Consider the following 72,089-nt stretch of genomic DNA (forward strand, 5'->3'; position numbering starts at 1 on the left):
CAAATGGATAGTGTGAGATGATATAAAAAGGCATCATTATGATAAAGATATTTTAATTAACCAAAAGGGGTTACAAAATCAATCAAATATCCTCCAAAAATGTAGCTATTTATTGTTTGAAATAAGCTTTTATAAAGCTTAGTAAGTATCACCCACCCCCATCCCACTTTACAACTAGAACCAGCTGTGTCCATAAAAATTAAAATTAAAATTAAAATTATATATATATATATATATAAAAGTTTCCTTATCAAGTTTCATTTTATCTTTTGCAAATAAAAAATTTCTCCTCAACCCATTTGTAGTACCAATTTGGAAATGGTTGCAATATTGGGTACTATATATTTGTCATATTTAAAGCTAGCTTTTGAAAAATGATATTATAATCATGGTGGCATATAATTGAGAAATGCTATTAAAAACGACTTGGGTGATTTTTTTTTTTTTTTTTCCTCGTGAAATTTATTTGGTTTTTATTAGTATTTAAATATTAAGTTGTTTGTTTGTATTAGTATCTTAACACTTAAAAGTGTTGAATTTATTTATTTTTATATGTTAAGAATGATCATAAAATTAATTATTATTATTTTTTCTTATCTTAAAGTAATTTATGTTTGGTTGCTAAGACAATGTTTGAATTTTTTTGAATTAACACTTATTGTCATACGGTTTATTTTTTAGGAACTTGTGATTGAGATATGTATATCCTTACAAAGATTAATTCATACGGTTTACTTTGAAAGTTGAACTTTCGATCACTGAATAAAAAAAGTTGACAACTTAATAGAGACACGGAATTGAAATTAAAGTATAAAAAAGTTAAGAGTTGTCCACTGACAAGTGACTGAATTATAGAAAAATCATATTTCCTTCTAAATAAAAAGGAAAATGATGCAGGTAGAGACAAAAGCGTTACCCCACAAAAATAATCATATCCGGAGAGGGATTTTCTACTGCAGCATAGAAAAGTAAATGCATTTTTTCTAGGAAACCAAACAAGGACGTATGAGTGGATGGAGAGATTGAGAAGGGCAATGACGCGTCCAAAAATGAATGGGTGGGTACAGGTAATGAGGCCAATTCCAAAGAACTAAGCATTAAATGCTGGCAACGCTTTTCCCAACACCTACTGCTCCTTCATTTAATGCTCCCTCATCCCTTTCTCTTCTCCCCTCTCCCCCGATTCTCCCTTATCACCATCACCCCTATCATTACTGTTTATCAAAGAAAAATTAAAAACGGTAAAAATAATTTATTTTTTCTAAATTTGGATTAAATAAAGACACCATTTTCATTGATGTTATAAATATGAAACTGCATTTTGACATGGAGAATTGAATGATGAAATGGAAATAGAGGAGAACGTAAAGGGTAACATGGTAAATTCAAGTATCAGATCACGACAACAGATCAGTTTTTTTCAAATGAGATGAACCAAACAGAACGCTAACACATAACATCAAAAACAAATAGCTGCCGACTACCGCCGCTACATTTTCCAGTCAAATATAATTCAATACCCAAAATACCCTCTCTTTTTTTCCCTGTTTTTGACTCAGTTTTTTTTTGTTTTAATAATATATAAACCTTCTTGACTCATTTATGCTTCAAGCTACTTGAGTCAACTCACGGGTCGAACTGAGTCAATACCCGAACCACCACCCTTGCATTGTGCTAAGAACACTCCGCTCCGAGTCAACTCAGTCCCCCACTGTTCTTATCACCCTGCAAGGATTCTCCACGCGCGGTTCGTTCTTGACTCACACCCGAGTTGCCAGTTGTTTTTTTTAGCTAACCAAGCTCCTTTTTCCTCTCATTCCACACCTCCACGCTCGAGAGTCTCCATCCTATAACTAAACCACCATTACAAACACGTCCTGTCAAAAGTAAAAAATCGAAACCCATTATTTTTATTTCTGCCACTCTTGATCCCGCCGTCCATGACGATCAGCTTTCGCAGTGAAGGGCGGCCTTGATCTTCTGAACGGTGCAGGAGATGAGATTGTTGACAGTCTCCACCGACTCTACCGTGAGCTTGGCCGTAGGCAAACTGTTCACAAGGATCTGGAAAGCCACGGTGAGAAGGGACCCACTGACTCTGTTTGGGCCTCCGCTGTTGGTGTGGGCCCCAGGGTTGGGCCCGCGAGAGCCAGGCCCATCAGGGACGATGGCGAACCCAGATGGGAGGAGAGCCACGTAGGCGGAATCTCCACCGTTCATCACAACGTGCATGGCGGGGATGTCAACGGGCGCGTACACCACAAGCGACCCAGCCGCGTCGATGCAAGTCTCCTGCAGAATCAGCATACTGCTCTGGTTCGCGTTCATTGCCTGTGGGGTGGGAAAAGAGCCAAAAAAAAAATTAAATGACAGAAATGGGCCACGTTAATCGGGATAATTACAGGAAATTGCCATTCAGGACTGAACCCACGACATGTGAGGGCAAGTGGGCGCTGGGCACAGTGCAGCTGAGTCAACCAAGGAGTTGAAAACTGTTATGAAACGATGACGTTTGAACTACCCCTATTATCCCCCAGAAAGGCCACAAGTGTCCCAACAAATTTGACTTTTTAATCACCAGCAATAGGTTAAAACAAGGGCAGTCCTTAGGATCTGCTTCCCAACTGTCCTTATGGATACTTCCAGATTCCACTCTCCCCCCTCCCCAATTCACCTTTTATCCCTACACGACAAATTAAATGAACCCCATTTCCCAGGGACACATGCGTCATTCTCTATGCATTATTATTTGGACCCACCCCTATAGATACCTAATACTTCTCTTTCTATAGATATTTGATACTTACACTGGCTCTGAGGAGGGAGACGCAGTTGCCATGATCCTGGCCCTTAGCGATATGGGCCATCTCCTGCATGGGTCCGCCGTTGGATAGGATGTCCCACTCACTTCTCAGCCGTTCATCGCGGAGGAAGTCGAAGAGCCTCTGAGGAGACACCGGCAGCCAGACCGAGGTTGCTGCACTCAGCACAATGCCCGGTGGCTCCCCGGGATCGTCCACGCTCTTTCTGGTCATTACTCGCACGTCTTCGTCCACGTTGCCGGCGCACAGCTTGTTCCATTTGTGGACTGTTGAAGCGCAGACACCGGCGCAGAAGTTGTCGGTCATTCGTTGGGCCAGCTTCAGCATGCTCCGCCGCCCGCCTGCAGTTATTGCTGCTAGTATATTTAACAAAAAGGCGGCACCACGTATTAGACCTTGATCTCACTGTCTAACGAAAAATTCAAAAAAGCTTTAACAAAGAGCTAGCTGCATTTTCCTGACACTACCTGTGTGATCCCGGGTGGGCACGGTGGAGGACATGAGTATGGCGAGACACTCGCACTGCCTTTGAAGGGTGGCCACCCACCTCTGGGCACCGAACCCCATGCCAGAACCAAGTAGTGGCCGGTAGAGCTGGTGGACTGCACTCTCATCGTATTCTGCATGCTCAACCCATGTAACCTGCATTTCAATTGTCGATTATATTTTCCGGGGTATAGTTATCTTCCATGATCAGGCCAATTGCTCAGTAACACAAACTTATACGGGAAACACCCATAAGCAAGACTGGAGAGAGACGGGAAGGAAAAAGATAGATGGAGAGAAGAATCCTCAACATAAAATATGAAGTAAAAAAAATGATATCGAAGAAATATTACCACAAATTTCGGATATGGATTGAATCCAATGAGAGAAATAATAACATAAAGCCCTTCTATAAAGGGAATCTCAAGTATTATAATATGAAGTTCAGCAATATTTAGAGGAACAAGGTGGACCAAATGAGCGACATGGAGATGTGTACTTGAGTCTACTCAGCTTAAATAATTCATATGAGATACTCACATAAGAACAAAATAGACGGTCCAGGGTTTTGACTACAAGGTCCTCGATGAGTAGAAAAACATTTCATTAAAGCTGGAACCAGGAAATACACAGTTCCATGGATTAAATTTTGGGAAGGGTGATGATCAAGAAAGCATCAAAGATTGGAATAGAAACATCAAATGCATAGTTTATTCAACCAAAGTTGAAGATTTCAAGGGATTTAACAACAAAGGATATGAAATTAATGTGTTCAAGGTACAGAAATAAGAGTAATGGAGGCTTCTATCGATATTATAATGTGGGCAACCTCGATTTTCTGCTGTACGGTGGGAGTATTAAACTAATTTTAGGAAACACCAGTTGTCAAAACTTGAAGGTTAAAATATAATTTAATACCAGAAGAAGCATCTAGGTCAATAAACTAAGTGATTAAGAAGGTTCAGATTCCTCGAGGAAAGTGGTTACATTTTTCATTCGAACCTAACCCATCAGTGAGTGATGCTGATTTTACGAGCAATTGGCTAGACAAACAAAAGTCTTAGATGCATGAGCTCAACTAGCTTGGGAATGCAAATGCCCATGATTTTGACTTGGTGTTTTTCTCAATTAAATGTTCTCAACTAAGCTCCAAAGTTGCAGTTACTTCAACAAACTCATTAAAGGCTAAAGGGGAAGAATACCCACTTGGAAAAACTCAATAATTGTAAAGAAAACAAGTTAGAACTATGTAAAGAAGGCTAAGAGATGTATATACGCTACCTTGGAGTACCCATTGGGCATATCTTGCACTACACAGCCAGAAGGAAGCCTCCTGCAGTTCACAAATGTTGGTGCAACCGATGTTTCTCGAATTGTATCGATGGATACATCAACCACAGCCCACACGCCCTCGGCGTGCTGCTTGCAGAAGCGGAGGAAGTTTACCTCGCGAACAGGAACCAAAGGTGAAAGGACTTGGAGTTCAGCATGCATCTGAGAGAAAAAAAATTAATTTTAAATTTGCTTCAAAGACAGTTGTTTGAAAACCCTAAAGGAAACATTGAAAGGACTACTCGCATGGTTGTTGAAGAAACATTTACCAGCTGAAGTGCACCATTTCTGGTCCCCCCCATGCCACTTGATATCACATCAGTAGTAGAGGTTCTGGCAATCATACATGGAAACATCTCTGCCCATCGATTCTATTCAGAAGAAAGCAAATTAAAATTAATCAAAAAAAAGTACACAAACACAAGATTGCAATTCCCAATAGGCAATTTTGCAAACACAAATTAGTTCCCAAAGAAACCCAGAACCCCACAAGCACTTCTCTCAAAAACTACTTCAAGGATCCTAATTTCTAGTGAAACTTACTGTAGTGTATACTTCCGAGAGAAAGAGAGAGGGAGGGAGAGGGAGAGAGAGAGAGATCTTGAATTACTCACCGAGTCCATTAATGTCTCAACAAGAGCCAAGCTGTTGATGATTACCATACCAGTCTCCCTTGTACACTCGGTGACAAAGCCACTGGGCTTCATGCCAATGCAAGGGGTAAATGTTCTCATGTATTCCTCAAGGTTCAATATTTCCCGTCCCCCTTCCAAGCTCCTGACCCATAAAGGCTCATCAGTCTGAGCCATCTTAACCAATTCATCCATAGCAGCTAAAGCAAGCTCTAGAAACATAGATCTCTCCAAAGACCGCTCCAAGCCTGTTACACCAGTCGTTGATGTTGGAGGCGCCACAGGCAACGTGCTTGAAATCCCACCTCCAAAATCGTGTCCCAAAGGCAATGTTGTTGCTACAGTGCTCAAACCACCAAAACCATTGCTTCCAACTCCAAGTTCCAAACTAGAGCTGGGCATTGCTGGGGCCATAGAAGAAGCCAATGATGAAATGGGACGGCCCAAGAACTTGCCTGCAAGCGCACAAACCCGATCTAATTCATCCTTTAAGCGGGCATTCTCAATCCGAAGATGCTGCTCCTCTAGAGATATGTCACCAATAATTGCCGGACCACCACAGTTGGTGCAAATTGGGTTCCTCATAGCATCCCTTATCGACATGTTTTCAGCCCGAAGTTTATCATTTTCTTGTCTAAGAATTGAGTTCTCATGTCGTTCCAATTGGGTCTGGTGCAAACAACAAAATTTCATGGTTATTTCATTAGCTAAATCAAACACAAAACATATAAACGTCCTCAAAAATAGGATTAACTACCTTCATCTGGGTACGGCGATTTTGGAACCAGAACTTCACTTGCCTGGTCTCCAAGCTAAGCCTTCTGCTGAGTTCCAACCTTTGCTTTTCATCAGGATGAGGACACTCCTTGAACAGACTAAAACAAAAGCAACCAGAAAACATTCGGTCATAACACACGAACCTGGCGAAGAAATAGGCTAAAACTTTTATGGAACATCAGATCATACGCTTCAAGTTCTTGGATTTGCTGAGGCGTGTGTCGGTGGTATCTCTTCTTCCTTGGTGGGTTGTCGGCAGCATCCTGATCGTCCCCAGAAGCACCGTCCATGTTATCACTTCCAGATCTGCTCTCATGCTCATCTTCTCTGCTTCTTCTGCCACCACCGGACTCAAAATTTTCTGCCAGTCGAGTCACCTCACCTTGACCCTCCATACTAGTTTGCTGCTCAAAAACCACCAAAAAGAAAGAAGAAAAAAAATGAGAACCCAGATCAGTTGAAACAAAAATCGGCAAGAAAGTAAAGAAAAAGAGAGAAGTAGTGAGGGAAAGAAGCGTACGAGAGCAAGAGAGAGTCCAGGCGAGCTGAACATGGACTTGGCAAGAGATGGAGAGACAAGGCGTGGCTGAGCGATTGCACCAGTGGCCATGTTGTTGCTGTAAGGTATATCAGCCACGATTCTTGCACCACCGCCACCAGAACTATTGTCAAGAAAACCCCCAAAACTCATCAAAAAAACCCCCTTTTTTTCTTCCCTCTCAAAACACCCTTCCCCTCCCCACCACCTCTCTCCGATATCCCCTCTTCTTCTCTACAAATTCACACCCACTTGTCAACCAAACACACACCACAATCACATTCACTCATTTCCATTCAACGCACAAATTCCACAACCCAACTGCTTCAGAAAACAAACTGTGTCTCTCAAAACAACCCTGAAATCAGCGCTTAAACGCAGAAGAAAAAATCTGCGAAACAAAAAAAAAAAAAAAGAGAGGATAGAGGAGACAAAAGGCCAAACCCAATTGTCTCCAACTCCCTCTCCCTGGTTTTCTTTGAGAGAAAGAAAGAGAAAGAAGGCTAGCAATAACCCTTCCCTCCTGCTTAGCTCTTCGTTCTCTATCCTTCTCTCCCTCTCTACCACACTATCTCTGCGAAAATGGGAAAACCCCTAGCACTCGTACTTGGTCTGCTGTCTCGAGCTTTGCATGCTTGACTATAAGGCACTGAAAATACACATAAGAAAGAAAAAAAAAGCTGAAACCAAAAGGGCTTAAAGAGATTTGCACACAACACAGAAGATAGGAAAAAAAGGAAGAGAAAAAGGTGAAGATAAAACGCAATTATGTGGACTCTTCGAAGCCTTACAAATACGCAACACACCAAATGCCCAGAAAAAGGGTCGGTTGACTCTCTCTCTCTCCCCCAAAAGTTATACAGTGAAATGAGCAACTTTTTAACCCTCTTTCACAAAACTGTAAAAGAGAAACAGACAGAGCTTCAGATCCGTGGATCTCACTCACTCGCTTTCTCTCTCTACGACTCTGCATATACATACACGTTTTGGGATCTGTAACAACACACAGATTATATAAATATATTCATATATTATTATATAAAATCTAGGGTTTGTGGCTGACTCGAAACGACCCCAGAGGCACTGTTTGGTCAATGCTTTCCCCCCATCCTCTCTCTCTTCTCTATTCTCTCTCTCTAGAAAAGTCCGCAACTAAGCAAAAAAGCTTACCGCCGACCGGAAAAAATGACGAGGGTGGCCGCAGCTCACCCTTTCCGGTGAGTGTCGCTGGAGGCAATGAGGCGTCCTGCAATTCCTGCAATTTTCATTTGATGTAGAAATGACGGTTTCAGTTTGGTGCTCGAGGCTTGAAATTTCATATATATACTGTAATAAATAAATATATTTGATTATTTTCAGAATTTTCCTTTTTTAAAAATATTTATTTTTTATCGGCGCGAATCGGCGTAGGAGATTTGAACTGGCTAGTAAATTCAGTAATACTCTGATTTAAGGAATGGTAAAATGACCGTTTTGCCCACGGTGATATGAAGGGCCGCGCCGTCCGTGACAGTTTACCTTCTAGTAAATTTGGCTAAAACTTCAAATGGAAATTAAAAATATATATATATGAAAAATAGAAATATTAGAAGATAGAGATTACCAAATATATATTTTGAAAATAATAGGGCCGTTTGGTTCCTGTTTTTGGGAAGGGGATGTGTTTTTTTTTTTTGTTTTTTTTTTTTTTTTTTATGTTTTTAAAAACCATTTTTTTAGAATAATAAAAAATGTTTTTATTATTTTTTCACTATTTATAAAATAAATTGTTTTTCTTATTTTCTTTTTCTTTTTACTTTTCATACTGTTTTTTGTGTTTCCAATAAAAATTATTAAAAAATATCAAATTATTATTTATATATTTATAAACAATGAAAATTATTTATATATTTATTAATTAAAAAAATAATTTTCAAACATATTTTTTGTTTTACTTATTCTAACAAGTTTTTTTATTAACTCCATAAAACATGTTTTTTTTGTTTTTAAAAACAAAAACTGTTTTTCAGAATTCAATTTTTAAACACAAATTTTTTTTTTTTTAAACATAAAAAACTGTTTTCCATAACGGTTTTAAAAAAATAGCAATCAAACATACCTATAAATTTATTATTATTTTTTGAAGGAGAATAAATACTAAAAATACTGTTAATCTTTCTTTATAATTCTTCTTCCAAGTTTTGTTAGACCACAAATAAATAAAGGATAATTATATATCATAATCAATTTGCTTTTAATATTTTTCAAAACTATAATTATAAAACTTAGTAATAAAAAAAAAATGAAATATCAAAGTTTCTTCAATCATGTGTTACATGTTAATTAAATTTTGTTTACGTGCACTCATGTCTTTAATCAAAACATTATCCTTCAATGAATGGAAATTAAGCCCAAAATATTGACTCCAAGCTTCATGTTGATAAATAGAAGGAAAAGTCCATCTTATCATAAATGATCGATTATGTTCGAAATCGAATCATATTGATAAATAGTTGTTATATGGAACTTACATAATTATTTACGTGCACTGTGGCACGCACCCATAAAATGTTACCAACATTTTGGATGATTGTATTGTGACACAAATTTCTCACTAATATCTACTTCATTGTAGTTCGTTGAGTGTAGTGTAATGAAATAAATTTTTGCAATTTTGATTATTTTTTGTGCTAATTAATCACCTCATTATGATACTCTTTATCTCGAAAAATTAATCGTCTCTTAAACATTCCGATATATTAATATCAATTTTTTTAAGATACTAAATTATTATTATTATTATTATTATTATGATGTCATTATGATGCCAAACCAGATGAAGGGCAATTACTAAATTTTATTGGTAAAATCATGGTGAATATTGAAGGGATAACACAATGTGAAAACAATGGTGTGCTAAGTAGATAAATAGGGGGGGAAATTATTAAAAAATAAAGGAAGTGACATAAAAGCAATTTAATTGACAAAAAAATTTGTTAGGAACATTGATGAGAGTCAATTACAATCTTGAGAATTGGTTGGTAAGAACTCAATACATGAACAAGAAATAACATGCAACTCATAGCACCCATCACTATTTAAATTAAAGTCACATTCAATGAAATCACTTTTTCAACTTTTCACTTTTCTAGTTAGTCATGTCTTATAAAATTTAAATTATTCATTTATTTTATCTTGTGACACAATTCATTTAAAAGAATTTATGATTAAGAGAAAAAAGGAAAAAAAAAAAAGTCCCATAATACCATAAAATTAATGAATGTATGTTGTTACAAACCTTGGATAAAATCAAGTTATCTTGTCAAAAAATGGGATATATTTTTAGAGTTTTGATATTAATTATTGGATTGAACTTACAAGCCTGAAAATCCGACTTAAAAAAAAATAAGAGAAAAGTAAAAATGATGTTTCGAGAGAAAAATTATGGATTGAGGATTTTGTTTTACTCGTAAAATTAAAACATCAATCAGGTTTAAATTTAAATGAAAAATCTTGTAAGGTTTTATTTGAAAGTCTAGGTGATTGTAGATGATGAACAATGTATAAAGTCAAACAAATTAATAAAGATGAAAAGTAAAGTATTTGTTAAACGACAGCATCTCGAACAATAAAAATACAAATGTTTATGATCATAAGAGAAGGAAAATGGTAGTAAATAAGAATTTCTATTAATATATTTTATTCCAATCTACAATGTTGAAAATATCTTCCCTTAAAACTGCCAAAAAGGATACAACATGCCACTCCAAAGCTTTATTCATTCATAATGGGACAGCCTCCAATGAACAACAAAAAAAGACATGAAATATTTGACATGATTTTCCCACCATTCACAACTACCACTCCAAATTGTTTCCTTTAAATAATTGACAAAATTGTTTTAAATTGAGAATATTTTTATCCCATATTTGTTAAAAAGTTGCTTTAATTACATTATTCAAAAACCTAGGATATTTATAATAAAATTTATTGTCACCTTCATAAAGTGATTTATTACACTATAAAATAACAATAATAATAATAATAATAATAATAATAATAATAATAATTTTACTTTATTTAATATTCCCAAATTGTTTTGCTTTATAAATTTGTAAGACAACCCATGTGAAGGAGTAAAAGCACATAAAGCTTACTATATACGATATCAAACATTGAAGTAGGAGTTATTTTTAGGTAATTATAATGCAAATGGCTTCATATATTGGTTGCCCAATAAATGTGAGGACAACCCAAATTACAATTTCCCTTTTGGTATTTTTAATTATTAAAATAAATAAATAAATCCAATCTATTTTTATTTATTATGTAAGTGATTTGGTGAAAATTTATTGTCGTAGTTAAGAGATATTCAATTAAAAAATGATATTTTTTTTGCCCTCATAATAGAATAATGCCCCCAACAACTTGGTGTATGATCTTTTGCCACTTTATTTGATATTTTATTTAATGAAAATATTATGTGGGAAATTTCAGATTTTTTTTATTATTTTTTTTCCTAACCAAGACTAATTACAAGGAGGAACCAGCTAAAATAGTAAAAAATATATCTATAAAATTTGTACTTATAATTCAATCAATCTATGTTTTTTAAAATAGTTCTAAAAAATAATTTTTGAGAACAACTTTTGAAAATTATTTTATAATATTTTGTAAAATAAAAGTCTGTTTAAAAACATAAAAGGTTTTAAACCTATTTTTAATGTTTTTAAATATTAATTTTTATATACACGACTTTATTTTTAATCATTTTGTATAATTACCTTTCAAAGCAATCTTTAAAAAACAAGGGAAAAAAATAAAAAATAATTAAAAGATGTTCTAAAAACATCATATTTTATCTTCATAAGAAAAAAAAAAAAAATTTTGATTCTCAAACATGTTTTCCTAATTTTTTATTTTGGATAACAAAAAACAGTTATTAAAAATAGTTCTCAAACATACTTAAAGACTTTGTTTGACAACGATTTAAAAAAATACTTTTAGCCTAAAAAATGTGTTTTTTTTAAATTAACTGTTTAATAAAATTTAGGAAACATTTTTAAAAATCTGAAAAATAATTATAATATTGCAAAATTATAGAGAAACCCTGGATAGGTGATTTTCTTAAAAACAATTTCAGGAAAAACACTTTTATTAAAAACATTTCGTGCAAAAACATCGTCAAATGCATTCTACCTTAATTTTATTTTTTAAAAATACTTTTTAAGCTAAAAATACTTTATAAAATTACAATCAAAATGGAGTCTAAATTTGTAACTTGGTCTGGTGCAAAGTTAAATCAATTAAATGATATTTTGCATGATAAACATGTTGAATTTTCTTTTAGTTGGATTATCATAAAGATGTTTTACCAAATCTAAAAGCAAAATTAATTAATATAATTTATATCCTTTAATAAGGGCTTTCATTTTCAAATTAAGAGGTCAGTGCAGGCGGTCCAGAGATATATCTACATTATTTTTCAAGGATATTTTCTAAAGTATTTTTTTTGGGTATTAAATTAATTTATTTTATTATTATTATTATTATTATTATTATTTGGAAACAAGCATAAAAATTAATTTTAAAAAATTAAATTAATATACCAATTACAAAAAATAGAATTGAATTCATGTGGTGCTCCACGTTTGTACTATACTTTCATACCTACTCTCTTTTAATTATTTTCATGACACATTTGCATGAAAATATTAATAATTTAACCTAAGATATCTATTTTAATTATATTATTATAATTTGTAAAAAAATTTGTCCCCTGGTAAAATTGGATTGGGATATGTTTACTCCATAGTTATTATAAACAATGAATCACACTAATGATCATAATTAAAATTAATGAGTCCAATCATTTGTGCCTTTTTACATCTTAATTTGATGCTTATTGAATGCTTAGAATATTGAAGATGTTACAAGAATTGGGTTGGTTGGACTTACTATTAAGGTAAAGTTTTTGACAAATTAAAATTAATTAATAATTAATAATAAATAAAGAAATGTTAGGTGAAGCAATTACTTATGATTTATCATTTTTATTTAATTTTGGTGGCGTGTGATGACTTCAAATCTTTGGGCCCAACTTGTGAAAAACTCAACCACATTCATTAATTTTTCTTTCCACTACACATTCAAATGCCCAATTAATGTTCTTAGTTGTATGTGGTACTGACAAAGTTGTTCACTTTAATTGGTTGGTATTGAAAAATTCTGTCCAAAATTTTGTTAATTTTCGACATAATAATTTTAATTTTTTTTTTAAATTCGGATAAACTTTTGTTTTTATTATTATAAAACAAAAAATGTGATTTTTTTTGTTTTTAATTTTGTAAATAATAGAACAAAATATAGTAATCATGGTGAATTATTTTCAATAATAGAACAAAAGGCTGATTAATTTTCAGTGGTTTCTGATTTTTTTTTCTTTTTTTTATTAAATATTTAGGGCAAAATAGTAATGTTGTTGGTTTTGATAAAAAAAAAAAGATACAAGGGTTGATTTTTGTTATTAAAACTTAACAATGTTTTTTATTTCTCTATATCTAAATACTATAAGGTTTTTTTGGTAAGAAAATAATTTTATACTCTTTAGAACATAAAAATAGGAAAATATGTTTGAGAATCAATAACTTTTTTTGTTTGCAAAAAAATAGAAATACATGTTTTCAAATAACACCCTTTAATTGTTTTCACTTGTTTTGGAGATTGTTTTAAAAAATAATTATACATAAAGTGATTAAAAATAAAATATCAGACATAAAAATTATTTTTAAAGTATATTTAAAAATATTAAAAATAGATTAAAAACATTTGAGGTTTTTAATTTTTATTTTACCAAACATTGGAGAACGATGTTAAAAATTATTCTTAAAAACAAATTTTCAGAATTGTTTTCAAAAACAATTATCAAATAAGCTTTAAATATTTGTTTAAATATATTTTCCATCTTTTATTTTTAAAATCATAAACTTTTACATAAAAATTATGTATAAAAAACATAAATTCACATTTTTAAAATTTTCAAAATTTAAGGAAGTAAATTTTTTTGTAAACGATTTTTAAAATTATTACTTTTTCAACATAACCTCTTATATAAAAGTTGAATTATTTTGAAATTTAAAAAATCTAAAAGTGAAAATGTATCCAAACCAACCCTAAATTTTTTTAAAAAGAAACCATTTTCAATAAAAATGTTAATAATAAAAATAATATAACTAAAAAAGGTTTTAATCACAATAACTTCCAAACGGACCCTTAATTGGCTATTCTTCCGACAGTCACTTTTTATTGCATAATATATTATCAAGTATTATCAAATCAATTTTTTAATTAAAAGCTAAACATCACCTAATCATAAGGCTATCATTTTCCTTAACTTTGTTTTCAATAATCCAAATACAGACCCCATGATCAGCTACCCCTTTTAAAATATGCCCAATTAATGTAAAAAATATCTAATTTATTCGTCATAAAATTAAGAATGTTCAGTAATAAAAATAATATCATAAGAATTAATTGATCAAAATGATGAAAATATTTCAAGTTTAAAATTCTAAACTTTTTTCACTATCAAATTTAAAAAGTAAACTATTTTTTACATAAATATTAAAGTAGAGGATCAGATTTATAAATTGTCGATGATTTTATCGTTTTTAATCAAATAACTTCTCATATCAATACGATAAGATCATATTAAAAATCGGGGTATGATTTCATCCCTTTTGATTAGATGACCCTCCTCGTATCATAAAATTGTATTAAAAATTGAGTATGATTTCTTCCTTTTTTTATTAAATGACTCTTATAATTGGGATGATTTCGTTTACTTTTGATCGTATTAAAAAATAGAAAAGAAAAACCCAATATGAAATAATATTTAAAGGCAGTTTGATTAGAATACGCAATTTATGAAAAGCTAGGGGGGTGGGGCTTGATGGCATGGAGCGGTGGCGCCACCATAGGTCATGGTCCACTTCCTCTCTCTAAAACTTTTCTTACTTCTTCACTCTCTCTAAAATTCCTGTCATAGAATCATAAAAAAAGAGGGAGAAAAGAGTTATGGATACAAGCTAAGCAATGTCCGGATGAATGGGGCCACCACCCACCAGCTTTGTGAATGGAAAAATAGGAAGAAAGAAGGACTCAGGAAGGAAGGAAGAAGAAGGAGGAAGGAGACGGAGGAGGAAGGTGTGTTGCATGGAGTTGCTCGTGACAGGCCTCATGCATGCTGGCCCACTGAGCTCGTTAGGCGCCTGCTCTTCCCACGAGGCTTGTCACCTCCTATTCTCTGACGTCCACGCGCCTTCACCTTCATTTTTTGGACCTTCTTTATTATTTTTTATTATTATTAGTTATTAATTTTTGTTTTCAAACTCACCCTCATTTTTCACTAAGGATTGATTTTGATACTATCTATTATAACTCAAATAGATAGTATTTATTTTAATCTATTAACTTTAATGACTTTGAAAATCGATCACTCATGGGTTTATTGTGACATTCCATATCGGATAAGGAGGAAAGTTTCTGGTGTTATATAAATATGAATTTCCCGTAACCTTATAGATAACATTTTAAAATTGTGAGGACCCCTTTTGATCAAAACGGATAATATTTATCGGTTAGGAGCAAACTATTACAAATGGTATCGACACAATAAGGATGTTGTATCTGCTATTGAATAGGGGGGAAAGTTCCTAACCTGTAAACGTATTTTAAAGCCAATTTTATGTCATGATTCATATAGATATCATTCACTTTAAGTCAATTAGCCCAAAACATAATTTGTATGGATATTATTAAGTTACTTTGGACCTATTAGTCTATATAACTTTAAAAATTGTCTATTAAAACCAAATGAGTTAAACCTCGTAAATATTTCTTTTATTTTAAAATTTCATCTACACAAACTAAATGAGAAGTCATCACAATGCCAAATTTCCTATACTTGTTATAAGAGGTTGGTTTTGATACAATCTCACGCCTTGCATAAATAGTATTTGCTTTTAAATCTATTAAATCTTACAATTTTAAAATATGTTACACAAATAAAATAAAATTTGCACTCATAAACGCCAAGAACACATCCCCAATGGTGCAACATATCATGTTATGTTTTTGAAGACACTAATAAATTTGTTCAAATAGCCTAAATTGTTGAAATTGGCCAAATAATTGAAACCTTGGAACAATATTATGACCCCAAGAAAAGGGGTCATAATTGAATTGAAAAGCAAAATATTTGTGGGTTAAAGAGGGGAATGAAGGGGCATTGTTCACACCATCACACTTCATATAATTGCAAGGTGACGTGCGTTGAGTCTAGATCTTAGAATGGGTCCATTAAAGGATTGGGTAGAGTCATAATTGAACTGGGTTCAGACCCCAAAATATAATGTTTGGATCTTACACAAGATTCATCCATGCATGCTTATTTGAGACAAACAGATCCAAAGCCTGAAACAAAAGAACAAAAAATATATACAGAGGGAAACAAAGGTGGAGGAAAAGGGGGGTGGCAGATGAATCAATTGATTGATTTAGATTAGACTCTGGAGGGCATGTACTGGGCTCTGTTGCACAGGCATATGAAATGGGGACATTTTTTGAAATCATTGCGTATTTTCAGACAGCCAATTGCTTTGTTGGGTGGTCATTTATTTGGAAGTTTCAGCTTCAGCTACATCACTTGAATTTTTGTGGGTAGCATTATTTCTTAAATATCTTATGGTTTATAAAATAAAGGTTATTGCCCTTGTTTTTGGACTCTTTTTAACTCTTTGTTTTGGCGAGAATGAAAGAATATGAGCATATTTGGGAACTATTTTAATTTTAACATAAAAAAAAAACATAAAAAATTGTTTTACACATTCCAAAACAAAAAATATTTGGTCATTTTTCTAATAAAAAATAGTTTTTTGAATAATTTGTAATGTTATTACAAATCATTGAAAATAAAACATTATAAATAAAAATCATTTTAAAGAAATATTTAGAAATACAGATAACAAACATTACAAAACTGCCTTTGAAAACAATTTTTTAAAAAATGTTTTTGATTTTTTGTACTTCAAAAACTAAAAAATTTTGCTTTAAATTTATTTGACTCATTCAATTTAAGGGAAACTTTTGAGATGATAAAAAAGAGTATAAAAGATAGGGGGAAGATTGTTTTATAATTATAAACAAAATTTGTATGATATGAATATTATTTTTATTTAGAATCAGTGCTTGGAGGTCTGGTGATGTGGCAACATCAAGGGTGTCTTTCATAGGACGATGATGATGGAGAAAAATTGAATGCATTGATGGTGTGGTTGATGGCTTGGTGGTAGGGGGTCGTGGGTGCATTGCAGTTATGGTGAGGTTGATGCTTAAATAACTCCCACTGCATTTAATCTCTCTACAAACACTCAACCCTATAATAACAATCATAATAATTATAAGTTAATGACACTAAAAATTTATTATCCTTTCCACATTTATTTTTTTAACATCGTCTCTTTCTTTGATATTAAAAGTCAGGAGTAACTTTTCTTTTATATGCTCAATCATTTTCGTTTTGTTTTGTTTTGTTTTGTTTTTTCTCTTCAGCTTCACTTAAATTCTCATACAACGACCGCACCCCCACTCCCAAGTCCCAGCCATTAATTCAACCCACATGAACAATCTACCCATCTATCCGATGCTTTCATATCAATTAATGTCTTCAACTAGAAATAAATATTCATTTCCATGCTTCCAAAGACCTGGAAAACTTTAGGGAAATTATGAGATCGTGTTTGGAAAGCTGGAACACAGGGTGGAGTGAGAGGTTAACTTCATTTCTGCCATTATTTACGTCTCATTTAAACCTGCAGAGAAGGTTTATAAGAATGGAGTGGAGAGGGAGAGGAGACAAACTGGGGTTTTTCTAAAATTACACCCAAATCAAATGAGGATCAAATGGAGCATGATTTCTATTAAGAGTTGTTTGTTTGATCAGAAATGATGGACCATCATAATGAAGAAGGTAAATGAAGATGATGCAGCACTTGTGTTGATTATAAGAAGAGAAATAAAATGTCATATTACAGTTGATCTTAAAGCAGAAGGGTGTGTATTCTAATACAAAACTCACTGCACAAGCCTTCCAGTTTTATGTACCTTTTCCTCCGACTCTGATCCCACTTATCTCTTACTACAAATAAACCAAACGAGGGACAAGAAAAATATAAATAAAAATAACAGAGGGAATTGCATCGTTTGATGCATGGAGATGAAACCTTGGCTTTAAATAAAGGTGAAAAAAAGATGAGATGGGGGAAATACCTACATTACAAAGAACAGGAGGCTATGTCAATGGGATGCAGAAGGTAGCTTCCAAAAGTTTTTGGTTGCAACAAGGATTTTTTCCCTTCCATGAGATTCGGGTTCTTTCTCATGTATGGTTGCCGTCCACCTTACAGCCTGTGCTATGCGACCTATTTTGTCTATGACTTCAGGGGAATCTCGAATCACAACTGTTCCTTCTGGACGCAATATTCGATCCATTTCCACCATCAAATCCACAAGGTTACACCTGCAAGTGAGTTCAAAATGTGGTAATTCCAATCAGTTAACCTCATGATCCTATCGAGCACTTTAAAAAGGTGCTATTAAAATGAAATTATGGTTCACTTGTCTTTTGGAATACAGTCCTCCCTTCCATCTATCAAATCCATACATTTAAAAAGGTGCTAGCAAAACATATACTATAGACTACGGAATTAAGAAAATCCAAACTTAATATATTCAACTCAAAATAATTAGGAATTCAGAAACCAGTACTACCTTTGACCTGATCGTGCATAAAATTTGATTTACTTTTAGAGAATTTCATTTTTCTATTTTTTCTCTAAAGAGTATGACAAAACACATTTTTCCTTATAAGCTAACAAGTCATACGATAGCATATTACATAACAATATTGCAATATTTATCAAAGGAAATTACAGATACTTGTCGATTTTGTTTCAACCAAATTTTTATTTTTTGTATTTGGGGGCCTTTATTACAATGGGAAGAAGATTACTTTATTTCAAGCAGGAAAGAGATCACAGAATAGTAAATGCCTGCTATATGACATTACCAAAAGCTTTTGAATAATAGCAGGCAAACTTCTTATTTCTGAATAGAATATGACATGTTAGAAATAAGTTATGGAGAATGAGATCATAAATTTAAAGAGTACCTGTTCTTGCCAGAACCTAGAATTTTTATCAATGATTCGATACTAGTTACATGGATGAGATCATAAGTCCGAGGGTATGTTGAGAATGGCTCGCACCTATCAGCACCAATCACAAAGAATAGCTAGTAAGAAAAATTCCTCATGAATATTAGCTTTCACTGTTCTACAGACTGGTTGTGAGCATTAAATCCCAGTCATCGACAAAAAGCAAAGACACAATCTAGGAGACAAGCATATTGGAAAGAAATCAAGCCCAGTAAATAACCCTGGTTTTTAGCATCATTCCATCAAAGGTTTGGATCCCTTCAGTCCCAAACCCTTTCTGTAGGTGAATTACCATCTCTTTGATCCTTAATTTAGTAATCAAAACAAGGATATTCAAGCAGTTTAAAAAACCAACAGAGCAAGTTTTATGCTACTATAAGAAATGCAGATTGAAGAACCAACTAAAAAGGCGTCCATGTAGGCATGTAAGAAAGACAAGGAGATGAAAACATAAAACTATGGTTCAGGGTAATGATTTGCATGATGAAGCTTCTATTCCATCACTTCACTATCTGGGAATCCTAATTATCTTACCAACTTTCATATTTTTGTAATAAACAGGGTACCATATCCTGGTGTGATATAGACATGATGAATATCCACCCACGCAAACTTTCTGTTGATAAACGATATGAAGGTGGCTAATCTCTGACTCTAAAACACTTCATTTCAACCCAGGTGCATATTTATTCCGTAGACAAGAGTAGCACATGACACAGTAACTCACCAATCATGGTAGACCCCAATAAGACCTCTGTCATAAATGACTCCCAGAGTTGATGGCTTGCGGGGTGGAACAACATTCATCACCCACACAGGATCAGACGTGAGTGCTGCTGCAAAACCTCCAAAGAATGCATTCATGTCCATAACATTGCGTATAGCTGCAGTCCCCAGCTTCAAGTTCAATGAGTTCTTATAGTATGCAACCCTCCTTGCCCACCGCCGAGTATCAGCTTCAAATACATCAATTCCATTCTTCAGAAGTGTTGCCCTAGAGGGAGCTTTTGTTAGCCTGTCTGGCCAGTTTGGTATCATCCCAACAACCTGGTCATCCTTGACAGAGGATATCCTCGTCACACATTTCTTAAGCTTGAAGTACCTGCAAGATTATCAAACTTAAATTTACAATTCCAACAAAATTGGTGAAAATGAATATTTGTCAACAATGTTAGATCAGACTAGTGTGGTGTTGAGTTTATTAATTACACCTAGGAAGTTCCAACACATAGACAAAGTGCACACATAGTATAACAGTATGACCACAAAAAATTACATATATATATAACCATTTTCATACTCTAAGTTCTTAGGCCAAACTTTTGGAGGGGAAATCAGAAATTAAGAATAAATTTTTGAAGGCAATTACCATGCATAACTTGAATCATCAGATTCATCACACAATTCAAGCCCAAACTCATTTTGGTTGGGGAGACATGAATCCCCAGCAGGCTTTTTCCAGATAGCAGTGTTTCCATCCACAGCCTTGAGCTCATAACACAATGCTCTTGCCACTGCCTGGAGATCTGCCCATTCCTTATCTTGTTTAGGCCACAGTACAGGGGGACCAGAGATTACAAGGTACCCTCCTGGTCGAAGTAGCCGATCCACTTCAAGGAAATATGTTGCATCTGCAAATCCAGAACATTTTATTACAGAGCAAGTAGGAGGACAAGTAAGAAGTGTAAATTTCAATAGCCACATTGCATATATTACTCACTATAAGCGGTAAAAGGGATCAAACATCGAGAGCAGTGCACCAAGTCAAATGAGAATGAAGGAAATGGCAATCTACGAGTGCCAAGCATTGCCACAAGTGCAGGTATTCCTCTTTCCAGTGCAAATTGTATCTGTGCTTTGTGTGAATCCCTAGGAGCAAATGAGAAAGTTAAAATGCCTTGATTTAGTAAGTACCCCCCAAAACTGGCAACCTGCAAGAGAAATCAATTTTAAGTGATCTTCCAAAAATATAGGGGAAAAAAAGGGCAATGGTTAGAGCTCAAATAAACACAGGAAAGCAGCTCCTACCCCACATCCCATATCAAGAGCCGTCCTTAGAACTCCACCAGTTAAAGGAATGTACTGTGAGAGTTTCTCAATATACTGTTCTGCCCCATCTGGGAACATTGTGCCACCCCCAGGGAAAATGAAGTACATGCCTTCTTCTTTCATCCATCCCTGGTGACCTTTCCTGTCAGCAATTTTATTGTGTGGCATGTTGCTGTGCCAGATCTGCAAAGGAGATAGACATACTTCAAGTAATTGTAATAATTTATGGCATTGAAAGAAAGCATTTTTTGATGGTTAAAAAGCAATATATTAAAACAAGGCACTCCACAAAAGCACTCAAAAGTACACAGGAAGTATACAAAGGACGCTTAAGAGCGCCTCAAAAAAAGAAAAAGGGGAACAACAAAAACAACACTCCCTCAAATAGAGCCCAACCAATCCACAAAATAAACAATGGAAGAAGGGCTGGAAACTAAATATACCTTAGCCCACGCCTAAAGGTTACAAAGGAAAGAAACTTTAAGCCCTTGAACTGGACTCCCTTCGTTTTCAAAGGTCCTTTGTTTCTTTCCTTCCAAACTGTTCAGAAAGGGCACAAAGGAGCAGCTCGCCACACTTTTTTCCTCTTCTTACCCACAAAAGAACCGTGCCACCCTAACAACGTTTCTCTAATTGAGAAAGGAAGCACCCATGACATCTCAAGAAGAGAAAACAACAAGTGCCGGAGAATCCTTGCCATATTGCAATGCAAAAGAATGCAATCAAGTGACTCTTCCTCTGAAAGACACAGGTAGCATCTATTAGCCAAGGCCCACCATCCCCTTTGAATCCGATCCAAGGTTAAGACCTTATTCCAAGTAGCCTCCCAAGCAAAGAAACCTACCCTTGGTAGCACCCATGAGATCCGAATCACAGTTGCAAGGAAATCACTTTGTTTTTTTGGTTCCAAAGCCTTGTAGAGAGATTTGACAGTAAATTTACTATCCTTTGACTTTGTCCATACTACCTGATAATCCACATCCCTACACATCCTCCTTCCTTGCAATCTTTGAAAAAAACACTCCATAACAACCACCTCCCAATTGTTGAGCCACTTAGAGAAGCGGGGAGCCTATACTCTCCCTTCTGAATAGTTCCAAACATCTTCCACCCAAGTCTCCTTGGACGAAGCTATAATAAATAAGGAGGGAAAAGAGGTGCATGACAAATCGTCACCACATCACTTATCCTTCCAAAATCTCACCCTCCTCCCACGCCTCATAGAAAAGGCCATATTGCCATCTAGGATATCCCATTCTTTTCTAATGGCATTCCATAAACTACCTCATACCTTTCTCTCACTTCATAGGAGCGCCACCCTTCCTCTTCTTCCCCATACTTACCACAAGTGACTTGCCTCCAAAAAGCCTCCCTCTCCACTATAAAACGCTAACTCCATTTGCACAAGAAGGCCTTGTTGAGTAACAACAAATTCCTCACTCCCAAATCACCCTTTCCTTTATCTGAGTAGACAATAGACCATCTTATTAAATGAGGTTTTTGCTCAAGGGTCCCTCCTCCCTAAAGAAAATCCCTTTGGATTTGCTCTAATCTCATTTGCACTCTCCTTGGAATACAAAACAGGGACAAAATAAATAGACATATTGGAAAGAGTGCTACAAATTAAGGTAAGCTTACCCCCTTTGGAAATATACTGTCTTTTTTAAATCAATAATCTTTCTCGAAGCTTCTCCTCCACATCGTCCCAAATTGCCACAAACTTGAATTGAGCGCCCAAGGGAAGACCTAAGTAAGAAGATAAGAGTGAACCATTCTTGCAACCAAACTCTTGAGCCAAGTCTTCTAAATTCTCTAATCACTCTCCTCGCTAGAATCAACTCATTTTTTTTTTCTTTTCAAATTTACCCTTAACTCAACATTTTTTTTTTTTTTGATAAGTGAAAAGTAAGTATATTAATCAAAAAGAGGAAACACCAAAAAACCAGTGCCCTCGAAGTATACAGGGAGTATACACACCGCCTTCCCTTACTAGGAGCCTATCCAATCTAAAAAACTTACAAGAGAAGAAGGGCTCTCTGCTAAGGAAACCCTCACCCAAGACCAAAGATTACATACAAAAGAATATTTCAACCTTTCCTTAAACCATATAAGTGACCAACTCAAATAAGTAATTTGATTTAGAGAAGGCTTACAGAAGACTAATGTGTCATCAACAAACAACAAATGAGAGACTTCCACTCCCTCTCTTCCTCTACCTCTGATCTTCTAACCTGGTAAAAACCCTCCTTCCTTAGCTCTCTTCAACAAATAATTGAGGGCCTCTATGACAATCACAAAAAGATAAGGGGAGAAAGGGCCCCCTTACCTCAAACCCCAAGCTTTGGAAAAAACCATAAGGAGTTTGATAATGATTAAGAAGCTCATTGTAGAAATACACCACTGAATCTAATTGATCCACTTAACACCAAAACCTATCTTTTCTAGCAACAAAGTTAAGAAATTTTAATTAACATGATCATACACCTTCTTAATATCAAGCTTGCAAAGAATACCACCATCATTGCCTTTCTGCACTGAATCAATAGCTTCATTAGCAATTAGAGAAGCATTAAGGATTTGCCTACCCTTCAAAAAAGCACTTTGGGAATTGGACACCACCTTAATCACCACCTTCTTTAACCTATTAGCTAACAACTTGTAAAGGCTACTCACCAAGTTTATAGGCCTAAAATCCTTAAGATCTTCATCTCCTCCTTTCTTATGAATTAACACCAAAAAAGAGGCATTAATACTCTTAACAAACCTCCCCTGCTAATGAAATTCCCTAAAGAACCCCATAACTTCTTCCTTTAAAAAATCCCAGCTGAATTGCTAAAACACCATAGAAAAATCATTGGGACTAGGAGCTTTATCTCCATAAGATCTGAGAGAGCACAAAACACCTCTTCCTCGAAAAACGAGACCTCTAGCATCGTTGCATCCTCACCTTCTAAAGCCTCAACTGACAACTCATTGTAGCTTGGTCTCCACTCCCCTGTTTTGGGCAAAAGAGAGTGGAACACCAATACCACCCTTTCTTTAATCTCTCTCTCCTCTATTACCTAAGCCTCATTGATCTTGATCTTCACCATGGAGTTTCTTCTCTTATGGGCAGTGACCATTTTATGGAAAAAACGTAATTTTACCACCCTTTTTCAACCATAACTCCCTTGATTTTTGCCTCTAAGAGGTTTCTTCCATCAGCACCCACTTCTAATACTCTTCCTTAGCCTGCTTCCTAAAGTTCTGCTCCTCCACGAACAAAGCCCTGGTCCCTTCTATAGCATCCCAAAACATCATCTGATTCAAGGACAAATCCTTTCTAGCAGTGGCACTGGCAAACACTTCTTTGTTTGAAGCCTTCAACTTAGCCTTTAGTGCTTTTAGTTTTTCAAATAGAATGAAATAAAGGCCCCTTTGAAATGAAAACCCAACACCAATTTCTTAGCAAATCCTTAAAACCATTCTCCTTCAACAAAGATATTTTCAAATTTGAACGGGGATGGGCCTTTCCTCAAGCCTCCACCATTTAACACAATTGGGAAGTGATCATACACAGGTCTGTGAAGAAGACATTGTGCAATCCCACTGAAATAACATTCCCAATCCTCGGAGACTAAGAACCTATCCAATCTTAACTGAGATTGATTGTTCAAACCGCCCCTCCACGTGAAGGAACCCCCTTGCAAAGGGAGATCCTGTAGTTCCAAGTCTTTAATGACTTTTGAAAATCTTCTCATTGTTGAGGACAACCTTTAAATCTTGATTCGTTCTCTCATGAATCTAATTACATTAAAATCTTCTCCTATATACCAAGGATCTTGCCACAAACTCTTGATAGCCCCCAACTCCTCCAAGAAAGCTTCTCTAAGCCTCCTATTAGTAGGGCCATACACCCCTATAATGACCCAACAAAAACCATCCTCAATGTTTTTAAACCGATAGGAAATTGAAAACTCCCCAATTTCCATGCCATTCAGTTTTCGCACCCTGTTATCCTAAAAAATTAGAACCCCCCAGCCATACCCCAAGAATTTAGAGTGCTCTACTCCAAAAACTTTTCCACCCCTAGTGATTGAATCAAACTACAAAACAGGCTTTGGAACTTGGTTTCCTATAAACAAACCAAATCTGCTCTCTGAGACTTAATCACTAACTTGATAATTTTTCTTTTATCGCCATCATTAGCCCCTCTTACATTCCAAGATAGAATTTTTAGCCTTATTTACTAACAAAAACCAAACCCAACTCTCTTTAGAGTTAACTCTTCCACAACCTGAACGAATTTAATTGAGCACTCCAACCTTCTAAGCTCCTTATCTAACCTTGAAGACCCAAGCTTACTCCTTTTAGTGCCAACCAATTGTGTCTTTTGATCCTTCCTCATTTTCAATTTTTTGAGTAGAGCTAGATTTCCTCCTCATAACCCTTAGTCAACATTCCTAGAAAACTTCTAAACTGAGCAAGGCAACTTGAGTACCAACCCTCATCTGTCTCCTCCTAATCCTCTAGTTGCCCCGCCTCAACGTCCCTTTCCTCTTGACTTTTGTTTCCTACCACTACTAGAGCCTTACCACCCCAAAAGAACACACCATAGAGCTACCATCAGGCATAATCATTCTAAAAGGACGAAAGCTAGCTTCCACTTCCTATGCCCGGGCCACAACCAGAAACATAGGCCTCTGCCAAAACCCTTTCTCGAAAAGGAGTAGAAGAAGAGAGACCTCACACCCCCAAAAGGACCAAAGAGGAAGGAGAGAAAGGCGGTTACTAGGCCACCTCAGCCTGGAGAGCCTTATCGATGAACGCAGTCCAAAACATCTCCGAAGATCTCTTCTCCAACACAAAGTCCTCTGAAGAACCAACTCCCCCACTCAGGAGCCCTAAGGAGCAATCCATGCCCCCACACTTCTCCCCCACACTTTCTATGCTTCCTTTAACTTAAACCCACACTCCTAGGCCCACAGCTCAAAATAACACCCTCTCCCTTCTCAAATCCTAGGGGCTTATGGGCCTTTTAAAATGTCAATGAGCTTGCCAACTGAGATCCACCGACCTCCCCTCCAAAAACTCCTAACTACATTCTCCTCCAAACCATCCCTTCCCCCTTCTGAAGTGACCCTGCCACAACCTCCATTTCCTTTCCCTCCTGCAGTAGCTTTCGAAATGCAGAAAGCTGCACTTTCACCAAAATAGACTCTCCTCCCACTAAGGGTCAACATGTCTACCCCATCAATTTGCAATGGGTGCATTTCCTTCCTCACGCCTTTGCCCATGCATGAGCCACCTGCCTCGTCACCCCTAATCTCCAAATCTTGCGACCCATTATTGCAACTTCTCAGGATCACTTTAGAAAACTTTGGAGGAATTTCACACCACAGCTGGATAGAGAAACTTGGAGACCCAATCACCACCTGCAGTGAGGCTGGCAAAGCCCTCCCATCCAGTTTCACTAGGATCCTAGCCCACCGCAACTGATTTAAATCTGTCATGTCTTCATCCACCGTGACAAATTTTCTGCAACAGTCCCCAATTTTCTTAATAAACTCCCGACTCCACAAGTGCAATGGAAGTCCCAACACTCTCACCCACGCCTCCTTATAGGAACCTTTCTTCACCACACACCCAATCTCGGGCTTCCACCTTGCCAGTTGTAGGATTCTCTCCTTAAGTCTTCTCGATCCTCTAGCAAATACCCTTTCTGCCTCCATACAATCTTTAAAGTCAAACAAAAGAAAAAACCCCTTGAAAACAGAGACCTTCAACCCCTGTTTCAGGGACCAAGTAATTGTTGCCCATTTTCTCAACGTGAATGATTCTGAGGTCGATAAGGGGCCCTTTCCAAACCTCCCAACCAGACATTTCCTAAGTTTCTCCTCCCTACTTTGCACCTCTCCCTCCCCAAGTTGTAGCCAAGCTGCTTCCCCCACCAAACCCATATTCTTCCTTGCTGCATTCACAAAGGACTTGCTTCCATTCACTGCCTTCAAATTACACCCCTTCTCAACTGAAAAGACCATTTTCTTTTTCTCAGCTATGGGGACAACCCCTAGCGAGCGCAATTTTTCGCCAAAATGGGCCACTCCCCATGGATCCCCCTCCCCCTTCTGGAAAGGTCAAAGAAAATCTCTTTGATTCTACTGTAACTACATAGCAAAAAATGAACCTCCTTGCCCCATTCACCCGACATTCCAGCTTGAACTTCCTACCTCCCTTCTCCCACCCTTTGCTCTACTTCGACATCCCTTCGTCTATACAACAAACTTCCACCCCTTCCAGCAGGCAACCAAGACTGATCTCCCCAAACCTAACCCAGGTGGAGAAACCCTTGCCTCTCTCCACAATGACCCCTCTCAACCTCCCACCAAACTCCTCTATAGAAATATCAAAGGACTTTGAGTCCACTGCAAACCAACACTCACATAACAATCATTTAATACTCGGATCTTCTAGTTCAAGGTCTTGAAGTTTGAAGTCCTAGAATTGCAATCATGCCAAATATGCAAGAATATAAAGAATCCCTCGAATTCTCCATTAATGCTTAATCACAAACACTTAGCTTATCTACCTATCAAAAAAAAAAAAACGCTTAGCTTATCCATATTACATCCAAATCCCCTAGTTGTTAAAATCAAAGCATACTATAAAATCTAAATCTAAATTAAATGCAAAAAACGCGCAAATTCCACTTCCGCTGGAAAGCTTCTAACATTCCAGTTACTAAACAAGCTTAGTTCCTACTTCAACCAGGAAAAATACCCTAGATAAAGTGTTCTATCATAACTACAATTAAGCATTAAAAAAATTAGGATTTTAATAGCTCATTAACGCACGATCTTGAAGTAAAACCATCACAGACATGTATACACAGACCTTATGCAAGCTGTCCGGCCACCGAACAGGAATATGGTACCCATCAGGCGGAGGAATCAAGCACAGCGGGGTCTCCGCGGGCAACGGACACTGCCGTTCCCGATAGAAATTCATCTCCCTACTGAGCTGACTGTTTCGCCTGGGATCCTCGCACGGCATGTGATCCACCTCCTCCGCCGGACAAGCCTCGATCGCCTGCTGCTGCCCCGCCTCCACCAGCGCCACCAGCCTCTGCCGCTGCCGCGGATCCGCCGTAGAAAGCAGCAAGGCCTGCCTGCCGGAGGCCGCCAACGAGTCACCGAGAGGAGTAAACACCAAAAGGAAAAAAATAATCACAATGCCGAAAAACGACGCCGTCACGAGGTCCAAGAGCCGATACTGCCTCGCGTTACGCTTCGACGACGGCAGATTCAAATGCCCCATTTTACACCAATTCACAGAAAATCAGCACCACATTTAACAGAACAAACAACCAGAAAAGAAAAGTAAATCCTAGGGTATTGGATATTGGATTCAAGGCCTTCACAGATCTGATGAGAAAATTGAAACTGAAAACCTAGGGTTTCAGGTTCATAGGATGGAGACCGTGCAGGTGAAAATGGAGGAAAGCTTCTGGAGAGAGTGGAGTGTGAGAGTAACTTAAGGGGGCAAACAAAAACAAAAAAAAAATCAAAAACAAAAACAAAAACACTTTTTAAATTCCACTTTTTTTTTAATGAAATTAGAAGCATTTAGAAATAGTAATGAAATAAAATATTAATTATTCTATTTCTAAAATATAATGATAATATTCAAATATTTTAAAAAACATATTGAGATATAAAAATATTTTCATATTTAAAAATGTTATGAAATTGAAGAATAAGAAAATATTAATAAATTTATATTTAAAAGAGAAAAAAATATGAGTACATTTTTTAAAGATATTCTTTAGAATAGAGAATATATGTAATTCTCTTATTCTTTTGTTTTTCTATAAATAATTTCTTTATTTATATAAAATTATAAGATTAATTTCAAAATCGATGTAACTATTTTAATTTAAAATTTAAGTTTTTTTTTTAAATTTAGGATTTATTTATTTTCTAATTATAATAGGTGTCATAAAATTAGCATATATCCACTTTTGGTGTTTATCAGTGTTAATAATTTCACACCTAATTTTTTTTTTTAAAGATTGTGATTAAAGTATAATTTTTCTTTATTTTAATTTGATAAGTGTTAGAAATTTCATAATAAGATTATTATTTTAGTTTTATAAAAGTTTAATAAATCTAATTAAATAAAATTAATAATTTTTTTATTTCTTAAAATTTTAGGGAAAAAATATTAAACAAATTCTATTTGATTATGTCATACTCACCAACACAACAAATAATAATACATGCTTGTTTTTAAATAATAAAAAATAATTAATTATTTTCATTTGACATCTGGGTTTTTTTTATTAAAAAATGAATATATGCGTAGAGTTTTTCATGAAGTAACAATATTTTCTAAAACAATAAAAATATTGTTTCAATTTTTATTAAATAATTAAAATTTTATATAATATTAACTTTATTACCTAATTGTTCACGTGCCTTGCACTTGAAAGAGCCTTAGTCTTACTTAAATAAGTGATCATATTTTACAAAATTTAAAACACTTAAAAAAAAAATGTTATAACTTAGAATTTAATGGTAAATATAAGTTATAAATGTGATTTTATTATCACTAGGTATCAAATTAGGTATCGAAATGGTATTACCAATCAAGTCGTGTAGGTTCTATGATTTTATGCTCAAATCTCATTTATTTGTTTATACTCTCATCCAACAACCTAAACTTTACCATATATATTTAATATATCAAGATGAGAATTTTCGGTAGCATAGTCTCATTCTCGTTTCGATCTTCATGCCTTGATTTTATTTATTGGCACCTTTATTTAAAGATTTGCATTTCATCATATATATATATATATATATATATATATTCAACAAAGTTCAATTTCAACTCTTTGTTACCTAAATATTTTCTTTCCTTCAACTTATCCCTGGGATGAAGCTAATTTATTAATGAATAATAAAGTCGGTGAGGTGGAAATCTCACACTTGAAAGAATCTTGACCTGATCTCTTGTGTTGTTGATTGCACTTTTGACCACTGTCGGCCAAGTTCTTTTACCTTTGAGCATGTGACTGAGACATGTGATCCCTAAAACCAGTGCATGTGGGCATTTAACACCCAATAAAAAAGGTCTTACTTTTACTATCGTACAAGCCCAGTTCTAAAAGGTTGAAATCAGAGAGTGAACCAAGAAAAAGGAATTGAAAAATGAAAGCTTGAGCTTTGCCTCAGCACAACTCGAGCCCTTTTAAGGAAAGAATCCAGTTCAGTGCCAAAGGAGGAGAGCTTTCCCCAAGTGGAATAATATTGCACTGCGACAAAAAGGTTACAAAAGAGAGTCTAAGGGTAGGGTTCTGGCAAATTCGTTAAGTGTCAAATTTCAGTCCCTGTTTGGAAAGGAGAAGAAGATGAGAGAACCAAAGATATGAGAAAGAATCAATGTGGCAACTAAGGTGAATAATTTTGAGTATATACACAACATATAATCCATCAATGTTGGTCATAGTTCCACAAACACCCTTCCTGCACCCATCAAAATGAAAACAGCTATAGAGCATGGGTCATTTTTCATTCCCCTCTTTTCAAAGGATTTTGGTTCTCCACATCTCCCATACTAGCTGACCAAGTCTGGACTTAATCAACATGGTAACACCTAATCCTCCGGGATATTGATGTTTATGGTTTCCTTGATGCCCTAAGATTGTATTCATGCTTGAGGAGGTTTGCTCGCAGCAGCATTGCCCTAACGTCACGATCAAACTCGTTGCCTGTCTGCAAAACCCGTTGGAAAGTTGCATTCCTTTGATCTGCATGTCGTGCGTAGAGAATTTTGTTATGTGAGTCGATCCGAGCCTGCATGAAAACAAGAGATTTGATCACAAAAACCAATGATGATATTGGTGTACAAAGGATGAAGTCAGGCTCTTACACAAACTGATAGGTTGTGTAGAAGCCTACAGTGAAGTTTTCTGGGTATATAACATCAACTATTAACCTGTTTTCTTTACAAATGACAATTAAGGTCTAACAAGAAAAAAAATTAGCAATGAAACAATACCTGTATTTGGTTGTCAGTAATCAAAGCTTCAAGCTCTTTCTCCAGCCCTGCAACACTCGTTTTGAAAGCATTAGCCATCATCCGCAGGTCAACAGACACGAAGGGATGCGTATACTGGATGAGGGCTTTGTGGCGGATTTGATTATACAGCATTTCAACATGGTCATGCAAATGGATGTCAAGTAACAGGTTTGTTTTGAGATTTCCAAGGTAATCAAGACATGATGCATAATGGCTGCAACAAGGAAAGAGTCTTCAGACTTGAAACTAAGAATACTGGAAAGAGAAATAAATCAAGACAACAGGCATCTATAACCTATCAAGCAAATAAAAGTAGTCATGTTATGAAGGAGCAGATGATACAACTTGAAGTAAGGTTACGTCAATGCATTTACCAGTTTTAAATGTTGATAAATAATTTTCTAAGCAAATTTAAATTAGTGAAATTTAGTGGCAGAAATAATGGTAATAGATGGATTTGAAGGACATCAATACAAGGATACAGATAGAATTACCAAGAGAAATCCCATGCCATAATTGAGGTCACATGGAACAGGGTTCATGATGCTTCCAGATAGCTAAATAAGCCATGCAGATAACAGTGAAAATAAAAGACAAAAATTACAATACTGATCAATGTAAGTTTTCTAAGTAACTGTTAACTTGTATAGACATTGCACTTGAATGGAACAATAGAATAGCAGGGAAAAAAAAGGAAGATAATGGGATGTTTTCTACATCAAATGTATGGTTTTCTGATGGTCTTGGTAAACTGTTTCAAATTTGCATTAACTTCTGTAATGTCACAATAAGTATTAAGAACATTTCTAGAGCTAAATCTTCCGAAGCGGGATGTCTGACTTGGTAAACTGATATAATTTCATATCAGCTGTGACACTAGGAAGAAAAGAAAGCATTCTCCTTGTCAAGGCTTTTTTTTTTTTTAATAAGAAGAAACTCCCAACTTTACTCATTATTTCTTTCCTAGGAAGGGATAAAAACCAAGTAAAAAATACCAAAATAATTGCAACAAGGATGCCACTCAGTCCCTTAGTCCATTCAATAATATTATGATATGAGCATGTTTGGGAGTGAATCTTATAAAAGTGTTTTTGCTTGTAGTTCTGTTACCAGTGATACTTTGTGCTTGTCTGAGAGTGATTCTGGTAAAAGTGCTTTTGGCCTGTAATGCCTTTTAGCTCTTCTATCAGAAAAGATCTTATGGAGAATTTGTTAGTATTTGAATATAAATTTTTAAAAAAATCTTTTATTAGTGTTTTTGGTAACATGTTACATAATAAAGAGTGTTTTTTGGAAGAAGTGCCTAATAACTATTAGTCCAAGAATCACTTCAAGTGATTCTCTAGTTTTTAGAAGTAAAATTCAAAACTTTTCCAAATGTCTAATTTTTACAAGCAAAGCACTTCCAAACATTAGGAAGCACCGAAGCACTTCTAACTCTCTCAAAAGCACTCTCAAAAAGGCTCTAAACCACTGTTGGAACATCTTGAATCATCACCCACTTGAAATGGACAAGAATGAAAATTAAAACTATAACAAACAAAGCTACTTTCCATCCAATAAAACAACTATATTTCATTTTATGCTGTGTTTGCTTCATTCCAAAGGAAAATAATTTAATTCATGGAATTTGAAATGAAATTGGATTTCCATTCCTTCATATTGTTTGGTCTGAGAAGGAATTGAAATTAAAACAATTTTTTTTCTATTGCTTGGTATTGTGAGACAGGTGGAAAAGAAATAATGCTGTTGTACTATTTTAACCCCGCATCAATCATAACTTTAAATGATTCAAACATTAAACATTCATAAATAAAACCAAACTAATTAATAAATTTAATTATAATAAATAAATTCATTATGATAAAATTAATAAAGAATATCATTTATCATTTAAAAAATTAAATGAACAATCATTACTAATTATTTAAAGTTTCTACACAAAACTAAAACAACAAATAATTCCTAGAAGGATTTAAGTTTCCTTAAATTCAACTTTTTAATTCACTCAAATAAAAAAATTGCTACTAAAACTAAAAAATGATTAATTATCATAGCAAAGAAATTTTTGCTTTAATCCCAATATAAATCTATCAGTAATTATAAAAAAAAGACATATAACTAACATGATATAAGTGATATAAAAATAGAGATATAACTAAAATGACATAAGTAAGATTAAAATTCAGAATTCTATCCAAAAGAACAATTATTTACACTGCTAAAAAACATTAAAATAATACATTAATTATAATAACAATTTTTTTCCTTTCATTCTATACAAGAATCTATCTATTAGATTAAAAAAAAAAAAAGAAAAAAAAACAAATCTCTATACTTATTTGAAATAACTTCTTAGCAAAGGTTCTACCATTAAAAAGCCATTGAAGTAGAAAAAGAATGCATGTACCAAGTTGCAGAGAATACTCTCTTGTTTTGGCGGTCTTTGTTTATAATACTCTCTTGCTTTAGTCATCAAAAAAAGTTGAAGAGAAGAAGATAGAGAAATAGAGGCAATGTTGGAAAAGAGGAAATTGCGATTTAGCTTCCTATTTAATGAAATTTAAATCCCATTAAGTTTTACCATGGTTTAAAGGAATTTAAAACTTAAGCTTAGTTTTTTGGGCGTTCTGCTTGTATACTTCGTATGTACTGTTTTCACCGCTTCTAAGACATGCTCTATTTACCTATCAAAAAAATAAAAAAAAAGAATTCAAAACTTAAACATTGTTCCAGTAAATTTTTTGAAATTCTTTCCTTCTAAGAATTCCCTTTCTTCCAAATACTAAATTTGAGGCTTTGAAATCAATCCTAATCTTTTCCTCCCAAATCTCTTCCTTTAAATACAATGTTAGTTTAATCCCTAATGGAACTTTACATTTCCTAATAATCATATTTGTTTCAATTTAATCCTAAATGAAACTTTACATTTTTTGCTATTAGGAGAATGCCAGACAACATTGTGCAGCATGATTAGATAGCTATAAGGCAGACTAATAAAATCACAGAGATCACACATAAGACCATAAAGTTACCTTGAATAGAAATCATGAATAAGCTCCCTTACTTCAGGTACTAACTCTAAGAAGTTCCGGAAGTTGAGATTGTCTATAACTTTATTCTGCCAAGTGAAAGCATTCAATTAGAAAGCAATCATGAAACCATAGAGAAAAACAACTATTGAAAAGGAAAAACACTCAATAGATGCCTTCAGCTCTGTACGGTCAAAGCTTGCAAGTGCACAAAGACCACCATAGGTAGCAACATCTTGTGGAGCAATCACTTCTGTGTAGTTGTTCCCCAGTTCAGCACCTGTTTCCAAGAACTGTGAATAAACCAGAGACATTAATTCATTGATGGAATGATCAATTCAATATGGCGCATAATAATCTGAAAATTTCTCTTCTATGTTGCATCCAAGTAACCAACTCATTATTCCAACAAAATAACTGAGCATGTATTACTCAATACTCATGAAATTTCAGAGAAACACAGGTGTTCTTAATCTCAAACAAACATTAAAAGAAAACTTTTGAGATATCCCAGACCAATCATTCGTTAGAGACAAGAGATGCATTAAACTAGCAACAAATGGAACTCAAAAAGACAGATAGTGGAAACAAGAGAAAATTTTACTCTGACACTTAATACTGCAAATGGATGTATATTCACTGCCTAGAGTGCCAAGGAAAAGAAAAGAACTGTGTGCCTCAATAGATATGCAGACAGAATGATCCACTTCCTGACCCCAACAATAAAAGAACATTTTGATAGAATCTGTATTAGCAATATCATAACTAGTAGTCGTATTATAAGGTGTAGCCAGCAAAGCCCATTTAGGATTGTCCCAGGAACCAGGGTTCAAACTCTTCTTGAGCTTATGCCAACCTTTCTAAAATACATTAGGAGTTCAAAAATTCAGCAGATCAATTCCTAGAACAGGTTATGACCAAAATGAACATTCCCACATGTATTTATGGAGTTGATTGACAAGAAAGCTTCATATTTTTCTGATAAATTGATATTGTACACAACTAGGACATCACGCTTCTCCGAAGCCCATTACAGAGGGTTAATTAATCCATGACATAATGCAACAAAATCATTTTTTTCATAGGTAAAGAGAAATGCCAAAAAAGTGCCCCCAAAGTACATAGGGAATATACAAAAAGCGTTGATAGCACCACCAAAAAAGAAAGAGGGACTAACAAAAAACAACACCTGATGGGGGAAAGCCTTTTAAAGTTTATTCAAGGAAGAAAGGGAAGACCTAAGTAAACTTTAAGTAGGATTAATATTAATTAGAATTGAATAGGGATTGGTATTTGTTGGAGTCTAATTAGGATTAGCTAGTTGAGTTATAATATAATTAGAATTTGAGTCATGATAGGTTATTAGAGTCCTAGTAGAATTGGTTATTAGAGTCCTAGTAGAATAGGTTATTAGAGTCCTAGTAGACTTTGGATTTCTTAGAGAAGCCTATAAATAGGCTAATCAATGTAAATCAAAGGAATGAATTTTGATGAATAATATTATACTTTCTTTCATTGCAAGGTTGCAATCCTCAATGGTGAGACTCCATTGATTTTCTTCTAGGTGAGACTCCTAGAAGGCCTTAGTGAGACTCTAAGATTTTCCATCTCTTCTTCATTGTTTCTTCTTTCTCTCTATTTCTTATCTTATAATTTTCTCTACCATAAAGTTTATTCCTTGTTCCTCTCCTTACACCCTAAAAATAAAACCCTAGCCCACCTACCCTTGAGTGTAGGCAACCATCCTAGGGTTGTCCTACATCAATTTTGGTATCAGAGCCAAAATTCTTGGCTTGAAGGCATATGCAATTAAGGAGCGGAGCAACTTATGCAAGCATGAGTTCCAAAAAAACTTCTAGCAATCAAGATGCCGCTACAATACGCTTGGAGGAAATTTCAGCCACACAACAATCCCATCAAGATGCTATAATACAACTAAATAGCAAACTTGATGAGATCATGAAGTTATTAGAAAAGAGCCAAGAAAAACGACCAATTGAAGAGGAGATCGCAAGTCATCAATTTAGACAATCGCCAAATCGATCACGCGAAGAACAAGACAATTTTATGATGGGGAATCAAAGAAGGGCCAAACTTTTTGAGCTAGATGAGGATGTGACAAAAAAGGTACGTCTTGAAGTTGCTGAATTTTATGGAAAACTAAATCCAACAGCTTTTCTTGATTGGATTATGTCAATGGAAGATTACTCTGATTGGTATGCAATGCCCGAAAATAGAAAAGTTCGTTTTGTGAAGGCAAAGTTGAAAGGAGCAGCACGTCTATGGTGGCATAACATTGAGAATCAAGCTCATAGAATTGGCCAACCGCCTATTGACACATGGGACGAGATGAAGTTGAAGATGAAGGAGCACTTTCTCCCAACTGATTATGAACAACTTATGTATACAAAATTGTTTTCCCTTAAACAAGGTCCCAAGTCCGTTGAAGAATATACAGAAGAATTCCATGAATTGAGCATTCGAAATCAAGTGCGGGAAAGTGATGCTCAACTTGCAGCCCGTTACAAAGCTGGACTTCGAATGGAGATTCAACTTGAGATGATAGCTGCACACACTTATACCGTAGATGACGTTTATCAACTAGCCCTCAAAATAGAAGAAGGCCTCAAATTCCGGGTTTCCAGGAGTCCAAGTTCACAAATTGGGAGCACTTTCTCCAACAGGACAGCAAGCAAACCTTTAAGCACATCAAACTTCAGAACTCCTAATCATGTGAATGGTGGGGGCAACACTCAACAAACTTCGAATGTGGCTTATAAGAATGGTAATAAGGGGCAAAATTCAACGAGTAATGGAGATAGAAAAGTAGACGTGACTCCTCTATGCTTTAAATGTGGTGGGCATGGTCATTATGCTGTTGTATGCCCAACCAAAAGTTTACACTTTTGTGTTGAAGAACCAGAATCTGAATTGGAAAGTTACCCAAAGGAAGAAGAGACCTACAATGAAGATGAAGTTAGTGAAGAATTTGACTACTATGATGGTATGACGGAAGGACATAGTCTTGTAGTACGACCTTTATTAACCGTTCCAAAAGTAAAAGGAGAAGAAGATTGGCGGCGTACTAGCATTTTCCAAACATGTATTTCTTGCCAAGGGAGATTATGCACCATGATCATTGATGGAGGTAGCAGTTTGAACATAGCTTCACAAGAACTTGTTGAGAAGCTAAACCTTAAAACAGAGAGACATCCAAATCCATTCAGAGTAGCATGGGTTAATGACACCTCTATCCCGGTAAGTTTTCGTTGTTTAGTGACATTCCTTTTTGGTAAGGACTTTGAAGAGTCTGTATGGTGTGAGGTCTTACCCATTAAAGTAAGTCATATTTTACTTGGAAGACCTTGGCTCTTTGATAGAAAAGTTCAACATGACGGCTATGAAAATACATATGCTCTCATACACAACGGACGTAAGAAGATCCTTCGTCCAATGAAAGAAGTCCCTCCAATTAAGAAGTCAGATGAGAATGCACAACCAAAAAAGGTACTTACTATGTGTCAATTTGAAAATGAGAGCAAGGAAACTAAAGTTATTTTTGCTTTAATGGCTCGGAAAGTGGAAGAATTTAAAGAGCAAGACAAGGAATATCCAGCAAACGCACGTAAAATCCTTGATGACTTTTCTGACTTGTGGCCTGCAGAGTTACCTAATGAACTCCCTCCTATGCGTGACATACAACATGCCATTGATTTGATTCTTGGTGCATCATTACCAAATTTACCAGCCTACAGAATGAATCCAACAGAGCATGCTGAATTGAAAAGGCAAGTTGATGAATTACTTACTAAAGGCTTTATTCGTGAAAGCCTAAGTCCTTGTGGAGTTCCTGCCCTACTAACACCAAAGAAGGATGGATCATGGCGGATGTGTGTGGATAGTCGTGCAATCAACAAAATCACAATCAAGTATCGATTTCCAATTCCAAGACTTGATGACATGCTAGATATGATGGTTGGATCAGTAATCTTCTCAAAGATTGATCTAAGAAGTGGATATCATCAAATACGTATTAGACCAGGGGATGAATGGAAGACATCTTTCAAAACTAAGGATGGATTGTATGAGTGGTTAGTCATGCCGTTTGGACTAACCAATGCTCCAAGTACCTTCATGCGGATTATGACGCAGGTATTAAAACCTTTTATTGGACGGTTTGTTGTTGTCTATTTTGATGATATTCTTATCTATAGTCGATCTTGTGAAGATCATGAGGAACACTTGAAGCAAGTAATGCGCACTCTTAGGGCTGAAAAGTTTTACATTAATTTGAAAAAATGTACTTTCATGAGCCCTAGTGTTGTATTTCTTGGCTTTGTTGTGTCTTCTAAGGGTGTTGAAACAGATCCGGAGAAGATCAAAGCTATTGTTGATTGGCCAGTACCAACAAATATCCATGAGGTGCGAAGCTTCCATGGAATGGCTACATTCTATCGACGATTTATTCGAAATTTCAGCTCTATTATGGCCCCAATTACTGAATGCATGAAACCTGGTTTATTTATTTGGACCAAGGCAGCCAACAAGGCATTTGAAGAAATCAAATCCAAGATGGTGAACCCTCCTATCCTATGCCTACCAGACTTTGAGAAAGTATTTGAGGTGGCCTGTGATGCTTCCCATGTGGGAATTGGAGCAGTCCTTAGCCAAGAGGGACATCCTGTGGCTTTCTTTAGTGAGAAGCTCAATGGGGCAAAGAAAAAATACTCCACATATGATCTTGAATTCTATGCAGTGGTGCAAGCAATTAGGCATTGGCAACATTATCTCAGTTACAAGGAGTTTGTTTTGTATTCAGATCATGAAGCCTTGCGATATCTTAATTCTCAAAAGAAGCTTAACTCTCGACATGCAAAATGGAGTAGTTTTCTTCAACTGTTTACCTTCAATTTAAGGCATTGTGCAGGAATTGAAAATAAAGTAGCTGATGCCCTTAGCAGGAAGGCCCTTCTCTTAGTAAACATGTCAACCACTACAATTGGATTTGAAGAATTAAAGCATTGCTATGACAATGATGCTGATTTTGGAGATGTTTATTCCTCTCTTTTGAGTGGTTCAAAAGCAACATGTATTGATTTCCAAATTTTAGAAGGGTACTTGTTTTATAAAAATCGTTTATGCTTACCAAGGACTTCTCTACGTGATCATGTCATATGGGAACTTCATGGAGGCGGAATGGGTGGACATTTTGGACGAGATAAGACCATTGCTTTGGTGGAAGATCGCTTCTTTTGGCCTAGTTTAAAGAAGGATGTTTGGAAGGTTATCAAACAATGTCGAGCATGTCAAGTAGGAAAAGGTTCAAAGCAAAATACGGGGTTATATACGCCATTACCAGTTCCTTCCAAACCTTGGGAAGACTTGAGCATGGATTTTGTACTTGGATTACCAAGGACACAACGGGGCTTTGATTCTATATTTGTTGTGGTTGATAGATTTTCCAAAATGGCACATTTTATCCCATGTAAGAAGGCTTCGGATGCTTCTTATGTTGCTGCCTTATTCTTTAAAGAAGTAGTTCGATTGCATGGATTACCACAATCCATTGTTTCTGATCGCGATGTCAAGTTTATGAGCTATTTTTGGAAAACCTTGTGGGCCAAGCTAGGTACTCAATTAAAATTTTCAAGTTCTTTTCATCCTCAAACTGATGGACAAACAGAAGTTGTCAATCGCAGTCTTGGCAATCTTTTGAGATGCATTGTGAGAGATCAATTGAGAAATTGGGATAATGTCTTACCACAAGCCGAATTTGCTTTCAATAGTTCCACTAATCGTACTACTGGGTACTCACCTTTTGAAGTGGCATATGGGCTGAAACCTAAGCAACCTGTTGATCTTATACCATTACCTACTTCTGTCCGCACCAGCCAAGATGGTGATGCATTTGCACGTCATATACGAGATATACATGAAAAGGTACGAGAAAAAATCAAGATCAGCAATGAGAACTATAAAGAGGTAGTAGATGCACATCGAAGATATATTCAGTTTCAAGAAGGTGATCTAGTGATGGTTCGTTTACGACCAGAAAGATTTCATCCGAACACATATCAAAAGCTTCAAGCTAAGAAAGCGGGTCCATTTCGGGTACTAAAGCGGTTGGGTGAGAATGCTTATTTGTTAGAGCTCCCTTCAAACTTGCATTTTAGTCCAATATTTAATGTGGAAGATTTGTATATCTACCATGGCTATCACAACGATGTAAGTGAAGAGTTGGATCTTCAATTACCACCTACTCTTAGCCCACGTCCTGAGATCGAGTATGTTCTTGATGATCAACTTGTGTCTACTCGACAAGGTGGATACCAAAAATTTTTGGTGAAATGGCGAGGCAAACCACATTCTGAGAATACATGGATTACGACAACGGATTTTCAGAAGATTAACCCCGATCTCTATGAATTGTATCAAGCATCTAACTCGTCGGAGCCGAGTTCTTTCAAGCCGGGGAGAATTGATGGGGGAAAGCCTTTTAAAGTTTATTCAAGGAAGAAAGGGAAGACCTAAGTAAACTTTAAGTAGGATTAATATTAATTAGAATTGAATAGGGATTGGTATTTGTTGGAGTCTAATTAGGATTAGCTAGTTGAGTTATAATATAATTAGAATTTGAGTCATGATAGGTTATTAGAGTCCTAGTAGAATTGGTTATTAGAGTCCTAGTAGAATAGGTTATTAGAGTCCTAGTAGACTTTGGATTTCTTAGAGAAGCCTATAAATAGGCTAATCAATGTAAATCAAAGGAATGAATTTTGATGAATAATATTATACTTTCTTTCATTGCAAGGTTGCAATCCTCAATGGTGAGACTCCATTGATTTTCTTCTAGGTGAGACTCCTAGAAGGCCTTAGTGAGACTCTAAGGTTTTCCATCTCTTCTTCATTGTTTCTTCTTTCTCTCTATTTCTTATCTTATAATTTTCTCTACCATAAAGTTTATTCCTTGTTCCTCTCCTTACACCCTAAAAATAAAACCCTAGCCCACCTACCCTTGAGTGTAGGCAACCATCCTAGGGTTGTCCTACATCAACACCACTCAATGAGCCCATATCCAATCCACAAATTCTACAATTAAGAAAAAGCCTAAAACTATAAACAATGTGGACCGCGCTCAATGATTACAAAGGAAAGCAAATCTAATTCTTTGATCAGAAAGCTCTTTGTTATTGAACGCCCCACTGTTGCTTTCCTTTCAGACTGTCCAATAAAGATACAAAGGAGCAACTCACCAAACCTTTTTCCTTTTCCTACCCATAAAGGACCCTTGCCAACTTGAATGCATTCTTTCTCATTGAAGAGGAAGAAGGCTCAGAGGTGGAAGATGCCTAATAGATGCTACATGTGCAAAGAGGAAGAAGAAACGAATGTTCATATTCTTGTGGATTTGGCATGGCTAATATCTTGTCTGTGAGTCAGCACCTGTGCAAATGCTAACAATTTTTATTGTAGTTATTTCAGAAATTGCAAATCGAGTCATTTATTGAAACTCTTACCAAAAGAAAAGGGAATAATTGGTTGGAACTTTTTATGTTTATGTTTACAAGACCAGAAAATTTAGAAATCTGAAGATTTAAGTGTTCCCTGACTTTTTTTTTCTTCTATCCTTTAACCATCTTTGTTTTAAACAATGGAATGTTGTTTAGTGTACTTTCGATTTCAATTACATAGACTGAGAATTCAGACTCGATGGATGATACTTTTGTTGTGAGTTCAAAATTAAGGATGATGGTCTCCTAAGATATCAAAATATTAAGACTATGGTTGAAGGGATATAGTATGGAATGGGATAAGAGATAAGATGACATATCCAATCCTTGGTTTAGTTGATGATTGAATAGCATAAGTTATCTTATCCCTTATTATATCAAATGTTCAATCAAACATGCTGGTAGGATATATTATTCAACCTTTTTCTATATCCCCTCTACATGGAATATGATAATCCTAAGTTGAGATGTGGGATATATAAATCTCATAAATCATAAATTGATTCTTCTCATCCATTTTCTTCATTTTTTTTTTTCAATTTTCCATTAGTCATTTTGTGAAAAAAATTATTAAAAAATTAAAATTGTAGTTTGAAAAAGAAAATACTTGGAATATATGTTACTAATATATGTGTGTGTGTATATATATATATATATATATATATATTTAATATTTAATATATGCAAAATGTTTTTATATATTTAACAACATAATATAATATTTTTATTTAATCTTTTAATCATGAGCATTATTAATAAAGAAATAAAAAACACTTACTAAATGATAAATTATATAATAATTTTCATATAAAACTAAATATGGGAGAGATTCCATATTTTTTCAATAGCAAATATTGAGATATAGTATGATTTTTATTTTTAAACAAATATTGAATATTGAAATACATTATATTTTCTATTCCAATTTTTAGTCATTGTACAAACCAAATATGAGTATGATATAACATATCCTATTAGATAAAATATCCAAGCATATCATATCCAGTGGAAATGAAATTCTAGGATATGCATATACATTGGAAATGATATCCTAATGTATGTCTATTATATCATATCCTATCCTTCTAACCAAATGTAGTTTAAATGCACCAAATATTTGTTATCAAAACTTGTATATCTTAATCTTTCGTTCTTTATATTGTCCTTTTGTACTTTTATTAGTTACAATGTAGATATGATTTTGTTGGAAGAAGTGGCTTTTTGGGGTTCTAAGGAAGAGACCAGGCCCTTGACGTTGGAGGAACAGAATGCTAGGCAGTTGGCTAGGAAGGACTTTAAGAAGTGGGTTTTGTTGGAAGAAGTTTTCTAGAGGCAAAAGCCTAGGGAGCTATGGTTGAAGGAGGGTGACAAAAATATTGGTTTCTTCCACAAAATGGCTAATGCACATAAGAGAAGGAACTATTTGGTCAGGATTAAAATTAATGGTCACTAGGTCTCGGAGGGGAGAAAGATCAAAGAGGGTGTGGTCTAGGTCTTTCAATCCTTATTAGCTGAAAATGGGGATTGGAGGCCCAGTTGTTCGGGGCTGACTTTTGATGTTTTAGGGGACGATGAGGCAGTCTTGTTGGAGGTGCTGTTCTTTGAGGTAGAGGTGTTCAAAGCCCTCTTGGATCTCAATGGGGATAAAGCTCCAGGCCCAGATGATTTTTCTTTGGATTTTTGGCAGTTCAATTGGGACTTTGTAAAGGATGAGGTGATGGGTGTTTTTTGGGAGTTCCATGAGCATGGTAGATTCGTGAAGAGCTTGAATGCTTCTTTTTTGGTGCTTATTCCGAAGAAAGGGGGAGCTAAGGACCTAAAGGACTTTAGGCTAGTAAGCTTAGTGGGTAGCATCTACAAGTTGTTAACTAAAGTGCTAGCAAACAAATTAAAGAAGGTTGTGGGAAAGGTTGTGTCTTATTCCTAGAATGTCTTTGTGGAGGGAAAGCAAATTTTGGATGCTTCTTTGATAACTAATGAGGCTATCAACTCATTGTTGAAGTAATCCCAAGATACAGGAGTGCATGTGATGTAATTTGTAAGTTGGATATAGAAAAGGCCTATGATCATGCCAATTGGAATTTTCTTCTTTTGGTTCTTAACAAGATGGCTTTGGTGACCTATCAAAAAAAAAAAAAAAAGATGGGTTTGGTGATAAGTGGATCAAGTGGATTAAGTGGTGTATTTCTACTATGAGCTTCTCAATCCTTGTTAATGGGTCTTTGATAGGTTTCTTTCATAGCTATCAAGGTCTGAGATAGGGGGACCCTCTCTCGCCCTACTCATTTGTGATTGTCATGGAGGCTCTCAGTTGTTTGCTCAAAAGGGCTAAGATTGACGGTTTTTTGTCAGGTTGGCGAGTGAGTGGTAGAGGTGGGAAGGGAGTGGATGTCTCTCATCTATTGTTTGTTTATGACATCTTAGTTTTTTGTGAGCTTTCTCATGATCAGTTGACCTATTTGTGTTGGTTGCTTATGTGGTTCAAGGCTATTTATAGGTTAAAAGTTAATCTCGAAAAGAGTGAGCTAATTCCAGTAGGGAGCGTGAAGAATGTAGATGAGCTAGCTCAAGAGTTTAGGTGTAAGGTTGGTGTCCTTCCCTCTTCTTATTTGGCCTTCCCGTTAGGTGCTCTTTTTAAGTTTGTCTCAATTTGAGACAATGTGGAGGAAAGGTTGCACAAAAGAGTGACTATGTGGAAAAGGCAGTGCATTTCCAAAGGTAGGAGACTCACTCTAATCCGTAGCACCCTTTCTAGCATGCCTATTTATTTTATGTCCCTTTTTTGTATCTCGAGTTCAGTCAAGTTGAAGCTAGAGTAAATCCAAAGGAATTTTCTCTAAGGAGGAGGGGGCCTTGGAGTAGAAACCCGACTTGGTTTGATGGGCTATAATATGTTTTGGTAAAAGCAAGGGAGGGTTGAGGGTGAGGCACTTGTTGTCCCTCAATAAAGCATTGTTGTGCAAGTGGAGTTGGTGTTAGGCAGTGGATAGGAGGGCTTTTTGGCAAAAAGTAATCAGTGAAAAATACGGGGAAGAGGATGGTGGGTGGAAATACCGCAAAGTGAGAGATGGGTATGACATTGGCATTTGGAAAACCATAAGGAATGGGACTTTTTTTGGAAGCAAAGTGGCTTTCTCTATGGGTAGTGAGAGGAAGTTGAGATTTTTTTTGCTCTAGCCACTTCCAAAGAGGCTTGGGTGGCAGTTCTTCTTCTAATGGGGGTTGTTGGGCTCTCCGCTTTTCTAGGAGGCTTAATGATTTCACTTCTCTAGAAGGCTCAATGATTGGGAGGTGGATATAGTCGAAAGGTTTTTCCTGAGATTGCAAAGGTGGAGGGTGAGCAACAATGATGAGGATAGATTGGTGTGGGTAGGGGAGAAGAGCGGAATTTTTTTTTGTTAAAGCTCTGTACAAGGTTTTGGAGCTAGGAGGTTCTTCGAATTTCCCAGTTGCAATCATTTGGAATGCTTGGATGCCGCCTAAGGTGAGCTTCTTTACAATGGGAGGCTACTTGAGATGAAGTCTTAACATTAGATCATTTAAAGAGGAGAGGGTGTTCAGTGGCAAACAAATGTTTTCATTGTCATGAAAAGGAAGAATTGGTTGATTACATTCTCATCCATTGTGACAAGACTCGGGTTGTTTGAAACCTCATGTTTTCTCTATTTGGTGTGTCTTGGGTGTTGCCCTCTTCAATGAGAAAGATTTTTTTTTTTGATAGGTAAAAGTAATTGTATTAAAAAGAAAAATATACACGATGTATACAAGGAAACAAAAAAAAAAGCGTAGACATACAAATACAACTGCACCTTATGGAGTTCCTAACCAATCTACATAATCAAGCATTGACAAGGAGCCCTCCCCAATATACAATCTTACCCAATCCCAAAATAAATACAAAAAAGAACTTTTTAAAGAATGATCTGAACATTCACAATTCTCAAAAGCTTTCCTATTTCTTTCCCTCTAAATAGACCAAAAAAGGCATAACAGAGCAACCTTCCAAGCCTTATTCCTTTTTCTACCAACAAAAAAGCCTCTCCAACTCAAGAGTATACCTCTCACTGAAGAGTGCATCACCCATTGAACACTGAATAAAGCAAAAATAAGCTACCACAATATATAAGCTTTCGGGCAATGATTGACATTAGTTACATAGCAATGTTATTTTGTCAAAGCACTAAAGTTCCAAGAAAAAATTGGCACCAACTAAACTAAGAAGCACACAAGAAGGGTTGACAGACCTTCTCAAATGGAAGGAAAAAAAATGGTAAATTTTTTTAGGATAAGTGGAAGACTTCAAAAACTCTTCAAGATCTAATTTATTTCTATTCCTCTTTCTGGGCATTTCATACCACTGCTTTTAAGGCATTCCTTTCATTGTTGTTCAGCTCGATTGGTTCACGATGTATATAACAAAAGGGTTAGGATAACAAGGAGAGGAGCATTGATTAGGTTTCTTTTGGAAGGAGATGTGTTAACCCTTATGGTGTGATGAGATACAATTGTATATTCTCATGTGGTACTATACTAATCTATAGGTCTACATGGTATAGTGGAGGAATTCAATCATACACATTTGATAAGTTATTGTATTTTTGCGGAGGATCTCCCATCCTTCTCATGTACTTTTTATTCATATTTAAAACATACATTGTTTCTAATTTAGAGAGAGACAGAGAGAAGGGCTGACAAACCTTGCGAGCAGCAAGCTTGTACTTTTTAGCTTCCAAATGAGCCAATCCTGCAGCACAGCGCAGCTTTGCAACTGTAACAGGGTCCAGTGCCTCAGGGGTTTGTTCTGCTTTGCTAACATAGCTTGTGACATGAGTGAACTGACCCATCTCAATGCTGACCAAAATTGCATTCAAACACATATGAATGATATGCTTTGATGTAGTACAATAGTCACGAGTTCGAACATAATTCTTAAAAGCATCCGCAAGTAAACCGTGGGCATAGTAAAAATCTCCGAAGTCATTGTATCCCATTCTTATGCTTTCTTTGATTAAATTTGTCTGCAGAAAGGATCACACCATAAGGAGGCAAATTATGAAATTCAGAATGGGTACTTTAGCCATTCGCACAAAGGTACGTTACCCCTATAACCTACCAAAACTACCAAAACCCTTATGTATATCACTAACTACAACCATATACATTAAAAAGAACTAGCATAAATATATTCAAGGCCATGATTGTTGACACAATAAACACAAGCATAATCAAATACTCTATACTATTACATAAAGGAAAAGACATTGAGGAACCCCATGTGTCTCACTTTATATTGTACAGAGTTCAAAAATTTTGATGGCAACTTCAACTATTCTAAATCATAGCATATACACCTAAAATATGTCTCTGATATAAAACTTTCTAATTTCTTCTCCTTCACCACATTTTCGCAGCGACCAAACATCCCACACCAAAACTCAAAACCATCAGTTTAGATTTTTTTTCGCTGTTTGATAAATGTGAGTTAAAATTTTTATGTAAGGATTAATTTATTTTACAATTGGAAATCCCAATATCTTTCACGTCCCATGGTTCCTCAGCAACAAAACAAACGAAAACGAAAATCCAAATCATAAACAATTCAAATACCATGCTCTACACGCACAGGGGAAAAAACAAAAGAAAAGGAAAGAAAAAGGAAATTATGAAATCGTTCATTTCAGCGGGATTTCCTCAGCAACCAAATACACTCAAAAGAAAAATCCAAATTGCAAAGGATTCCAACACCATACCCTGTAAGCATTAAGTTCATTCTCTAGTTTCTCCCTCCTCTGGTCGGCTCTTCGCTCCACCGACTCCGTCCACACCAGGTCCAAACCATACTGAGGTCCCAACCTTCCATCAATCTTCTGCACTACCTCCCTATAGAGTTGCGTGTTCTCGCCCTTTTTTATCTCATCGTATGCCATCCGATACGCCTCCATCTGCATCTGACGGTTCTCGCATCGGTCGGCGATGAAGAGGAGCCTGGTGATCTTGGTTCGCCCACTGTAAAGGCTCGCGTAAGCTTCGATATCGAGTGCTTCCCCGCTTATGATTGGTCTGTTGCGCTTTGCGTCACCGCCGTTGGAATAGATCTCGTCGATCATTGCCCCCGCAGACGATTCTTCTTCACCTTCCATGGTGTGAATCAAAACCACTTCGCTAGGGTTAGGGCTTTGGAGTAGTCCTCTGCTACTGTCTGGTTCAGTGCTCTTATTGGGAGGGAGATGGGTTGGCACGTGGGAGTCATGTCCTTTTGGGTCCTACGACGTCGCTTCTGTCTTAGTAGGTGGGCTCCAACCCGGACGAGTTGGATCCCCCAACCCGATCCGGACTCGACCAACTTAAGTCGCAATTTGGACGGGTTTAGGACACAAAAAATGTTTAAAGTTCTTTCTATTGATCATAACATAAAATTTGTTATAAACTAAACCTAAAGATTAAAAAAATTTCCAATAAGATTTTTCTTATTAAGGTTTTAATGAAGTGTATCGGAAGAATGATTATCATCCAAAGGAAAATATTATAATTTTTTATGAAAATTTATGGATAACAATACTATTACTATCTTTATATTAAAGTTAATTCCATTCGCCTCCTTTTAAGATTTTGGTTAAATATGTCTTTAACTCTTATAAATTTGAAATTTCATTATGCAAATGTATTTAGTAAAGGAAGATATGACTTTGAAGACAAATTTGTGCAAAATTTTAAATTTGTAAAAGATAACCGACATTTGCATGTCCTAGTAACTACTAAGCCCATGTCAATTGTTCCAAGAAGATATGATAACATATGTTTGATATGATTTCAATTTCTTTGAGTAGATGAAGATTTATGTCTTGTTAGCAAATTGATGGAAAATATAATATTTTATCATATGCAATTCGTAAGATATAAAAGTATACCAATTACACTGAGATATGATACTTTGATCAAACACATGTTAGTATAATTACTTTAGATATTTTAATCTTTTAGGGAATTATCAAACATTTTAAATCTTCAAGGACTTGTTTATTTCATTCATAATCATTTATATCAAGTCCTTTAAGGATGGTATATCATGTTGATTATGAATATGACCGAGCCATTATTGAAGCTATATAAGGTCTCTATGAAACCTTATGCTACACTTTTTGTTTTATCTCAATTATACTTTTATATAATAACCCATTAGTATTCAATAGTTTTTATGTCTTTAGGTGTTAAATTTTAAATCTGTTTACATCCAATAGACTTTACATCTTTGGGGATTTGGACTACATGTCCAAATACGTTTTGTTTTGCTAATAAGATGAGTTATTTGAGTTGTTTCTTTCAATTTTAGCTAGTCTTTTATATATCGCCATTCTCTAAACTTTGTAGTTTGGGATCATTGTCGTTTCCTATGATGTTTAGGGTAATTCTAAAGGAAAATAGACTTTCAATGATATTATTATTGTAATCCAAATTTTCTTCAATATATAAATAATTTATTGATATATATTTTTTATTTTTCAAGTGCTTATGCCTCTTATTGGGACTATTTGTTTAATTTATGCATTTTTAGGGACAACTTGTGAATTTTCAAAAGCTATTTTTATAATTAATTATAGACTAATCAATCATTCTCATTATTTATTTATTTATTTCGCACATGCATGGCCTCTTTGAAAGGGCTAGTTTTTTGGCATGCATATATCTCCTCTTATGCCCTTTCCTGTTTTATGAAATATGTTTTATAAGCCGACAAGTCTTCCATGTTTTATTCATGTAGATTTATTTCATGCTATATTAGTTCATTGTCTTACTAGAATATCAATTTATCACACTTTAGGTGTGTTAGATTTATTTGATATATCATTGATTAATTACCTTTAAGAAACATTAGATCATATTTGGTTATATAATAATAAAAATATTCAGAGAAATTCCATGTTGTTCTTTTAGAGCCAACTTTCCTTCCCTTACTGATGTGTGAATTATTTCGTCAAAATAATAATTTGCACAACATGTTATACTACCTTTTAAGGGTACATATATACTATCACTAAACATGAACATTGTAATGAATTGATGCACCATGTATTATGAATGTCTATAAGTATTTCTCAAGTAATAACAAAAAAAGTAGTAAGATGGAGGGTTTGTGCCATGATAGATTGATATTATCAATCCACATCATGAGTTTAATTATTATTATTATTATTATTATTATTATTATTATTATTATATATTTTACTTTATTCTATTTTCAAGTTAGAAGTTGTTTATTGGCAAGAAAAGAGAGACATATCATGTCACCAATAATTGTAAATGGAAAAATAGATAAGTTATTCTCTATTCTAACTCGTTTTTTCTTTTTCTTTTTTCTTTTTTAATCATCGGAGGTTTAAATTAGGTGTTAAAACTTTTTCTAAAATCATTAATTAAAAACAATTTTTATGAAAAATGAGGAACAAATTAAAAACAAAATAAAGAGATAACAATAAGAGATATGCAAATTCTTTTATAGTAGCTCGACAAGTTATTTATGTCCACTTTTCTCAAGCTTTTAACCGAGTGAGAGTTTTAGTGTCTTCAAGACTTTTATAGCCAAAGCCTTCAAATTCTTTACACTTGAATTCCAAGGTTTCAATGAACCTTCAAAACCTCTTCAAGTAATCACCTTAAATAAATCTCTCATAAATAGTAGGTAAGAGATGATTTAAAGGTTTCAAACCTAGTAGCAAGTGAAGTTCTCAATATAAGAAGAAATTATGATGGAATTGAAGGTGCACAAAAGGATTGTAAGTTAAGAAACCAATGCACTTGAAGGAGAGCCTTGAATGCAAAAAAGAATATAATATTTTACATTGAAAGAGTATAGAAGATACGACAAGGAAAAAATTCTTAACGCTATATAAGTATAAACTTCTCTTAACTTTAAAGACACGTTTTAAAGCTGTGAAGATCCTTTGATCCTAGAGCGATCAAGATTTACAGAGCAACCGTACTGATTATTATATATACATTTATTTTTCATTATCATAACTTTACACTATGTAGAAAGTCAAAGTTGGAACTGAATCCTATTATTAAATACTTTAATCACTTGTGTCTTTCTGATATTTGGATGTGTAATCCATCGGGAAAAACCAAACCAAGTCTTCGAATTATATCCCCTCCTTTGACATTTGTCCACCTGATCATTCCAAATTTCAATGTTTCAAATTAGTTCTATCTAACATTTTCATCTATATTTTCTTTAATTTTAAAAAAATATAAAACATAATATTCTATTTTATTCAAGAATTTAATTTAAAATAAGAAAAAAGAAATCAAGTACCTGTATTTCGTGACCAAATAAGGGAGAAAAATAGCCATTTGAAGCTTGGCAAAATGAGCCCCCGCATAGAGTCTCACACCTCCACCAAATGCCATGAAATTTTTGGACCCAGCATGCAATTCTTGCCCCTTTCCATTTTGAAAAGAAGGAAAAAAGAAAAAAAGAAATAGTAATTAAATCCAGGAAATTTTACTCCAAAAAAATGGATAAAATTAGAAATAGTAATTTACCTCCCATCGCCATGGATTGAAAGCAAATGGATCCTTGTACTTGGTAGGATCCAAATGAGGCACTGATGGACAAACCACTACAATCCATCCTCTTGGAATTGTGTATCCTGGAAAAATTTCACAACTTCCTTAATATTAAATAATTGTTTTAATATCACTCAATATCCTTCTGTTTTTTCCAAAAGAATATCTCCTCTCAGAGTCTTGTTACTCAAAATATCCAAGCTTCAATTGCAAAATATTTTGAAAAAACAATTTTTGAGAACAAAATTTGTTATATAATGTTTTTAAAATAAAAGTCTATTTGAGAATTTAAAATATTCTTAATTTATTTTTTATGTCTTAAAATTAATTTTTATATATAATATTTTATTTTAAATCATTCTTCGTAATTATATAATTATTTTTTAAAACAACCCTAAAAAAAATGAAAATAATTAAAAAGTATTTTATGAAAACACTTTATTTTCTATTTTTAAGAATATATTTTTTTATTTTTTCATTGTTAAATGTTTTTTTTTTGTTATGAAGAATAGAAAACTATTTTAAAAAATAGTTGTTAAACATGATCTTAGGCTCTGTTTTTAAAAACAATTTCTGTTCTTTAATAAAAAAAGAATATTTGACAATGAGAAAACATAAATCAATTTTCTATTATCACAAATATAAATTTGAGTATTTTTAGAAAACATCTTTAGTTAATTTAAATTATTTTAACTTATTTTCTTGTGATTACTTTAAAAAATAATTATACAAATATGAAAAATAGTTAAAAATAGAGTATTATATATAAAAGTTATTTTTTAAAACATATTTAAAAATATAACAAACAAGTTAAAAAACTTTTGTTTTACAAAATATTAGGCAACTCAAAAAATATTTTTTTTTCAGAATTATTTAAAAAAACATTTTATCAACAAAGTTTAGATGATAATATTTTTGTAAACCATTCTCAAAAAATAATTTAAAAAATATTTTTTTAAAGAGTTTTTAATTGTTTTCAAGAATAAAATTTCACATTTTTTTAAATATTTTTTTATCTTTTCAATTGTTGCTCAAAACATTTTATAAAAAGTAATTGAAAATATCTTGAATTTGTTTAAAATATACAAGTTCTAAACAAATCATTTAAATTGTTTTGTGTCGAAAATCTTTTGAATATTTTTCTAAAGTAGAATATTGTTTTCTATTTTTAAAAAACAAGAAAATATTTTGAACACCAATTACTAAATAAGTCCACCTATCTTTATATTTTGGGTTTCATCTTTATTGACTAAATATTAATTATAGATCTGAAATTATTTAAAAATAATATTTTTAGAAAATAATAGCTTATCATATTTTCAACTTTAAAACAATACCAAGTGTTTTTGAACTTGCCTTTTTTATGGACATCCTTGGTTACTCTTCTAAAAATTCCAGGGACAATATTTGCTAGCCTAATTGTTTCATTAATCACTTGTAACACAAGCAAAAATAAAATAAAATAAAATAAAATAAAATAAAATAAAATAAAATTAAAAATACCAATAAATAAATTAAATTTTAAGATCCACCCGTCAACACCCAACTTACCATGTGTAAAAGTCATAGATTTATACTCTTCCCATGTAATTTCAGACTCCTCATTTTCTCTTGCTTGAAGAATTCCCTCATGTTCTTTCTACAATGACAATATTTATTTATGAAGCCATTATTTATTTATTTATTTATTAATCAATATGAGAAATAAATTGATGGGAAAGGTTCAAGTTTCGATCCAGACCGTTAATTCAGCTACCATTGAAGGATGATCTGAGAGGAAATGGATGGCTATTGCAATCGCTGCAGATGTCGTCTCATATGTAGCAAAGAGAAGAACAAACACCATACTTGTTGGTGGCAAAATTTCCCTGCTATAGTGATTGTCAATCAGCAACGAAATCTCGGTCAACGCATAGTATCGGTCCTTCCTCCTTCCTACAAGAAGGCATCTGGATGGGGTGTCCGGACGCACCCTCCGATGGTTTTGTTAGCCATGGCTCAAGAGATTAAGCTTTCAGGTTGGTTTTAGGGAGAAAAACCTTACCTTCCTCTTTGTGTGAAGCCTCTTTTATATAGTGTTAGAAAGGATGACACTGCTTGGCTAGTGGGTCCCATTGTCATGATTGTGGCCCATAGGCAAAGCAATCATGACATTTCTGGTGTCAGAAGGCGGTTGTCAGGAAGGTATTTAGGCGGTGGACGTCGCCGCACTTTATGACTTTTTGAATATCGGGAGTGTGTCAGGAAACTTGAGAAGATTTGGGAATGTCTTGTCGAATGTATCTTGCATTAATGATGAGTGATAGTTCAGTGGACTTGGTCGTCAGTGTTGTCAGAGTTATCTTCTTGATATGCGGGCGGAAGTGGATCCGATGAAACTCTTATACCCAACGAGTTATGCTGTCCGGGTATGCTGTTACCAAAGTAGCTGGATATGTCTATCCGGGGAAGTTGAATCGTTTTCCCTTTCCCATCCGGTGGAGGGTGCCGGATGAGATATACTTGGAGAAGGTGGAACGTCGCCCAGATCCGGATATGAGATATCCGGCTAAGGGGGAATGTTAGCCGGATATAATGGCGGCTGCGAGACACCCCGGGTGGATTGAGCGATGATTCCCCCGTCCGGGTGGAACTAATTGTGCTACGTGTCGCAGGGGGATCGTCCGCGTGGCCAAAAGAGAGAGACACGTGGCACTTTTAGTGGGGATCCCACAATACTTATAGCAAATTCTTCACTTAGAATTGTCTCTTCCTTTTTCACTTCCTCGAGTAAATGATCCAAGAAATCATGGTGAAGGTTCTTTGATGCTAATTTTCTTTCATTGACTATATCCCGTATCACCTTCATTGCATTTTCTCGTCCCTAATTTAGTCATAGAATATAAAATTTTGCTATAAGAGATTGAGAAACATGTATTTGTGAGTGCTATATATTTGTAAGACTTTTAGAAAAATATTTTAAAAAATATAAGTTATAAAAATTGTTGGGAAGTGTGCTAAATTCTTAATTAATAAAGATTTCATTTAGTAATATTAATTTTTTTTTATAGAATAAAGAAAATTGATAAGAACATCTCTATAATTATTTTATGTTATGTAAAAATAAGTGATAGAGATGGGTTTATAGAGATTATATAAGGTGAATAGAGATGTGAGGAAGATACCCAGTTGAGTGAGGGGACTTGTGGTAGGGTATGGATATAATGAGTGGAGAAACATGAAATGTTTTGAACCTAATAGTACGTTAAACTCTCATGTACTGTTTGTGTAATTGTTTTATTTGTGAGTTTTTAAGCTAACAACTTTGCATTAAAATTTTCACTGACACAACAAAACGAATTTGGGATTCATTGTAGTTGAAAAATCTATGACAATTTATAAAATATCAATTACAGTAATTAAACATAATTTTCAAACCACCATATTTTAAATGTATATATATATATTTTTCAAAATCCCCTACATCTACACATGTATTAATCGTGTACATACCTTCAAACATGCACGATAAGCTGTTCCAGGAATATTCAAAGGAAATGACATAAGTCATCTAAAAAAGCTTTATAATTCTCCATAAGTTTTTTCGAGGCCTTCGATTCCTCGTAACTAAGTAGCTTCTTAGCGAAACACTCAAATATCATCTGTCATGAATAAACAAAAATTTGTAAACTAAATATCTTTACAAGTAATTAATTAATTTATGCTTTAAAAATAATATCATATTCTTGTAAACAAACATCTCTATGGGAACATAATGAACAAATTACGTTTCCAGATTCTTCCTTCACACCAACACTAGTGGGATAACAATTAGCCCATGAATGTAGAAATTTGCGAGTTGTAGAGTCCATTTCATGGAGTAATTTTTGCTTGAGGTTTTCAGGGCTAACAAGGTTGAGAATCAATCCTTTGAGATACTTGTGAACGACTCCTTGATGTTCCATCAAACTTTGTTGCCCTAAAATTTTGATGAAACTCTCAGTATACCAACATTGAAACAACTTCCCTTCTTGTTGAAAGATGTAATGGTTGAGTTCTGGATCTGTTGATACCACCACTCGTTGACCTACCAAGCTAGTTCGAAATAACGATCCATATCTTTACGAAAGAGAGAGAAAAAAATCAATTAGGGTATGTTTGACAACTATTTTCGTAAATAATTTTTTGTTTTTTAGAATAAAAAATAAGAAAATATGTTTGGCAACAAGAAAACTATTTTTTGTATTTAATTTTTAAAATAAAAAAATAAAGTGTTTTTAGATTACATATTTTAATTGTTTTAAGTTGTTTTAACTTGTTTTATGGGAATTATTTTAAAAAATGATTATACAAATACGTAGAATAATTAGGAAAAAGTACCAGATATAAAAATTATTTTTACAACATATTTAAAAATATTAAAAACATGTTAAAAATGTTTTATGTTTGCAAACAACCTTTGGTTTTACAATGTATCAGAGAACAATTTTTGAAAATTATTTTAAAAAATTGTTTTTTAGAACCACATTTTGAAAATATTTATCAAATAGAACCTTAAGAATTCTCTACATTTTATTTAATGTGTGAAAATTATGATCAAGTTTATGAGTAAAGGACCTATTAGATAGTGTTTTAAAAACCGTCTTCAGTTCTGAATTATTTTTCGAAAGAAAATTTTATTTAAGAAGTCAAGTATGAAAAATAGTTTTTTTAAACTTATTATTGATGAAATTATGTGCAAGTTTTTAAAGTATTTTTAATGGTTTTTTTAAGAGCTCTTTAAAGTGCTTGAAAAAATTTTAATTTTGTTATAAAAAATAACCAATTATTTTAAAAATAAATTCTTAAATATTGGTTCAATCAATAATTTGTAAAACATTTTTTAAAGTTATAAAACTGTTTTTTATTTAAAAAATAATAATATATTTTTAAAAATAAATTTTAAACTAGTGCAATTTTGTTGTTCGTTTTCTTGACAATAGTAATTTCATATAATTTTCTTTTAGTAACGCTGATAAACTAACTTTTGAAATATTGTAACAAAATTCTTTTAACATAATTTGCACAAACAAGAACCAAAGCTTTCTGATTAAGGTAAAAAAAAAAAAAAAAATCAATTAGAATGAATGAAAAAACCCATAAAAATCATAAATCATTTTCCTAGTCTCTTACAATTTTTTCTAAACAATTGTGAAAATTCTAATAACATTAACAAATTGTAAAATATTATCATTAGAATCTAACCTTGTCATCCTCCTTGTGATGAATGGCGATAGATCATACAACGAGTGAGGCGAAAAGTAGTCGATTGTCTCACCGATAACCGGCACCCATTGAGCCAGGTGGTAATTGACCATTGCACTTAGGGTGCACCCATCTATACACCCAATGGCTAACCCATATAACAAATAGAGAAATTAGGCAGAGAAAAGCCTCCCACATCCTTCCTTGCCAATGCTTGAGCCTATTAAGCACGAGTGAGGCGAAAAGTAGTCGATTGTCTCACCGATAACTGGCCAACCCATTGAGCCAGGTGGTAATTGACCATTGCAGTTAGGGTGCACCCATCTATACACCCAATGGCTAACCCATATAACAAATAGAGAAATTAGGCAGAGAAAAGCCTCCCACATCCTTCCTTGCCAATGCTTGAGCCTATTAAGAAGCCAAGTTACTTATATATACAAATAATTACCTTATACTATTGTTTTCTTTGTCTAGGACAATGGGCACAGACCTTGTTCGATTATAACAAGGAATTGTTGATATATGATAGGAATATTTGGGCATTCGGCTGCGGTATCAAACTAGCTCATGGACAAAAGTGATTTAAATCATAATATAGGAACTATATGTTAAAATTTCTCATGGGTTTTCCCTTATTTTATAGGGTGTTCCAATAATATTTTATTAAATTTATAAAAAAAATATGAGAATTTTTGAACCTTTCAAAAAGTATGATTGATTTCAATTATTTTGGAATTAAAAAAAAAAAATTTAAAATTTCAAATAGATTTATTATTTTCAAACTTATATTTTCCATTACTAATCCTGTTGTTTTCTCTTCTTCTTCCTTTGCCTGCCCCTTTAAATGATTCAAAGGGAGCCCAACATAATTTCTCAATGTCATTGCAAGCTCCAATTTGTTTCATCCCACCAAATTTTTTATGAGAATTTTAATCGGTATTTTTTATTTATTTATTTATTTTTTTTTATGAATGAAATCAATGTTTGACTCCATTGATATTCAAGACTTTATAATCTAATTTTGATATTATTTTCTATATTATTATACATTTTTGATGTATTTTAAAAGTAACTTCTATGTTTTATGAGGGAATTACAAAAGTATCAAGTTTCCCTTGTGTTTTCATTTTTGAGGGAATTATATCATTTGAGCAGATATGCCTATCATGCTTTAGGTGTATTTTAGATTCATTTGTTCTATATTACAAGTACATCAATTCACACTAGAGTCTTTACGGTTAGGATACGTGACTTTATTACTTTCTTTGTATTAATGGATGCATATGAAAATTGTACTCATAATCTTATTATTTGTGCATGGAGCCTAACAAATACAACGTTATGCATAGAAATGAGATAAATATATAACCACCTAATAGAGATATCTATTAAAATCATAAAATAATGGAATGGTTCATATGGTGAGTGGTTCTTATGCATTCTTTCTAAGAAGGCTAATGATTTAGATGTAACTTAAGTAAAAAATGGTATAACTATCAATTTGCCTCACGAACAAGTATTATATGAATATTTATTAGGTAAAAGAATCTTCCAGTTGTTTAATGTATGACCATATAACTATTCTATTATTTGACGCATCATTGAATACCCTAGGTAACCAAACTTATCATGCCAAAGCATAAAAATCTTTGGGCCGATAAACTTCTAGTTCACAACAATATTTGATTCAATGAGTCTTATGGTTGTATGACACAATCTAAAGGAGAAAGTTGAGAGTTTTTCTACTATATACTTTTGTCTAGAAATAATAGGAGAAATATAAAGATCGATATTCTACATTGTCTTCATTCATAATTTCAATAGGATGCTCATTTCTATGGGTATCTTTAATATTGAACAAATTTGTTCTAGATTTGCTAAAATATAAAATATCATTTGTATGAAATCTACTTTCATATGGTAGTATAACATTTGCTCTGTTAGAGTCTTCAATTAAGTTTGCAGGATTGAATATGGTACCAATATCAACATTGCTAATATCAAATTAAAAAAAAAAAAACTTTTATCTCAAAGAATTGTGTGAACGGTTGTATAATGTGTAAAACATACATCTTCTTTGTTCACCTTGAATAACATATACAATTTTATAGATGAATAATATTTGAAAAAAGCTTACGGTAAAATAAAAATAATAAATATAATGAAAACATATTATGTATCATCAATTAATAAAAATATTCCCTTCAAGATTAATTTTTCAATAGAAATATTAAAAAAATTAATATATATATAACAAAGTAAGTCAAATCTAATTTATTACCATCACTAAAATTCATTTTCATCTCTTTTCTTTTACTTTTATTGATATTTGGTAACAGTTTGAGTGTATAATAGGTATGTAATTAATAATTTTTCTTACCATACTCATAATAATTCTCAATATTGTTTTACTTTTGGTGATATTGTATGACTTATTTTGTTATGTCAACTTTCACCTTGGTATTAATAATCAAGAAAAGAGATTTGTATTCGCTTCTTGGAAAAACAATACAATTGCTTGACGGAATGAAATTGTTTCTTATGTACCTTTAGGCTATAGCGATATACGAAATTTATTTTTTTACATAACTTTTGGCTATGAGGAAAATAATAAATTATTTTTATATAGTTTTTTGCTACAAGTAAATTTTAAAGTAGTTTTCACGTAACTTTTAGTTATAATTTGCAAATATTTTATGACTATAAGAATAGTTTTTACATAGATTTTGATTATATAGTAATTTGTATGTGACATTTAGCAATGACATTAAATGAGGTGTAGATCCCAAAATTTGTTACAATTTTATTTTTACATTAATTTTGAACCAAATTTTAAATCCCAATTACATATACTATTTTAGACCCACTCGTCCTTCAATTTTTCGTTTTCATTATCTTGTAAATTATTTTTTATTTTATTTATTATTATTATATTACATATATATATATATATATATATATATATATATATATATATATATATATATATATATTTTTTTTCTTTTCTCTCCTATCTCCTCTCTTTCTCCACTTACCCTCACCTACCCCATGCTCTCCCATGTCCAAAAGCCCCCTCTCCACTCTTCATAATTTTTTTTTCATTTTTTTTATTGTTTTTTTTCTCCCTCCGTTTCCTAAGATTGGCCGGCCCTCCCCCAATTGTTTTCCCTCCACTTTTTCCCTCCATTCCCAGCCGGCAGCCCGCCTCTCTCTTTGCTGATTTTTTTTTTCATTTTTTAATTTTTTCCTCTCCCCGATTCTCGAAAGGGGAACGAGCGGCCCCCCAATTTTTTGGGGGCTCCCTGGCTTTTCTCCAACCATTCCCTCCTTATTTTTTTTTTCCTCCGCCATCTCCCCACTTCTTCCGACACACACGGCGGGCGCCATTTGGGGGCTTCCATTTTTTTTTTCCTCCTCACAGCCCTATTTTTCTTTTTTTCTTTCTTTCTCTTCATCCATCATACCCGACTTCTAGAGGCACCAGAATCTTTCCTTCCCCTCTTTCATCTCATCTTTTTCCTCCAATTTTCTATTTTTTTCTTTTCACTTTATTTTTATTTTCTTTATTATTATTATTTTCACAAACCCGCCAATCTCCCACCACCATTGGCGAGCCCCAGTCGACCGACGACCTCCTCCCTTTTTTATCTCATTCTCTCACTTTCCCGTATCACTCGTTTTTCATTATTATTATTATTATTATTATTATTATTATTATTATTATTGTTATTGTTGTTGTTATTGTTGTTATTTTATTTTAGTTTAATAGTAATTGTTGTTTGTGAAATTTGGATTGTTAAATTAATATAAAATTTGAGGTTAATTTGTTGTTGGTAGATTAATACGTAATTTGATTTAATTTATTGTTAGTGAATTAATTTGAAATTTGTTAATTTTGGTTTGTGGGTATATTGTATTTGGTGATTAATTTGGGGATATTTGGATTATATTAATTGCTTATTGTTTATTTGAACTTGGACCTATTGTTAAGTTGTTATTTGTTTGAGCTTATTGGATTGGACTTGAAATATTATTTCTCTTGACCATGTATTTTTTTTTTTATGTGGGTTTGTTAATTGATGTGAATTTTGGGGCCCATAATGTTACAAATTGAAAAAGAGAAAGACAACAATAATAACTGGAAAGCAGAGACTATTTACTAATTTGCTCACACTTTATTGATAAACCAAATAGCCTTTAAATAGGCTCATACACAGAAGGATAAGACCAAGAAAATAGGAACTGTTGCAGCATGAAAATAGGATCATGCATACACTACCCACTAAGTCCTAAGAAAGTGCTCCACTACTAATAAACCTGAGATTTGATAACAAACTGCTACAGACTCAAACTTACTACTAAAGACTAGGCCAAAGTAGGCCACGTACAGCAACAAAGTAGTATAACAAAAAAAAACAACTTTCCTAAAGTCTAGGACAACTACTGGAGACTAGAACCATTTGACTTTTCCAACAATCCCTCCCTTAAACTGATGTTTCAACATTCAGTTTAGTGAAGGTCTTTGAAGCTCCCTCCCTCAAATTGGATTATCTAAAGTGCAAACACCAAGCATCCTTCTTAGCTTTTGAAACGCAGCCAACTTGAGAGACTTTGTTAAAATATCAGCAACCTGGTCTTCACTCCTGCAATAAATAAGACTAATAACTCCATCATTCGTGAGGTCCCTTAAGAAATGATACTTCACATCTATATGCTTGCTTCGACCATGAAGAACAGGATTCTTTGAGAGCTTTATTGCTGAACTGTTGTCACAATAAATGAGAGTAGGCCCATCCTCTTTAAACTGCAGCTCTCTGAGAATTTTCTTTAGCCATATAGCTTGACAGGCACATGAAGTGGCAGCAACAAACTCAACTTCTGTGGTTGATAAAGTGACGATTGGTTGCTTTTTTGATGACCATGAAACAACTCCTGTACCCAATATGAAAACATACCCAGATGTGCTTTTCCGATCCTTTGAATCTCCTGCATAATCACTATTTGTGAAGCCATACAAATATGATTTTTCTTCCTTCTTGTAGAACAGCCCAAACTCCTTAGTACCTTGCAAGTACCGGAAAATTCTTTTTGCAGCCAAGAGATGAATCTCAGTAGGACACTCCATGTACCTACTAATGACACTTACAGCATGCATTATATCAGGTCTTGTTGTAGTCAAGTACATTAAACTCCCTACAATCTGCTTGTAAAAAGTGTTGTCAACCCTCTTTCCTCCATTATCTTTGTTTAGCTTTAAGCCAAACTCAGATGGTGTATTCACAGGATTACAATCCTTCATCTGAAACCTGTCCAATATTTCTCCTACGTACTTCTTTTGAGAAATAAAAATTCCAGTAGAAGATTGCATAACTTCAATGCCAAGATAATAATGCATCATGCCAAGATCAGACATCTCAAATTCAAACATCATGGACTTCTTAAAACTTTCAAACATGGCACTATCATTTCCAGTGTAAATCAAGTCATCCACATATAAACAGACAATAAGCATTTTACCTCCGTCTCCAACTTTTATGAAAAATGTATGTTCAAAAGGACATTTTTGAAATCCTTTCTTCAAAAAATAAGTTTCTATACGATTATACCAAGCCCTTGGAGCTTGTTTTAATCCATATAGAGCCTTTTTTAACTTACACACTTTATGCTCATTGCCAAGTTTCACATAACCAGGAGGTTGATTAATGAATACCTCTTCACTCAAATCACCATGGAGGAATGCCGATTTCACGTCCAACTGAAAGATAGGCCATGAGTTTTGAGCTGCCAATGCGATCACCAATCTGATTGTGTCATGCCTTGCAACCGGAGCAAAGACTTCTTTGTAATCAACACCGAACTCTTGCTTATAGCCCTTGGCCACCAAGCGTGCCTTGTACTTGTCGACTTCACCATTCTCCTTCAGCTTTGTCTTGTACACCCACTTCACACCAATTGTTTTGTACCCTTCTGGAAGATCAGATAACTCCCAAGTGTCATTCTTTTCGATGGCTGCAATTTCAGCATCCATAGCCTCTCGCCATTTTGATTCTTTGACAGCACTTTCAAACACTACAGGATCACAATCTGAAAATAGAGCAAAATGAGTGAGTGGGTCGTCAGATTGATCAATTCCGGTTACCTCATAATCTGACATCCATGCTGGCCTCCTTCGAACACGATGAGAACGTGATTCAGCTGCTACTTCTGGTACTATTGGAGTGACTTCAGAGGCTACAGAAGTTTCATTTTGAGGATACTCAACTGCGCCAGTTGCTGGAGCAAGGTGTTGCTGCGACTGGTTGGCTTCATCACCATCAAAACTAGTTGGAATTGGTTTTCCAACTTCATTTTTGCTCCAATCCCAAATCTGATCTACATCAAAAACAACGTCTCGACTGATAAGTATTTTCTTAGTGTAAGGATTGTAGAGCTTATAAGCTTTTGACTGATCACTAACACCAAGAAAAATACATTTTTCTCCCTTGTCATCCAACTTCTTCCTCTTCTGATCTGGAATATGGGCATATGCAACACACCCGAAAATTTTGAAGTGATCAACCGCTGGTCTTCGACCGCTCCATGCTTCCTCTGGTGTCATATTCTGAATAGCAAGAGTGGGACTTCTGTTCAAAATATGAATACTCCAATTTACTGCTTCAGGCTAAAAGCTTTTTGGAACTCCACTTCTTGACAAAAGGCTTCGCACCATATTCATAATAGTGCGATTTTTCCTCTCGCAAACTCCATTTTGCTGGGGCGTGTAAGCTGCAGTAAGTTGCCGCTTGATTCCATGAGTCTCACAAAAATTTGCAAATTCATGTGAGTTATATTCTCCACCGCGATCTGTGCGAAGAATTTTTATGGGACTGCCAACTTCTTTCTCAACTAGCGCTTTATAGCTTTTAAAGGCTAGAAAGGCTTCGGACTTCTCTTGCAAAAAATAAACCCAGCTTTTGCGACTAAAATCATCAATGAAAGTAAGTACATATCTCTTACCTCCATTAGAGCAAGGAGTTATGGGCCCGCAAATGTCGGAATGAACGAGCTCTAGTGCAGCCTTTGCCCTCCATGATTTCCCTTGTGGGAATTGATTACGGTGTTGTTTGCTAACAACACATTCTTCACAGACTGCAGAAGGAGCTGTAATTTGAGGAAGACCAATCACCATATTCTTCTGCTGTAGAGTCTTCAAACCACCAAAGTTTAGGTGACCATAGCGAAAATGCCATAGCCAGGCTGCATCCTTTAACTTTGCCGAGAAACATGAATGAGTGGTGTTGTGGAGATAAAGAGGGAACATACGATTCGTTGTCATGTTAACTTGAGCAATTAATCCCAACTTTGCATCTTGAATAAGACATACTCCATCTTTGATAGAAATCTCGTAACCCTTTTCTTGCAGCTGACCCACACTAAGCAAGTTGGTCTTTAAATCTGGCACAAAAAAGACATTAGAGATAGTGTGGGTGGTGTTTCCTTTGGTTTGGAAAGCTACCTTTCCTTTTCCCATAACAGCAACCATGGAGTTGTCACCGAACTTCACAGAGTTGCGGAAAGATTCATCCATCTCAAAGAACAACTTCTTATCTCCACACATGTGGTTACTGCAGCCAGTGTCTAAATACCACATATCTTGTTGAGTCTCTTCCTTCACATGACACACCATCAAAAGAGACACCTTTTCTTCTTTTTCTGCAAATTAGTTCGACATTCAGATTGATAATGACCATACCTGTGACATTTGTAGCATTCAACGTTGGACTTGTCTACGGGCCTTGGTCTATAAGATGTTGACTGATGGCCTCCACGTCCTCTTTCTCTTCCTTGAAATTGATTCTCTTGGTGCTGATGGTGATGTTGGTTGCCACGATCAGTGTTGTGCCTGCCTCCTCTACCTCGACCTCTGCCTCGACCTCGTCCTCTATCAACTCTACTTTGTGTAAAGTGAGTTTCGGATAAGGCCTTCAATGCTTGTTCCTCTTTCACCTGTTGGTTTATTTTTTGCTCATGAACCAACAAAGAACTTTGTAATTCATCAATTGACAATGAATCAACATCATTAGCTTCTTCTATCGAACAGACAACAAAATTAAATTTTGGTGCCAAGGATCGAAGAATCTTCTCAACAATGAGAACATCCTCTATCTTGTCGCCATGGATCCTCATCTTGTTAATGATTGCCATCGTTCTTGAAAAATAGTCTGTAACTGATTCTCCTGACTTCATTCGAAGCATTTCGAAGTCCGAGCGAAGTGCTTGAAGCTGCTGCCTCTTAGCCCTTGCTGTACCTTGGTATTTCTTCTTCATGGAATCCCAAATATGCTTGGCGGTGTCCTTGCAAAGAATGGTTTCCAAGATTGAGCGATCAATAGCTTGGAAAAAATAATTCTTTGCCTTGAGATCTTTCAGCTTCAGTGCTTCGAGCTCCATTTTCTGCACATCTGTCAGCACCACCCCTTCTGTTGGTTTTGCTACTCCAGAAACCACAACTGGCCAGTAGTCTTTGGACCTCAAAAAATTCTCCATGAGCATGCTCCAATGGTCATAATGACCATCAAAACGTGGAATGGCTGGCTGCACAAAAGTGTCTGAAGCCATCGTTCTCCTATGTTGCTGCAAAACGGAAAACAAATACAGAGCTGCTGCTATACCCACTCTCTATCTCACTTTTCACTTGGTGGCTCTGATACCACTGTTACAAATTGAAAAAGAGAAAGACAACAATAATAACTGGAAAGCAGAGACTATTTACTAATCTGCTCACACTTTATTGATAAACCAAACAGCCTTTAAATAGGCTCATACACAGAAGGATAAGACCAAGAAAATAGGAACTGTTGCAGCATGAAAATAGGATCATGCATACACTACCCACTAAGTCCTAAGAAAGTGCTCCACTACTAACAAACTTGAGACTTGATAATAAACTGCTACAGACTCAAACTTACTACTAAAGACTAGGCCAAAGTAGGCCACGTACAGCAACAAAGTAGTATAACAAAAAAAACAACTTTCCTAAAGTCTAGGACAACTACTGGAAACTAGAACCATTTGACTTTTCCAACACATAATGTGGGTGAGATTTTTTGGATCATTTGAATATTTGATATGGGCTTAGCCAATTTGAATTATTTAATTTGGATATGGGACAATTGTGGTGTATATTAAACTAGACTTAGATTATGAGATGTTAAATTTAGGTCTAGTAGAAGTGGCGACTGCAAATCTTTTTCTAAAAATCAAAATTTCACCAAATAAAACAAAAAACGAGTTTCATCATCGAGTGGGAACGCATCGAGCAAAATACGGGGTCCACATGAGGATTGTTGAACATAGCTTATGGCCATGACCAAGCAAAACAATTTGCTTATAGCTTATGGCTATATATAACAAAGTACCAACATAAATATGCGACATTTATTATATATTAATAATCTTGAATTGAGGATAAAAATATTACCTTAAAGTGCAACTTGTGCTCATATCGTGTTATAAGACGAGATAAATGAAATGCAAGATATAAAAAAAGAAAAAGGGAAATATAGAAATACTCTCAAGAATGTATAGATGAGAATTGAGAGAACTAGAAAAAAAGTAGAGAGAACTTTTCTTACTTGAATGTGTGTTTCCTTTTCATTTTGAAAGCGTTTTTCAGGCTCACATAAGTTCAAAATTAATATCTCAATTTACTCATCTTAGTGGTGAGTATTAATGGAAGATTCATATTTATAATATTTTAATAGGAGAGGACTTCAAGTTGTGATATTGACCACGTGCATCTACAACACTTGAAAACTTCTTGTATTTTTACAAGACTTATTTATTTTTCGAATAGACAACACCTTAATTCATAATTCTAATATTACATATAAATTATGATGATAAAACTTCGTTTACAATAAAAATATAAAACACGAAACAAACTGTCTAATAATTAAACGATCATTGATACTAATCCCCATTATTCATAAGTCTATTGCTTCTTTGAGGACGAAATGCTTGTATTGATCACTTATATTTTGCTGAGATTTGGATGTGAAGCCCATCTGGAAACACCAAACCAGGCTTTCGAATGATCTCCCCTCCACGAATTTTTTTCCACCTGAAACAATAAAATTCATTTATTTGATTTTACAAAGTTATATATATATATATATATATATATATATATATATATATATATATATATATATATATTTTAAAATAAAAAGCTTGTATTGTTTGAGTTTTCAATTGGAAAATCAAAAATGAAAATAGTTTGTTTCAAGTACATTACATTTTTTAAAGGATAATTTTAATATTTTCTGAAAGTAAATTTATTTTCAAAGACAGAAAATAATTCTTTAAAAAAAATCAAAGTACGTATTATTATTGAAGAGAAATGGAAGTGTTTACCTGTATTTGGTGACCAAATAATGGAGGAAAACAGCGACTTGAACCTTGGCGAAGTGAGCTCCAGCACAAAGCCTCGAACCCCCACCGAAAGCTACGAAATTCTTAGACCCAGCATGTAATTCTTGCCCCTTTCAGTTTTTTTCAGTTCATCAAACGAATCCAAGTGTGAGTAACTGAGAAAATCCAACTCCAAAGAAAAGAAAATGCAAGAAAATCAGGTACCTCCCATCGCCATGGATCAAAAGCAAGTGGGTCATTGTACTTAGCAGGATTCAAATGAACCGCTGATGGACACACCATCACTGTGGATCCTGCTGGAATTGTAGTTCCTGGAAAACAAAATTCACAATTTCAATCAGTGCTCTTCTGTTGCCAATTTTTATTTACAGTGGGTTTATATATAAGAGTGAATAGACATTAATCTCTTTTAAGCTCCTATTTGAATTGACCACTGAGAAGTTATTTTTAAAAAAAAAAAAAAAATTTAATAGGAACTTCTATGTCTGTTTGACTAATGTAAAAATTTTATTTTTATTTACGTCAGTCGTTATTTTATATTTAATCAACTCTTTAACATACCAATATTACCTTTTAAAAATTGTGACTTGGAATATGAAGTAAGAAATTTATTTGAGTATGCCAACTAATTAGCACCCAAGTGTTATTTTGAACTTACCCTTCATCTCAATATCTTTTGTTACTCCTCTAAAAATTCCGGGGACGATGTTTCCCAACCTAAGAGTTTCATTTATAACCAGAAAAATAAAGAGAAATGGCAAGGTCATCAATATAACTAACATAAGAAACATATTTGTCTATATATATATATATATAGAGAGAGAGAGAGAGAGAGAGTATGAAAGAGTTGACTCAACTCACCATGTGTAAAAGTCATGGATTTGTATTCTGCCCATGTAATTCCCAATTCCTCATTTTTTCGATTTTTTAGAATTTCCTCGTGCTCTTTCTACAAAAGGTCATATAATCTATGAAGTCATGTATTATCCTTTTTTAAGATTGAAAAGAAAGAAAATTAGGGTTTAGGTGATGGATGACAAACCGTTAATTCTACAACAACTGAGGGATGATCACTGAGAAACTTCATGACTAATGTAATGGCTTCAGAAGTAGTCTCATAACTAGCAAAGAGAAGCAGAAAGACTAGGTCTACGATAATTGCTTCATTTAGAATTGTATCTTTGCTCTTTGCTTCCTCTAGTAAAAAATCCAGAAAATCATGGCATAGCTTCTGTGATGATTTTCTCTCATTGATCACATTATTAATCACCTTTATAGCATTTTCACGTCCCTAATTCAAATAGAAAGATCAAGATTTAGTATAATGTAGAGAAATATTAATATGTTGTAACAACTTGCTACTAATTGTGTAAATATTATTCAATTTTAAAATGAATATATATGACTAAAAAGAATCTATACATATATAGTTTCAAAAATATTTTTTTTATATCCTTGTGGTATGTCACAGAATTGTTAGGCCAAATAAACAAACATCTATTATGAGATCAAATAAACTTTCATGTTAGTGTTGAGGATCAACTTTGATACTATGTAGTGTTTGCCTATTTTACTTTTCAATCCTATAAGATACAACAATGACGTTGTGTCAACATGTGGGATGATTGTGATATTTTACTAAATGTTCTTGTAATTTTATGATACTTGTATATATATATATATATATATATAATTAGTACCTTCAAACATGCATGGAATGCAGTTCCCGGGATGTTTAGTGGAAATGATATAAGGCCATCAAGAAAAGCTTTGTAGCTCTCTCTAAGTTTCTTCGATGCCTTAGCTTCCTCGTAGCCAAACAATTTCTTAGCAAAATACTCGAACACCATCTGTCCGGAAACAAAAATTTCTCATAGTTATCAGAAATATAATTAAATGCAGGATCAATGTAATTAGAAAAACTTTTGGCTACAAAGCCTTCAAAAGATTCTCACCAAGTCCTTTATTGGACTTGGTGAAATTGCAAGAACGTTTGCTTCGATTTTGGACTGGATGAAATTTGCCCATTGAGACATTGAGAAGGCCTCAGTCACTTACGTTTGCAGATTCTTCTTTCACATCAAAACTGGCGTAGCTACTACATGAATGTAGATATTTGCGAGTTACAGCGTCCATTTCATGCAGTAATACTTCCTTGAGGCTTTCCGGGCCAATCATGGACAGTGTCAAGTTTTTAAGGTACTTGTGAAAGACCCCATGGTACGCTAATAAGCTTTGTTCTCCCATAATCTTGAGAGCACTTTCCGTGTAAGAGCAGTAGACTGACTTCCCTTCTTCTTTAAAGATATACTGATTAAGCTCTGAATCTCCAGATACAACCACCAGATTCCCAACCAAGCTAGTTTTAAACACCGACCCGTATCTGAAATTAAGAGAAAATAAAACCATGAAGAAAATAGGATATATATAAAAGAATAATATATAGTTAGTTTGTGCTTCTAAGACAAATTATTCCCAGGATAAACTCATGCTGTCTTACTTGGTCATTCTCTTGCTAATGAAAGGAGGGATGCCGTAGAAAGAGTGAGGGGAGAAGAACTGGATCGTCTCTCCAATGATTGGCAAGCCCATTGAACCACGTGGCAATCTTCCATTGCATTTGGGGTTCAACCACTTCTGCAGCCATTGGCTTATCAGAATAACAAGGAAAGAGATAAGGCAAATAACAAGCACCCACATTCTCCAATTAATCAATTGCTTGGAAAGGTTATGAGTTTGAAAAGAAAGGAGAAGGGGCGCTTATATAGACAAGTTAGCATAGTCTTGTTGACTGGGTTTATGGTCTTTTAATTCATGATTTTAAAGACCAGGGCGAGTTGAACCGGCCGGTCACTATTCCGGTTTTTGGTTTGGTCCTTTGAACTGTCCAGGCTTTGGATGACACCAAACCGTGTTGAACCGGCCGGTTCCTCCTAATCTAACCTTTTGCCTCCCCAACCTTCAGCAACCACCTCTACCCCCCAACCTCCAACAGCTGCTGCCCCTTGCGGCTCTCCACCTACATCACGCTGGAACCGACGCCGGTGGCCGACAAGGACGCCAACGCCATCGACAGTCCTCTCCCACAGTGAGTTGCTGCAGTTGCAAAGTTCCTAGTTCCTGCATTTTAAATTTTTATTTTTAATATTTAATATTTTTTTTATTGCATTGTTGCATATTTTTAATATTTATTAAATCAAATGAATGATTTCTATTTTCTGCATTTTGTTTAAAATCTTTAGATTTCATATTTTTGTGTAATTTATGTTTATTTTATGTAATTCAATTCTACATTTATTTATTTTTTTAAAAATTATTTGAGTTTAAATTTAGGTAGAATTTATTATTTTTATTTTTTTATAATTTTAATAATATAAAAAATATATATTTATGAAATCATCATTGGACCTCGGTTTGACCTCCAATCCCACCAATGAATTGTAAATCGTAATTTTTCTACTTCAATGATCAGTTTGATTTTGAAAACATTGCTTACTTATTACTTATCTCTTGAAAAGTCTAAGTTTGAAAAGAAAGGAGAAAGGACAATTTCTATAGACAAGTTAGCATAGCCTTGTTGACTAGGTATATGGTTTCTTAAATATCACTTATCTCTTGAAAAGTCTATAAGTTTGGAAAAAGCCGTGAAGGGGGCACTTATACATAGCGTAGCTTTGTTGATTAGACAAGCGTATGAGTTTGGAAAGTTTGGAAAGAAAGGAGAAGGGGACCCACTTGTACTGACAAGGTTATGATCTCTTAATTGACATTTACCATTGGATTCTTTACATAATTAAGCTTTCGATAGGGTTTTTATTTGGAGTACTTGTAGAAGAAATATTTTCTTAGAAAATATTCTTGGAAGAATCACTTCTCAAGTTCCTTTACAAAAAACATTATAAATGTTTTTTTAACTTTTTAAAACTATTTTTTAAATTTTGTCAAATGATGTTTTTTTTTTTTCTTCCAAAAAGTCTTTTATACTAAAAGTACTTTTTAGGTTAGAAGTGTTTTTTAGAAGCAATGTTATATAGACGATAAACAATTTAGAGGTTTTTGCTGAAACTTAAAATTTTGGATAAAATGGATAGGGTTAACAAATCTTTTTAAAATAAATTAATAAATAAGGTTGTAGGAAAACATTTTTTAAAATAGTTTTAAAAAATAGTTTTTAAAATTATTGTTTGATATCTCGTTAGACAACAGCTTGTTTGAGAACCAAAAATAATCCAAACCTGTTTTTTATATTTTTTTAATGTATTTTAAAAGTAACTTTTATGCTTTATTTTTAATTATTTTTGACATTTATATAATTATTTTTAAAATGGCCATGGGAAAACAAAAAAACAAATAACAAATTTTCTTCTCTAAAAATTACTTGCTTTCAGTTTTTAGAAATGGAAAATTATTTTTTATTTTTTGATTATCAAATATATAATTTTTTTATATTCTAAAGAATAGAAATCTGATTTGAAAAGTAGCTGCCGACATGTCTAATTCTTTCTTCTTGCCATTTGTTTTCTCGAAGGCGCTGTACTTTGTACGTTATTGGGTGGATGTTGAAAGTTTGGAACCGCATACAATTTTTTTTTTACTTTTTGGGTTTTGTAACATCCCTAAATATAAAATTGGGTCATGGTAGGAGATTGAAATTTACAAAATTAGATATCATAGAATTATTTCAAGATTCAAAATTGGATTATATTACTAAAAAGCAAGAAATACTATTAATAGCAGAAATCTCAATGAAATCGATAGATCATTCAAGTCTTAATGACATTTCATTTGTTTATATGATTCTCATTTTCATCCATAAATAAATAAAAAATAAAAATAAACAAATAAGATGGGGTAGGAAGGTATAGAAAGTTTCATGCAAATCCTGTTTTGCTTAGTATTTTTTTTTTTGCCTAACTTTTTTCGGTTTCTCTTTGATAAATTTGAGCTTAAGACCCAACGAAAGTATGAAAATTGAGAACAAAGATATGAAACTTTAATATTTACGAAAATGTCTTTTGCTAATTATTTTTTTAAATATATATATTTTTTAGAATTTGAAATCACATTTTAAAAAAAAATTTGAACTTTTTTTCTCATAATTTTTTATAATTAATTTAAAATATTTTTTTTAAGATAAAAGGGGATAACTTTTTTAAAAAATAAAAATAAATTGTAATGCTTTTTTAAATAAATTTGAGAGTTTTCTTGAAACATAAATTTTAAAAAATTATAAATATTTGCTAATTCAAATAAAAATTGGTTTTTGTAAAAAAAAAAAATATTTTCTAAATAACATTTTCTTCTATTTAATCAAATAAAAAATTAAGATTTTTTTCAGGTCATTGTCACATGTGCAACGAGCTAGCTTTTTAAAAAATCTTATGTGTCATCT

The 72,089-nt window shown here is 34.2% G+C and overlaps 4 protein-coding genes across 8 annotated transcripts; all 4 read right to left on the bottom strand.

The window, feature by feature from the left end:
* Nucleotides 1-1,334: 1,334 nt before the first annotated feature.
* On the bottom strand, nt 1,335-7,866 carry LOC117932149 (homeobox-leucine zipper protein ANTHOCYANINLESS 2-like). Of its 3 annotated transcripts, XM_034853233.1 has the most exons (10): nt 7,758-7,866; nt 6,570-7,236; nt 6,239-6,453; nt 6,030-6,147; nt 5,255-5,941; nt 4,910-5,011; nt 4,590-4,802; nt 3,290-3,464; nt 2,808-3,178; nt 1,335-2,331 (listed from the first exon to the last, which is right to left on the bottom strand). In XM_034853233.1, the coding sequence occupies exons 2-10, from the start codon at nt 6,738-6,740 to the stop codon at nt 1,948-1,950; spliced, it is 2,436 nt and encodes an 811-aa protein (XP_034709124.1). In that variant the 5' UTR covers nt 6,741-7,236; nt 7,758-7,866; the 3' UTR covers nt 1,335-1,947. The 3 variants fall into 3 exon arrangements, with proteins under 3 accessions (XP_034709124.1, XP_034709125.1, XP_034709123.1); XM_034853234.1 differs by lacking the exon at nt 7,758-7,866 and having other exon boundaries at nt 2,808-3,175; nt 6,570-7,372; XM_034853232.1 differs by lacking the exon at nt 7,758-7,866 and having other exon boundaries at nt 6,570-7,372.
* A 9,721-nt stretch (nt 7,867-17,587) lies between these two features.
* Nucleotides 17,588-28,384, bottom strand: LOC117932238 (probable methyltransferase PMT13). Of its 3 annotated transcripts, none has more exons than XM_034853371.1 (8): nt 27,763-28,384; nt 20,869-21,072; nt 20,561-20,771; nt 20,210-20,471; nt 19,568-19,942; nt 18,796-18,891; nt 17,899-18,144; nt 17,588-17,763 (listed from the first exon to the last, which is right to left on the bottom strand). In XM_034853371.1, the coding sequence occupies exons 1-7, from the start codon at nt 28,183-28,185 to the stop codon at nt 17,922-17,924; spliced, it is 1,794 nt and encodes a 597-aa protein (XP_034709262.1). In that variant the 5' UTR covers nt 28,186-28,384; the 3' UTR covers nt 17,588-17,763; nt 17,899-17,921. The 3 variants fall into 3 exon arrangements, with proteins under 3 accessions (XP_034709262.1, XP_034709263.1, XP_034709261.1); XM_034853372.1 differs by having other exon boundaries at nt 17,895-18,144; XM_034853370.1 differs by having other exon boundaries at nt 17,588-18,144.
* Nucleotides 28,385-30,142: 1,758 nt separating this feature from the next.
* LOC117932121 (COP9 signalosome complex subunit 1) lies at nt 30,143-47,696 on the bottom strand. Its single transcript, XM_034853176.1, has 6 exons — nt 47,245-47,696; nt 46,192-46,512; nt 34,160-34,276; nt 33,987-34,072; nt 30,931-31,165; nt 30,143-30,725 (listed from the first exon to the last, which is right to left on the bottom strand). Exons 1-6 carry the CDS (start codon nt 47,632-47,634, stop codon nt 30,549-30,551), a joined length of 1,326 nt encoding a protein of 441 aa, XP_034709067.1. The 5' UTR covers nt 47,635-47,696; the 3' UTR covers nt 30,143-30,548.
* An 18,447-nt stretch (nt 47,697-66,143) lies between these two features.
* On the bottom strand, nt 66,144-69,340 carry LOC117932727 (cytochrome P450 87A3-like). The gene is made up of 9 exons (XM_034854019.1): nt 69,198-69,340; nt 68,756-69,080; nt 68,398-68,547; nt 67,740-67,988; nt 67,561-67,646; nt 67,356-67,438; nt 66,902-67,008; nt 66,680-66,807; nt 66,144-66,386 (listed from the first exon to the last, which is right to left on the bottom strand). The coding sequence occupies exons 1-9, from the start codon at nt 69,287-69,289 to the stop codon at nt 66,293-66,295; spliced, it is 1,314 nt and encodes a 437-aa protein (XP_034709910.1). The 5' UTR covers nt 69,290-69,340; the 3' UTR covers nt 66,144-66,292.
* Nucleotides 69,341-72,089: the final 2,749 nt, after the last annotated feature.

Source organism: Vitis riparia, chromosome 15 (assembly GCF_004353265.1).
Source record: "Vitis riparia cultivar Riparia Gloire de Montpellier isolate 1030 chromosome 15, EGFV_Vit.rip_1.0, whole genome shotgun sequence".
Classification (NCBI taxonomy): Eukaryota; Viridiplantae; Streptophyta; class Magnoliopsida; order Vitales; family Vitaceae; genus Vitis; species Vitis riparia.

Coding starts and splice junctions, on each gene's coding strand:
- LOC117932727 (XM_034854019.1), bottom strand. CDS start 69,289: ATGGGCTTGCCAATCATTGGAGAGACGATCCAGTTCTTCTCCCCTCAC. Junction 68,548..68,755: donor TGAAAGAAGAATCTGCAAAC/GTAAGTGACTGA, acceptor GTTTCCGGACAG/ATGGTGTTCGAGTATTTTGC. Junction 67,439..67,560: donor AAATCCATGACTTTTACACA/TGGTGAGTTGAG, acceptor TCTCTTTATTTT/TCTGGTTATAAATGAAACTC.
- LOC117932149 (XM_034853233.1), bottom strand. CDS start 6,740: ATGAGTTTTGGGGGTTTTCTTGACAATAGTTCTGGTGGCGGTGGTGCA. Junction 6,454..6,569: donor CTGGACTCTCTCTTGCTCTC/GTACGCTTCTTT, acceptor GTTTTTGAGCAG/CAAACTAGTATGGAGGGTCA. Junction 2,332..2,807: donor TCTCCCTCCTCAGAGCCAGT/GTAAGTATCAAA, acceptor CCCACCCCACAG/GCAATGAACGCGAACCAGAG.
- LOC117932121 (XM_034853176.1), bottom strand. CDS start 47,634: ATGGAAGGTGAAGAAGAATCGTCTGCGGGGGCAATGATCGACGAGATC. Junction 46,513..47,244: donor ATGAACTTAATGCTTACAGG/GTATGGTGTTGG, acceptor TCCTTTCTGCAG/ACAAATTTAATCAAAGAAAG. Junction 30,726..30,930: donor TTACTGACAACCAAATACAG/GTATTGTTTCAT, acceptor GTTTTCATGCAG/GCTCGGATCGACTCACATAA.
- LOC117932238 (XM_034853371.1), bottom strand. CDS start 28,185: ATGGGGCATTTGAATCTGCCGTCGTCGAAGCGTAACGCGAGGCAGTAT. Junction 21,073..27,762: donor GGCCGGACAGCTTGCATAAG/GTCTGTGTATAC, acceptor TCTCCTTTGCAG/ATCTGGCACAGCAACATGCC. Junction 20,772..20,868: donor CTCTTGATATGGGATGTGGG/GTAGGAGCTGCT, acceptor TTTCTCTTGCAG/GTTGCCAGTTTTGGGGGGTA.